The 61,276-nt window shown below is 38.6% G+C and overlaps 1 protein-coding gene across 2 annotated transcripts; it reads left to right on the forward strand.

Annotated features, from left to right (window-relative positions):
• The first annotated feature begins 17,172 nt into the window (after positions 1–17,172).
• SEL1L (SEL1L adaptor subunit of SYVN1 ubiquitin ligase) lies at positions 17,173–52,294 on the forward strand. Of its 2 annotated transcripts, none has more exons than XM_082057547.1 (21): positions 17,173–17,347; positions 24,762–24,799; positions 25,149–25,371; positions 28,362–28,529; positions 29,145–29,250; positions 31,366–31,528; positions 33,222–33,275; positions 33,350–33,409; positions 34,001–34,082; positions 34,377–34,531; positions 35,287–35,343; positions 36,302–36,370; positions 37,654–37,731; positions 38,755–38,817; positions 39,597–39,684; positions 39,948–40,096; positions 40,663–40,828; positions 42,491–42,565; positions 43,662–43,834; positions 47,208–47,336; positions 48,289–52,294. In XM_082057547.1, exons 1-21 carry the CDS (start codon positions 17,257–17,259, stop codon positions 48,490–48,492), a joined length of 2,391 nt encoding a protein of 796 aa, XP_081913673.1. In that variant the 5' UTR covers positions 17,173–17,256; the 3' UTR covers positions 48,493–52,294. The 2 variants fall into 2 exon arrangements, with proteins under 2 accessions (XP_081913673.1, XP_081913674.1); XM_082057548.1 differs by having other exon boundaries at positions 42,494–42,565.
• The last annotated feature ends 8,982 nt before the right edge of the window (positions 52,295–61,276 follow it).

Here is a 61,276-nt window from a genome sequence, read left to right on the forward strand (position 1 = left end):
AGACACTTGTATGTTTTCAAAGCATTGAACAAAATAATCCATGTTGGCTTTAACACTGTTATTTGTGGTGAACTACCAGATACACTTGGAGCTAGGCAAAGATCAGCTTAATCTGTCAGGAAACAGCAGAAATCTACCCACACAAGGCTCCGTGCTGCTGCACTACAATAACCACAGTGCCAGGGCTAACTAGTTTGGTAGCCCTGGGCTAGACAGTGCACGTACCTCAGCTTTCATTAATTCAAATAAGTGAGTTCATACTGCTGCTGCTGGCATGGCTTAAGGTACCATTCTATCACTTCGAGAAGTAAAAGAAGCAGCAATGCATAGGTGATACAAAGGGCTCTGGACATTCTTTTTAATAAGATGAATGTTGCAATTCCACAGAATATTGAAAAAAACACAAAGAAATTCTCAAAAACTGCTCCAGCTGACATTTTTGTGCTTGTAATTTTCTCATCTGACAACTAGAAAAAGAAATCACTTTCTGCATCCTCTTCTGTGGTAAAATGGAGGTGATTGCTTATTTTGGCAGGGAGAAGGGGACCAGTGTCTCATATTGTAGGTGCAGGAAAAAAAAACAGAAAAGGAGAGGAAATAGGTTTGTGCAATTACATTTTGCAATCATGTAAAAAGCACTCATGTGCTAACATGTTGACAGCTAATGTATCCTTAACTTTCAGTTCATATTAAAAGAATTGATTATGTATTATTGTGTTTTATATTAAAAAAAAAAAAAACAACCACCACACACCACATATCAATCACATGATATGATCTGATAGAAAAATTGCTAATAGAGACTGACTCAAACAACCACACAAAGCTGACCTGAAAATACTAATGGAAAGCTTCTGAAAGTTCTCATCTGCACCAGAGAAGCAGCATGAAAACCAGATTCTGTTTAGCTATATTTCTAGATCAGAGCTATCTGAACCCAGAAGTTAAGTAACACTAAGCCATGATTCCGGTAAGCATCCTTAAATTCAGACCCAGTACAGGGCACAGCACATAAACTACTAGAGTGCTAGATGTATATATTCAAAACCAGTAACACGCAAGCCACATTTCCCACCTGATCCAAAACGCCATGCAAATCACTGAGTGCACTAGAATTTGCTTGGTTTTTCCTCCTACAACAACTCCCAATGGAAATACATCCTTTTCCCATCAAGATTGTGATTCCCTGGGATAATACAATTCCGCATACACTAAAAACCAGTGTTAGATACAATGCTCCTTAAGAAAACTGGGTATTCTGTGCAAATCAGACTGCTTCATAATGAGGTATTTCTCTGTTTTCTGTGAGACAAAACTAAAGATACAAAGTAGAAAGCAAGGTCTAAGCGCTGTTCAAATCCTAGATGCTGTAACAGGAAATAAGTTTGCTGTAATTTGACATTGGAGAACAGACAAGATAAAAGGTCCATCCAGTAGTAAAAGATTAAAAAGATACATGTGGAAGAGTACAAGAAGGATAGTGGTATCTCAGAATGAGGTTACCACTCATCAAACACCATGGATCCCTGGGGTGGGGGGGAAATCAGAGCACACTCTGTAATTGCTGCTGATCTAACAAAGATCTTCCTCATAATGGGCTTCTTTTAATAAAATCTGGCCCAGTAAAGCACTCACCACATTTTGTTTTTACGTACAAGTGAAGCCATGCACTTCCATAAGACTATTCATGTGGCATAAGAGTTCACAGAGTCCAAAGTTTGCTTCAGAAGATCAAAATAATTAAGTTATTGCAGAATTAAACCCCCAGCCTTAATCCTGTATTAATGATACCAGCTATCTGAATGAGAAGGTCATCAATTTCCATTATATCTTCAGTCCTTCTCTACCCTGCTATCAGCTAGAAAGATGTTTTTCATATTACATTTTATTGCCTGTTCACAGAAGTTAAGAAAAATTATTGTTGGTAATGTATACACAGCTAAGGAAAACAACAAAACTGGGGTTGTAGATAATAAAAAAATATAGTTACACTGACCTAACACTCTTTTTGCACAGGCCTCTAAACCAAATACACCAAATGACTAAATTTTCCTGAGCTGGATTCAGCCTAGTGACCTCTACTTAAAAGGTACTATATCCCATTACTAAACCTCCAAGGCACAAGCTTTCATTGGCACAATGCAAACTGTCACAGTGATTTCTAACTTGATGCTTTCTGTCCTGAAAAATCTGTCTCACTAATTTAATATCAAACTAAGATTTTTAGCAGTCCTAACAGAAATGAGCAGTCTGTTACTTATAATTCACATAAACAATATTTTATTTTACATAGCTAGATATCAGTTATTCCTTTTTTTTCTTGACAAAAAGTATAAATAAACACACCAGCATGATGGGAAAAAAAATGACAGCAACACCTACTTTTCTAAAGCTAAAAAGTGATTTTTAACACAAGAGAGGTTTTATAATAATTATATTTCCATGAGATTACCCAAGGATCACAAGTCTCTTTCAAATGTATTAATCTTAACCTAATTAATATTTTACAGATGGGGAGGTGAATATAACTGACATTTTCAAATTAGGTGTCCTATAACCAGATGACTATATTCACATTGAGAACTGAAGGTACTCAGGATCTTTGAATGTCAAGACAATTATTTTTATGAATCTATGCATTGGCTAGGCTAAGAATTATAACAGCCTACTTTTGGAAACTGTGGTCTATATGATGTGTCCATGGATACCACAGGAAGCTGTGTGTTCAAGTACCTTGTTCTAACTACCACAATTGTTAATCTTGGACTAAATATCTGCTGAGTTTATATATATATATACATATGTCTCCATCCACAATGAAAGACTGGAACAAACAGGTAATTTTGACATTTCCTGTGAATTATATAAATGAGGCAGGAGTACTAGGTTTATGACACCCTAATTGTGTATGTACCACTTAACACAATGCTCCTGCTACGCTTGCAGTTCTGCCCTTGCTCTAAGCTACTTTTAAGTATAATAGCAATGGCATTCTACTTACCATGAAGACATTAGGAAGAAATGGGTATCTGTTTAGTAGTTTTGACCAATATCTGATTATGAAGCTAAGAGCTTCCTGATCTACAAGTCAGACTGAAAGGAAGGATAGAGGCTCTTGATCTAATGAGGTTAGCCATTAACTCATAATACTGGGCCTCAGAATGTAGATGTTAAGCATACAGGTTAGCTAGTCAGGACATTGCACAAAAGCAACTCTCATTTCAAGCATGAAGTCAAGGCTCAGCTCATTAACTCCATACTAACTAAAAAAACAAATCCTCCAGCTGAGTTGTTCCTCCACAAGATTTGGGAAAATTTTAGTTTTAAGCAAGTAATCAGACCACACTATTTTTCAGGCACAAATTTTCAGCATGGTAGAGAAAACAAACTCCAGTGGTTCTAGTCCACTAAATGTAGAAAAGGATAGGACATGTTTGAAAAACAGCAGTTGCAGCCATTTAATTATACAGCCCTAAATATTTAGGGCTGTTTCCAGTCCCATTTCTCTGTTTTTAAAATGTATTACTGTAATATTTATGCCCTAAGACACTGTAATCTTGAGATTAGATTTTATTTATTCTCTTTAAAGTCAAAGTATCTTTTTCTAACTTTCTCTTTCTCCTTATAGAAAAAAAATAATGTAAAACACCTGCATACGCAACTGTCCACAAATATACGCATGATGTACATCATTTACAAATAAAGTCTCTGTAAAACTGTAACATTGTGTTGTCTTATTCACTCCCTTGCTGTTTGTTCAATTTAGAATCCAACGCTTTTGCATGCTTAAGTAGTGAGGAATTATATAGCTGCACATGCTAATCAATTCTATGTTTCATTGCTCATCTACCCACTTACTGGCACAAGAAACTCTGAAGGAATTCCTCCCTATGAAAGGGAGAACTGACCACCTAAATTATGTAGATCTTTCTTGTCCTCCTCCATCTTTCCTCTAAAACATCTATCAGCCAAATCTCAGTAATCCAAAATTCTACTCCAAATGTAACACACAAGCTGATATCAGACACAGCTGCAACAGGCAGTGTTAGGTGTCAAATCAGTTCTTTGCAGCATCTGAACTGAACACATACTAGAGCCATATTGGGAAAAAATAGCTAACAAGTGTTCATACAGTTCTCTTAATTTGAAGCTCCATACTACATTTTCCATAAGCAAAAAAGCAGCACAAACAGGTCTTTCAAAGTAGATAGATCTCTTCTTTTAAAGAAAAAAACCTAGCAAGTTTCCTTCAGCAGGTGCAGTGTAGGTTAGATGCTGATCCATTTCTGCCTTCACAATATGCTGGTTCACTTCAGCAGTCAATAAACAACCAGGAAGAGATAAAACTTGAGATAAAAACAAACACTAATCATTACAAAACTGAAACTGGATGAACACATAACATCAAGCTTCAGCTACATCTCCAGCAATCCTGAAAGACCAGTTTTGAATTAGACAGCAAGCCTTAGCAGCAGTTAGTCTAGAATATGTTATATAAAAACTACACGTTCATCTGGTTTTCAGTCCCAAGTCAGAAAAGTATGCTTTTTCAAAATCAAATTCTTTTGAGACATAAGTTGCTCAGAATTCAAAAGTGAAAATGGAGTTACCAAATGAAGTCAGTCCCATCTGGATAAAAAAAAAAAAAAAAAAAAAATTTGTAGAGCCCCGAAAGCATAAACTATTCTCCATGTCTTTGATACAAATGCTTCCCAGTCACAGAAGCAAGATAAAGACACTCCAAACATGTTTCAAGTTTGAAATGTCTAGGTCTCTGAATCATATTTGACTTCATTATGAATAAAACAGCTATTCCACCACTTGGTGAGATTATGCACAATGATCACAGTATCACAGTGCTACACATTTCTTTACTGTACTGAAGTTAGTTTTGCCCTGCATTTACTTTATTAGTGAAATAAATAACTTACGCTTTTTCTATGGATAAACAACGTTTAATCCAATTCCTTGTATTCCTTAAACACGTGTTCATTAGAGCATAAGCAAAACAGCGCTGGGTGCGCGGGGGATTCGCTCCGCCCAACACGCACACCTTTAAACAATAAGAAGTGTGCTTAAATACACTAAGGTATTACATATTCATAATGACCCCAGGAACGACTATACATATTCATAACCTTTCCCTGCTTCTGATTAAAATGAGTCTCAGATAACCATTTCCATAGACCCTCCCCTGTTGCGCCTGTGCAGTGCCACTTGATGAATTTGAGGAGGGGTCTTTGGATGAAGGCTCCTTCAGCTTCGTCACAGTGAACTTTTTACCTTTGGCTCATTATGTTGAATTGACTGGGACCCAAGCTGCCAAGTCGATTGAAACCAGACTGGCGCCCCCTTTTGCTGTAAATCTTCGTTATCTTGTCTCCTCAAGTTCACAGCTAGGTGCAGTAAAACTTCTTATCTTGGCATTCGATGGGGTTCTGTTCTTCTTAACATAAAGCTCTAAGCTAAGCATTTATTGTGTGGCTAAGCCTTAAAGTGTTAGTTCGTTAGTAGGCACCCTTTATATGTTTAGTTAACCCTTAAAATGTTAGTTCCCTCTGTCAGTATAACTTCATAAACAAGTTTCATAACTTTTTACATGGAACTTAACCACCTTTTTCCTTTTTCCAGGTTCAGAGCCCGTGCCTCATTTGGTTATATCTGTAAACATTAAACACCTTAGCATGAATCACAACTGCATTTTTCACATTAGCTAGAGATTTAAATAGCCTTATTATTGAAATATCTGAATATTGCTCCATGAGCAAGTTGTTCATTAAAGAAGGATGCGTTACTAATGCCATTTCACAGCTGAGCAGTGAAAGTCTTGAGAGATCGAGGCAAAACTTCTCAAAAAGTGGACTCAATCAGAAAAGCTTTGCCTGTTATTTTGGGGATCACGCAGTAGCAGCACCCGTGCTGCAGCTCACAGCACTCCGCAGTCTCTTAACAGTAGCGGTGTTCACCCAAAACGAGTATAATCGACAACAGAAACCTCGCAAAAACGCTGGAGTTTCAGAGTTCCAGGCGAGGTGACTTGCGGACCCGCCCTCTCCGTGCAGCGATTTCCCGGTGCCCCGAACGGCGGGAACGCCCCGAACGGCCGCGCAACCGCCAGCCTGGCACCCGCCCGCGGACCGCGGCGGCCACAGCGCGCCAAGCCGGCAGCGCCATCTAGCGGCTGAGCGCCGCTGCTGCCTGCGCCGAGAGGGGCCAGCGGCTTCGCCCGCCACAGGCAGGAACGCGGAGCCGCGGGAGAAGGGGGTGTGCAAAACATATACCACATAATAATATAACAGAAAGCATCTTCAAATCGCTATTTTCTGTGTCCAGCTTTCACAGCTTTCATTAGCTTTGAGGTATCTGGAATTGGACATCTTAGGTTAGTACCTAACAGGAAATTCGAGAACTTCAGTAGAAAGGACACTCCTATCACTCAGGACAAATCCAATTTACACTCCAAATGAGTTTCTCTAAATCGTGAAGGTTTTACTTCAATGTTTAGAACAGGCACTGCTGAGGAAAGATGCCCAATTACTAATCTCAAAGTGACATATATGGCAGAAGCAGCAATAAAGAAGCTTTCTGCTGAAGTGAAAATTGCTCTTAAACCTAAACTGTAACACTCCTCCTGCACAACTAATGGGTGTTTGGATCTCTCATCCAGGCAGTTTATAGCTGAGCATACTGAAGTCTGTAACGTGAACACTGAGCTCCATCACAACTGTTTATGTGCTGTGTGTTACAGTGCACCTCAGCAGACAAAAACCAAGACCATGACAGAAGTCATCTCATGACCAATACAACTGTCCTCAGGAAACGTTACTGCGTCAGAAAAGACTGATACACCAAACATTTAAACCTCACAATCACACTAGAGGAGGGAGAAGAGGAACAAAAATTAAAAAAATAAACACCAAACACTAATCTGAAGTGCAGCCTGTACTCCTTCCCACTCTGAGAATCACCTGTCTACCCATGGCATGAACTGACAGGTGCTTGTCCTGTTGAATCTATACGCAAGCACAAACTCCTGGAGCAAGAGATGAATAACTCATCTGAAATAATTGCTGACTGGTGATACCTTAACCTGAGCACCGTAACTCTGAAGTTACTTGTGACACCTCTGTGTCCTTTAACAAGTCTCAAAAGTTTATGAGATGGCACACAGCAATAAGCAAAATTAATTCAAATTTATTTCTCCACTGTCTCTTACAGACACAGTATCTAATACTGTTTTTGAAAAACAGAAATATGAGTCACTTATAAGCTGAAGTTGTGTAACCATATTAGAACAACCTCACTGAAGGCCACTTAGGAAGCTGAACAAGTGTTATACTGGTACAATTATGTGTCTTCCAGATCTCAGCTGGCTTTCTCTGAATCTGTTGCATATATAAAATGCCCCTGATTCACTGGCACAGTTCTCTGATTCAGTCAAAAGTAACATGATTGTTACAGAAATTACGGCCCCTTAAAATGGACCAGCAACATGTACACTTTCATGTTGTCACCCATTTGCTCTGTAGGAGATACAGTTGTGATTCTCCAGTAGGCAAGAGCCTCTGTGTGTTGTTTACCTTACTCAGACACCAATGGAAGTCCATTAAATGAAAACAAAATGCATGTTTCCATACTTTATCCAGCGAGACCAGATTTTTTTTGCTGAGGCATGAATTCGTAAATTCTCCAGATTGTGGGGTGGCAGACAGGGCACTTGGCACTAATGAGTTAACACATACCTTAGAAGGATCTGCTCTGTGCCTAATAAGACTTTTTTGAGACCAAGATGTAGGAAGACGTACGTTTCAATATATCAGAATAAGAAAAAAATCTCTGCAGAATGCAGGGGAAATCACGAGCACAGGAGATCCTTCTAAACTTAGTGATGCAATCGGCAGTTGTAAGAAGCACTACTGATAACAGACGATTAATTCCACTTCCTCCAACTAAATCTGCTTCGCCAGTTAAGGTCATACACGCCTTCTGTAAGAATATACAGGACATCATTATTCCCCAGCATTAGTAATCTGGCAAATTTTATTGCCTTCACTAGCAAAAAATTATGAATAATATCAGAAACCTGAGATGAAGAATTTAAATCAAACTTTCCTTTTTTTCACTAGAAGTTGAGATTCAGGATACCAACTCATTCCTAAATATAACAATCTGTAGCAATTAATTGTGTATGGTAAATCTTCAGCCGATGGAGGTCTTTGATATTAGCATTTTAATTTTTTTTTTTTTTTTTAAGTTTCTAACCACAGCAGCTTTAGAGCAAAGCTTGAAAACATTATGAATCATTCCACAGGGCCAAAAGTAAAGATGATACAACAATTATGTTTTTAAAGTATCATAACTTTTAAAGTATGGTCATGCATTTTTTGCAGCTTATCTCACCAAAAGCCACTTTGAGCATTCCACACAGGATCTGAACTCCTCCCCCACCAAGAAAAGAAAAAAAGAAATCTAAAGTGTGTCTCAAGGAAAAAATCAAAAGCATACATACCCAGCTTTGTTTATGTTTGGGATCCATATGTTATGAAAACATTATCAATTGCAATAATCTGAAATAGAAACTTTGCCCCTGTGGTATGGCCTACGCACAGCATGGATCAGCAGACACTACTATACCCTGCTACCAAGTTACTCTTTCAGTTTTTATTGTTCAGGAGATAGTTATAATGCAGAGCGCAGTTACCATTTGCAGAGTTACTGACGTTCTGCATGAGCACACCACTATCAACCTCAATAAATTTGCCAATTCCAAGCCATTAAGACCAATATTTACCAAGAAATATAGCCGTTACAGCACTGACTATCAACAGGCAGGGATTACTGGAGGCTTGCATTATCCTCAAGTTTGTGGTACTTCAATTCTCTTTCAGACAGTTTATACCTTACTTGTGACTACTTTCAGCCCCCCTAACCTCCAAGGCCCAGCTTCACCTAGTGTTTCACTAAAGCATTTAGTGGTTTTATCTCTTGCTTTTAAGGACAGCATGCAAATAGTGCTGTGTGAAAACATCCCAAAATATTGATGCAGTTTAGTGGGGAAATCATCCCTGCAGCCAACGACAAACTCCATTTCACTTAAATGACACAGTATCCAAGGAAACTGTATGATAGGAATAAATAGATAAAACAGTTGTCAGAACCCGAATTTATTTAATATACCTACTTCCCTGCTTCCACTGCTATGATTAATTTCCACGTCATCCTAAAGGCTTATGAGTTGGAGAAGTCCTACTCAATCAACTACAGAAAGCTCAATTCGTAGCCAGCTGAAATTATGGCAGGCTCCTCTTCCCTTGTCTTTTTATAGCAGACTTACAGAAAGACTGTGCATCTTCACTGCATGTTGTTAGTTGAACTACCTAACCTGTTTTCAGCCTCTGCTGAACTGCTACCTCTTGGATTCCTTGAAAAAATCAATGGCAATTAAAAACTTTAAGTTAAGAACAGAAATCATCAGCAGGCTCTACACTCACACCTAGGATCTCATACGTCACTATTTATTTTGGCCTCTTGTCCAACTTTTTGTGCGTATGCCTCTACAGCATTAGAATTCTTACATGTCAAGAACTGCCTGGAACAGACTAACACACTGGGAATATATGAATATACTGAGAACTGTACTGTGCAAGGTCAGCTGTTCACTGAGGTCAATACCCAGTCCTCAGCAATGGCTTGCACAAAACACCTAAGGAGCAAAGTATCAGAAACAGAACAGCTCTTGCTCATTTCCAGATTTCTATGGTCAGAGAAGCATGTACTATTTATGGTGAAGACCAGATCCAGATCATCAGGTTTAATCACCAACAACATACATACTCTTTACAACCTTCTTCATACTTTGTCACAAAAACTCAAGGGAAAAAAACTTTCCATTAAACTTCATTCCACACTGGGTAACAAAAGGGTAAAAAAAGGACTCTCTCCTCTAGTTTAAACCTGCTCATCATTCTTTTGGATACCTGCCGAACTCCTATGCTAGAAATCGTGACGAGTAATCATTCTCTAGGTATCTCCCCCATACTACTCACAATTTCATAAACCTTTAACGATTTTTTTTTTAACTGCCTCTTTCCCAAGACAAAAAGTTCCAGTCCATTTATTATAGTTTCCTCTCACAATGAATCTGGTCCATCTTTCTGAACATCCTCAGTGCCTATATACCTTCTATTAAGTCCTATTATAGCCTTCTTAAGATACAGTGAACAGAACCATGTAAAGATTTGGAATACATTCCCTTTTATAGTCCAGTCTTTCCCTAGAAATTCTGAATGTTCGAACTACCTTAGTGTTGCTGAACACAAAACTACTGATGTATTCATATCAAAGATGATTCAAGAGTTTTTGCATGGCTACAGCCAAGCCACGCAACACAGGAGTCTTTTGCACACTTACTGACACCAAGCAGTGGAAAGGTAAAGCTTGTGTAAATCTGTATCTCTCCCACCAATGCCACAAATCTGCACATGGGAACAGCTGAGCAGTCCCTCCTGTAAGAGCTTTTTACAGAGATCTCCCCCCACATCGTTCCAGCTCCTGCAATCATTCCTCAACCACATTCTCTTCCCAAACACTTCTATTATAGCTTTCATTTTCCTGTTTCCTTTATTCATCTCCCTGTTCAGTTACTGACTTCTCATTTGTCCTTAAGCCTGCTATTTCCCTCCCATGAGACTTTTTTGGTTTAAAAGTATGTAAAATTGTCTCTCAAGCGTATGAGCAGCATACAGTGAAAATGAAGTCCCATATCCCGGTATTAGATCATATGAATTCATGAATGTCAAAGTCCATATAAACTCAACCACAGTTCACTCACACACTGAATGCAAGACCCTCTCACTTTGCAGCTTACGTTTGTATCTACAGTTAAACCACAAACAGGAGCAGCTAAACCATTAGAGAAAACAGCCTTTTCACCAAAGAAAATATATTTAAAATAAAATAGGTTTGATACTCTTCTATTATTTCCTCACTAGACATCTGATCACTAAACTATTTCCCCCAGGACAATAGTCCAGCTTTTCTTCAAGTCTCAGATACTTGATCAGAGAAATCTCTTTTTAATGGTTTTTAGTAAACTGAACACAGATTTTCACAGCCAAAACAGAGATAAAAAAGCACAACATTCCACCTAATTTTACTCCCCTGCTCCCTACCACGTGCTTTTACCACCAGAATCATACCTGAATACTGTAAGCAGGCCAGCTTATTAGCACATCAGGGGATGGACATGAGAAAGACAATTAAATTGCTGGCAAGACAAACTTGGTGGGAATCAATGTGATGATACCATTTGGTGGCAAGGTAAGAAAGGTGCAGGCTTTGCTGAAAGCAATAAAATATGGCTGCACATCTAGGCAGAAACCAATGACTTTCATCTTGCCTTCTTCAAAGTCCAGTGGTCCAATCTGCCACATGGGCACACATCTAGTTATACCACCTCACTCGTGGTACCTACAGAATGAAGGCATGACAACTGCCTGATCCTGCAATGGGGAAGTTCTCCTCAAAACTCTTATGAATATCTCTTTACAAAACTTGTGCTGCTATCCCATTCCTGAGGAGTGGAGCCCAACTCATACACCTCAGTTCCAAACTCCTACTTGTCCCACTTTTTACACCCTGAGTTAGTTCTCTGATGATGCAATTCAAACAACTCTGGGTGGGCTGACATCTACCCTGAATATTGACCTCTTACTCTATCAAGTCTTAGGTTCTTTTAGATGTAAGTTTTTTCTACATACAAGTTTCTAAATATATACAGCCGATCAGTTTTTACCATTTCCTGTTCCTAAATAACTTCAGAAAAAAAATTACTCTCCAAAGCACGTTCATTATTTGCAAGTGTTTGTTGAGTCATTTTTCTGAACAAACTGCACCCTGCAAGAGTGCTAAGATTATTTCTTTATGATTGATAGTTTAAACCTTGTGATTGTTTTCTGGTTTTCTAGCTGAATGACTCAAATTTTCTATGCAAAGCATTATGAATAGTAAATAACCACACTTATGAGCTAACTCTGAAAAAGACCCAGAAATAACAGTGTTGCCACAATACTTCTGTAAACACAAATTAGATAACCAAGAATTCACAGAAGGATATGGGACAGTCAATATAGCAAAATATGGCATTCTCAGAGATGCACTCTTCTTTGTCTGGCTTTGCATTCTCCCCAGAATCATAGCTCTGCAGATGTTTCCCAATTAAGACCCAACCCTATTGCCACAGGGAATATCCTGTGTGCATCTTCGTCTGATCACCATGTGACCAGAGCTCTTGCTTCAGTCCTGGGCCTTCAGTCAGCATAGAAAGTGCAAGTAAAGTGCAATGTATACAAATGTTTAAAGTTGCAGACAGCATTAGTTTTAATTCTGCACCTACACTGCAACTCACAAGACACCTCTCAGGAAATCACATCAAAGACACTCTAATATACCTAAATTCACACGTATGTGCACCAGTGAGGAAAGGGAGCAGTCTATCTCTTGCAATATCTAATTATAGACCCTTAACTGTTAGACTACGTTTCTTCTAAATATTTTGTCCATTCTCTGAAACTTAGGGGCTAGAATGGAATTCTACTGATTTTACACCACATTACTTCAATAATAAAAATATTTTTTAATGATAAATACTATGTTTCCAGGAGATTTGTACACTGATGTCACTACACTTTATCTCTAGAGTAGGTTGGCATTTGTTATGCTGTAACACACTGCAAACTCGTTTGTGTTTGCTGCTCATTGTCATCTGAAGACAGGACTTTGAGCACACCACCAAGTGGACAATATTATTTTTAGTGCAAACACACCAACCATTCTTGCCGGAAGGTTTCCACACCAAACAGAAAGCTGAAGCTCTTAGCACAATTCAGAGACATATGAAATCTATACAAGCAACTCATGCCCCTGGGACTGCAACATTACAACTCTGGTAAGCATGTAATACTCAGGTTTCATTAAATCCTACAGGAAATGTCACTGAAGATAACTGGAGCTCTTTCCTTGAGGAAATGAGCAGTAAAAAAAGCAAGTGATAGCAGTAACTCCATGGCAGAGGTAAAATCAGAACCAATAAAAAAAGCATCATGATTCCAGAACCTTAAACAAACAAGAGTATTTTTCTGTATGTCACTGTAAGAGTACATAGAATGTGAGAGCATCTGGTTCATTAAGTTATCTGGTTATGGACTATTCAGTGTAACAGAAATTATAAGCAACAAGGAAAGTGAGAAAGCAATAGAGCAAACAGACACATAAATGTTAATGAGCAAATAATAAGGTAGGCAAGGACCAGAACTCTTCAGTCACCAGCTGATGGGCTGTTAAAAGGAACTACTCAGGCACAGTTTGGGGTGAGGGGTGGGAGTAGGGGGGGAAATTAAGATTTTTGTGAGTATGATGGGATATTTGAGAGGGTTTGCAAGAGTGTACGAAAAACATGGAATGATAGAAAGAACTTGTGAGGCTAAGTAAAACTTACAGAATCTTTATGGAAAGTGACAAAGGCAAGGGAACTGAGCGAGAAGGATGGATACAGAGGAACAAACATGGGACACTTGTTTGAGCCCTACACCTGATCAACACAATGTATCCTGTCTGCTCATTAAACCCTGTTACTGATGTTGCCTTCGTGATCTCACTCTATCCTATGCAAGTGCTACAGTGTCCAATTGCCAGCAGCTGGAGAACGGACCATGGGTCACCAGGCCTGTAGACCCAGGTGCCAACAATAGAGAGACAAGAAGACAACAGAGAGCTGGGTGCCAGCAGCTGGGGAAGGGATCCTGCACCATTGGGAGGGGCATGTATGCTGCTGGGGTTTAAGTGTCAGCAACTGGAGCAGGGACTGCAGCTGACAGAGCCCATAAGTCTAAGTGACAGCAGCTGGGGAGACCTGACTGTTTATATTTCCCTAGGGAATTTAATTGTGTATACACATACTTGGCTAGCAAACCTGAAGATGGACTAGCCAGGAAGTAGAAGACCCATATCTGAAAGATTCCATGTCCGAGTCAGTAACAGGGGAGGGACACAGGGCCCACACATGGGGATTAGATCACCAGCTGTCGATCTGATATTTGAGGGATTCAAGAGTGCTGGTGAGAACAGTGCATGAGTGTGTGCACCTGTTTTGCTACAGAACACCAAGGCAGACTACCTGGTAAGCAGGGAAGGCCCTACATATTGTGTAAGGGCCTGGGTCTAGGCATGGATATTGGAGCCCGCACTGATATTAAAGAGCTGAAAAAATGTCTGAGAATATTCTGCAAGGATAATTTTTGGGAAATTGCTCTTCAAAGTGTACCAAGCTTCATACTTACTGCACTTCCGCAGTGTTAGATTCAATTTAAAAAAAAAAAAAAAAAAAAGTCAAAGTTTCCACAGTAAAATTAAAATGCAGTGTTGCTACAATGGAGAAATTCGTATGATCAAACTATAAAGACAGAAGTAAGAAAGTATGAGAAATACTCAGAAAGTAGAGTGCATATCACTAAACTATTCAAAACTTAACTCACACATTTCTATTCTCCTACCTGGAGAATGAGTAACATTACACCATGCCATGGAAGTATGAGGCAGTACTTAAATAAGCCCAATTCAAATACCTCTTGAAAATTTAGATTAGATCACACTTTGACAAAATAAACCTAACCATACCTAAGACACAAAGGATGCAATTTGGGCGCTTACTATTTGTCTGATCACTCGGAGTGGTGCATGAAAGATCACCACATTTTGGCATAGAGCAGACGAGGAACACAGCAAAAATACTTAAGCTTCCACTCAAAGCTTCATAGAAAAAAATGCAAAAGTGATTAGGAAAAGTAATGGGAATTTTATGGCTGCTGCACTCATAAATGGAAAGGCAACAATAAATTCACCACATTCTTACGAGTACAGCATATAATAAATTAATTGGAACTAACTCAGCCTGCAACATGATCTGATTTTTTTCTTTGAAAGGTGATTATTTCAGAAGAAAAGAAAATCTCCTTCCCCCACTACATTTTTCCTCTTGTTCCTCTGTTTCACTCAACTCCCCCAAGACACAGCTTTAGATGTAGAATAAATTTGGCTAGAAGCGACCTCCTGAGGTCACCTAGTCCAACCCCAGCTCGCAGAAGGGCTAGTTAGATCAGGCTGCAGGCAGATTTATTCACTCAAGTCTCAAACACCTCCAGGACTGGAAAAACCACCAGGGCTCTGTGCAACCTGCCCCAGCACCTCACACCCTGCGGTCAGAGGAACATGGGCAATGCCACAGCGCTGTGGTACCGCAGCACCCATGGTTGGTCCCAGCACCCTGAGACACCCTTGCACCTGTCCCAGAGCCTCAGCCATTCAGACCCGGGGCTGCAGCAAAGCTCCCATGTAATGGGGCTGTAATGCTGCTCTACTTAGGACAGAAGTTAAACTTAGTCCTCATCTAAGTGGATAGACGCACTCTGAAGAAATGTCTTCAGGCCTGTACTGAAACAATAGTGCTCCTATGCTATAGCAAGGCTTGGTTTTGCCTAAGTTGAGGGATGCTGTTACAGCTGTACTGTAGCTACAAAATAATTGACTGGTACTTAGTATTCTCCTAATTACACTTACTAAATCGGTGCAAGCTCATGCTACTCAGAAGCCCCCCAGCTGAAGCAGCACAGGCATTGCGCTGCCCACAGACCTGGTCCCAGCAGGCAGAAACCCCCCACCACAGCCCCGGGTAGGACTGCACATCCCACGGATCCTGTTGTGCTCTCCCACAGAACAAACATGGCCTCTGGTGGCTACTCACCCCCTGCAGAGACCACAACTGTAGAGCTCTAAGTACAAGACAGCTTAACACTATTTAGACAGTGCGTGACAAACCCTTTTTATAATTCAGCACAGCGCCATGTAACAGCTGTGACACAGTGACGTTCATTATCCAGCCATGGTTCAGTCCACTACAGGACAGGACACGGGTTGCCCTTCCTCATTTCTTGTTGCTTTTAATTGTCCAACAGCTGTGATTCTTACAAGAACCAAAGAGTGGTGTCCCACAGTCCTCAGTCCCTTCCCAGGGATTACACCTTTTTGAAGGAAATGTTCAACTAATTACATCCTTTACAAGTTCCACGTGCTTTAGCTGTGTTGGTTTAGGCAGGTCTGCAGTTTACTGCTGCTTCCCATGCACCTACTCAGCTGTGCTCAGCTGCCTGTAAGTTTGTTGTCTGAAGCAGGGCTTCCTATCGCTTTTAGAAGCAAATTAAAGTCATAAACTCAATTTTTCTACTGGGAAGAAAAAAAAAAAAAAAAAGATTGATAGGGAAACCTATTGACGGAGGATAAAAACATCGTAAGACAAATAAGATACAGTAAATTAAGGTAAACCTTTAAACTGCCCTTTCCAGGTGCTCCGTGAGAGAGGCCGGAGCTACGGCGCTGCCTTTCGCCCTGCCCTGTGTCACGAAATCTGCAGCCGGGCCCGCGGCCGACAGACCCACCCAGAGCCGAGGGCGAGTCAGGTACAGCCCGCGTATGGCTGTCCCGCCCGGCTCCTCACGACAGCCCCACGGCTCCGTGAAGCGGCGTTTTTGGAGATGACACTACCCGGCCCTCACCGCCCACGGCTGCCTCGCCCCCACGTTTCCGACCGCTACCAACGGCCACCCAAAGGCCACTCGCCCACAATATGGGCCCCGTAGCACGGAGCCACCGCCTCGCTACGCAGCCCGCCTCGGAAAGGCAGCGCTGCAGCTGAGCCCGCCCGGCCGCCCAGCTCTGTCCGAGCGCGGAGGGGCTCCCGCCCCAAGCACCACACGGCTGGGCCGGCGGGCGGCCCCACCTCCGCCCGCTCCTGCGCACTTTGGCGCAGGGGATTGTGGGTGACGTAGTCCTTGACGAGCCTGTGGCGGCCAGCCGTATCCCTCGCAAGGCATTATGGGTGTTGTAGGCATTGGGGTGCGAGCCAATCAGCGCTGTTATTTCGGAAGGCCGTGTCGCGTGGCCGGCGCTCGCTGAGGCACGTTCTTTCCTTTTGCGATACTATTGGCCAAGGAGAGGGCGTGACCGACCATCCGTATCTCCCTCGACCCAATAGGAGCGGGCCATGTAGAGCGAGCTATTCCTCTGGGGATTGCGTGTGCTGCGCCCAGCGCTCGGTAGCTGGCCGTCAGCGCGGCCCCCGGATTGGTGGCGGCGCGGCGGTGGGCGGGGCGCGGAAGCCGGACCCAGAGCCCCTCGGCTGTGGCGGTCCCTTAGGAGCCCGGCGGGATGGGGCGGCGGGCGCGCCTCGGGCTGGCGCTGCACCTCGGGCTGGCGCTGTGCCTGGCGGCGCTCTGGGCCGGAGTACTGGCCGCGGCCGGTAAGCACCGGGGCTCCACCTCTCCGCGCCCCGCTGGGCCTGAGCTCTGCGGCGGCCGCGCCCCCCATGGCCTGCTGCGGGGTGGGGACGTGTTGCAGCCGGCGCGGTGTCTGAGAGGGTCGTGGCGCCCGCAGCGGGTCGCGGAGGCGGCGGCAATGGGGGAGGGGACCCTGTGTCCTGTCCGGGGCTCTGGGGTGTTTGGGGGAGCTCCGTCCCGGCCGGGGGCTGAGGCGGAGCGGAGGACGGGGATAGCCGGGCTCCTGTCAGCTGCGTGGCCGGTACAGCGGGGGCGGCGGGCTTACCCTGTGCCTGCTGGCTTCGCCCCACTGGGGCTGTTCGGTAGGCCTGAAGGGGGTGAAGACATAGTTTAGTTTAGCTCCTGCCTTTGAATAACTCATCAGGAGCCTACTTTGTAATTCTTGCTCTGCTCAAACGTGAAATGAGACTCTTTTTTTCTTCCCTACTACGTGTTTTCTTGCTGATGAGCTGATAACACCGATGTTAGTGTTATCAGGACAGTTTTGTCACACAAACATATGTAGAGCATTTTTGGTTCCTACACTATGTTGCTCTGATACTTTTTTTCCCTGTATCTTTTGTTGTTATGTGGCCTGGGTTTTGTGTGCTTCTCACATGTCATCTGCTTCCTTTCCTGGGGTTTCTACCTCCCACACCCTTCTTTCCACCGTGGGTGGGTGGGGGGAATGTGCAATGCATTTATTTATATAGTATTTCTAAAGCCAGAAAGCGTATCTTTGATGGAAAGCCTTTTCTAGTACTATTGGGGATGTGCTTTTAGGCTGTCAATGGTATTTCAGGCAAGTAACTTAACATTTTGGCTAGAGGTAAGTGCTGTGGTTTGGGGTTTGTTTTCTTGTGTGCAGTAGGAAATTGAAATTTAAAGTTATTTTACTGGAGTTCAGATTAGATATCAAGCACAGTTATATGAGCTTTGTATGTAATGTTATAAGCCAGCAGGGCATTTCCCAAAGTGTAAAAAAGACACATACAAGTTTTGTGAAGCCAGAGCGATGTACCCAGACTTTGAATGATGTGTTTTCACTGACAGTATATATATATAAAGAAAAAAGCAAAGGTGAGATGAGACTATCAGTGCTAGATGAACCATCTGTTGCGCACATGGAAGTTAGGTGACAAAATTAAAGGCTGTTCATGTGTGCATCTATGGCTGTGCTAGCTGTCAGCTCTTCTGTCTTGACTGCTTTTCCACTATCACAAAGTTGTGTTTGTGAATATGAAGTTCTAAAATCTTAATTCAGCCTTTAAAAACTATATGTTTAGAGTCAATTGCGCTAATACATTTAGCAGGCCCAAGAAAGCACACAGTACATGAAGGATTAAGAGCTGTTGCCAAACTTAAATCACTACTGTGAGGTAAAACTGTTCATGAATATCCAGAATTAATTAGGACAGAGTCTTTGGAGTCCAGCTTTTGGCAGCAGACTATAAGAGGAAGACCTCTCTTGCTCCAGTTTTTTGTCAATTATCATTCTGAAAGAAAATTAATTGTCTTCACTTCATCGATGTTTGCATTTCCTGCAGTAACACTAACACTTTCTCTGGTAGCGTCTGGTAGAAGCCTGGAGATTATTTATTAAATGGTTCCTTGAATACTTGTTCATTCCTAATGTCTGGTCTGGAAACAGTCATCTGGAATGTGAGTACATTGAAGGGAGGGGTTTTAAAAAGGATGAGTAAAAACGGTTAAAGTATTACATTTAATGACTTCAGAAGATTATTTTAATGCGTTTTTTTGTTTGTTTTTTTTTTCTTTTTGATAGTGAGTCTTTTAACTATAGCTTTAAACCCTAACTCTGTGGTCATAAACTCTGCTTAAATCAATTTATTGAAAACTTGAGGTGAATGCAAGCAAACTCAGGCCTAAAGAAACAGGCACTATTTTTTAAAAGATATATCATTAATACTGATCATGAAGAAGTTGAACATTGGGGGCTGGGGAAAGAGTATTGAGGAGTCCATGGAGAATTGGCAAAAGCAGGTAAAAAGAGATAAGTGTGTTCCAGCCGAAGCTGGCTATCTTCTGCTTATCACAGCAGCAATGGCCTTCTGCTTTTTCTGTTGATCATTCAGTAAGAATATTGAAAAAAGTCTTTTTTTTTTCTTCCGATTACCGATATTATTTGGTTCTTGGGAATTTTTTTCCCCTTGTTCACAGACTAAGAGGTAGAAATGATCTCATTGTGCCTGAAGAAACGAAGTGATTCTTTCTCTGACTATCCTGGACCTTCCATGTCGAACTTCAGTGATAGGCAGAGGTTTTCCTGCTGTCTCAGTAACTGGTAGGACAAATTAGCATAGTCATATTTTAGGAAACTTCTGTACCTATTTTCTCAAAAGACAGAATTCAGTGGCTTTCCCTGACCCATCTGATCTTACTTACCTAACTGAAAAACATTCCGTAAACTTGTTGCCTGGTAGGAGATCTCCATTCCTACAGAGGAACTGCTGGAGAGTAATTTTTGAAAATAGCCAGCAATTGCAATGAGACTGGAAAAAATATTTGTATTCACAGTGAGGATTGACCTATATCTTAATCTTGTAGTTGCGCTAAAATGAATACACTGCACAGATTGTAGCTGGGAACAGTTTATTTGCTGCCAAAGATACTTTGAAACTAGTCTTGCTGAATAGATGCCACTTAAGGATTTTGCTTAACTCACTGCATGTTTTAGAAGTTCATGTAATAGGAATAGCATCTGTGCTATGGAGTCTGTTCTTGTGCTGAATTTAACAATTGAAAAATTGGTGAGAAGCAATCCGAGGTAATTTTTTACTTAAGATTTCCTTTTTTCCTGCAAGAATAGAATAAACAGGTTTTGCATTCTTTTTCAAAGTCTAACTAGCCACTTGTGCAAAAGAACATTGAGAGAAATAACTAAAAATACCATAGAAAATCTCTGATGGATGCTCTAAAGCAGTCATTGCCAATCCTTTTTTGTTCGTGCACCCTTCTCAATAAAAAAAAATTTAAGCATGCATCTTCAATGTTTACCGTATTAAAAAATACAGTATGTACTACTGTACTAACATGCGCATCATAAAACATGTTCAAAGACAGAAATGAAAAAAGAGCAAGATAAAGGTAAAATAAACACTGTATTAAGAAAAGTCTTTTCTTCCTGGCCCCCCAGTGTGTTGGCTGGCAGCCCCTGGGAGGTGCACACCCCACTTTCGGATCACAGCTCTAGAGCATGCGTGCTTTTACTGTTTGCTTTGTTGTGATAGTGTTTGAAGCTTGAAGAGCTTGGTAAAAACTGGAAGGAAACTGACTTCAGGGTTCAGACAGGGCTTTTGTCGTAGCTTTGGGAGATTGCCAGCTGCTTGTGTTTACTGAAATTTTGGCTGTTTCCCCAAGGTTAGTGACCATTCTAATGGTGAAACTAATAGTATTTCTTGCCTGGTAGTAGTCCTTTAGCTTTATAGGCCATCCGTTGATTTGTTCTTCTAATATAGGAAAGCTTTGGAACCGTTGAGGTCCTTCAAGCTAATGACATTTTTCTTGCTGAATAACACTGCCTAGCTCTTCTTGTTTGAACCCCTCTCTCTTGAAAATGGTAATTCTCACAAAAAGGTAGGATCTTTATCCAGCATATGGTACGATCTTTCTATCTCTCAGGCTGCCAGAGTACTTTTGCTATATTTAAATAGACTGAACACTGGTCAAAAATGAATACATTTTAAAGTTGATTTTAATTATATAGGAAGTTGTGGATGGTTAAAACAAGCATTTAGCTGTATGAAGTACTCTAGAGTCTGAGCTGGTCATGAGAGCACTTGGCCATGTCTACAGCTCAGCACTGTTTTGAAGCGAAGCATTCTGTACGATATTGTCAGGTGCCTGTTTCAGCCACAAGTATTTTTGCCTTTTTCCTTCTAACATATTATTGCATCTCCCTAATTTGCTTAACAAATAATAGTATTAATTTCCAATTGGCCTTTTCAGAAGGGGTTCATAGAACTGAGCAACCTAGGTAAGAGATACAAATGTAAAACAAAACAAAAATGTTACTTTTTTAAATTTAACTTTGGAAAAACAAAGTAAACTTTCAGCTTTAATCTCTGTAGCAGGTGCACAAACATAACATCTGTGACTTTGTTCAGTAGTTGAGCCTTGACTAATAAACTGCTTGTAGGTCAAACTGTGACCTTCCATAGATCTTTCATTAACACTTTAAGTATAGTTTTTCTTAACTGTTTCTTAGAAGTACATATGCTTCTATGAGTAGCAGGTGCATATTAGTCAGCAGTTCTGTGGAATAACAAGGCTGTAAGTGATCCCTTCTATAGTCACATTATCAGTCGTCACTGCAACCTCATCTGCCTTAGAAGAAAGTCCCAGAGCTAAGAACAGTTAAACTAATATTTTGTTGTTGCTTTAGTGTTGTTTTGGAACCACTGTTTTGAAAACAATTGTTCCAGTACAACTTCTTAATAACAAAGCGAGTTCCTTAAGAGAGAATGTAAATGATGCAATAGAAATGAAATAGGTTTATTTACTTTCAAGGAAGAAGAGCAAACATTTAATGGGCTCTCCCTTATGTTGCTCAGATGTCTCCTGCCTTTCAATTTACTAAACCTTTTGCTTTGCATATGAAGTTACAATAAGATTGCTCTTTCATATGTATGCACAGATAGCATACCCTATTTATATTTGAGCTTGTGTGGTCTTTTGTTGTGAAGTCAACCTTCCACAAATTGAAATCAGTAAGACCTGTAGTAAAAAGCTAGAATGGTCTGGTGCTGTCAGGCATATAGGCTGATCTTGAGCAGACAAAAACATCCTAGCTGGTGTATCTGTTAAAAATAACATGAAGTTTGTTAATGCAGTAACAGCCACTGTGTAAGTGCTTTCTGTAAATAGCAGCATACAAGCTCCTGGGTAGGTTAACCCAGCCTTCATTTTCTGCAACCCCAGAAGCATGTCTGAATCTCTTGATAAGCTCTGGAGTTTGAAGCTGTAGAGCTGGAATTTTGTTTTAGGTCAAAATTATTTAGGACAGTAGAATGTAATTTGTAGGAAACGTGGTAACTTCAAATTTGTCTTGTAGTTTCTGAGCAGAAAGGACGAACAAGTATCCTATACACATATGTACCTTTACTGTATTTAAAATCCAACTGTTGTATGGTGTTCTGAAGTTTGGTGGTAGAACTTCTTAAAGATGATGACAATCAGCTGTATCTGTTAGATTCCTCAAGCTTATAACCACTGTGGTCTCTGCCAAAAATGCAGGTAGCCTTGTTTTTTTCTCATTCCTCTTTTGGAGTTTTTTCCAAATTAGTGTTTGTTCCCGTGGTGTCTTGGTTGCTTCTTGCAGGGTCTGTTTCATCTGGAGTGCTCTTTGCTGTCTCCCCTAGTTTTTCAGAACGGCTTTATGTGCTTTCATTTTTGGACTTCTAGGGTACAGCTGCTTACTGACACCGACTGTCCTAGATCCCTTTTAATCCTATGTCTTCTGGCAGTTAAACTTTTTGAGTTTTACGTCCTCTGTATGATCAACAGACTATTATCTATTTCTCTCAGTTTCACTGTCAAACTTCTTGTCACCTTTGTTTTGCAGCTTCACTTGTAAGTCTTAGCATTTTTTTCTTGATTTTTTTTATTATACTTAAAGTTGATCCTTATCTTTTACTCGTTCTAATCAAAGGTTATACTTCAAATAATGACATGGAAATCACTTTCTAGAATCTGGTTTCCAAGGTTAGCCCTTTTCAACAGTTGCTCTGTTATAGTAATAGTCTTCAAAACATGAAGCTGATGAAGTGTCATGCTTGTAGTTTGTCACTTCAGAGATTATTGATCTCTGGTAAGACACTTCACTTGCATGAGCACAGAAGTATGCAAGTTTAGCTGCCAAATGCTTACAGGATGTCAGCAGAGTTCTGTAAACTTTTGGTGAGTTCTCTTGGCATTTAGTATTTGTGCAAGTAGCTTTAAGTAGCTAACCATAACATACTACATGGGTGTATCTCATGTACAGGGCAGTAACTTCTGCCAGTTTAGGTACCTTTTCTAGTTGTAGTGCAGGTCTCCAGCCTGTCAACATCTCTCCGCTGCTATAGGGCATCACACACCCCAGTCTTGGAAGGGGAGGATTTCTAAATGTAGTACAAGTTAGTGGCAGCTTTGCTTAGTCACCTGGTTGTATTTTGAGCTTTTATTTCAGTTTAAGGGAGTTGTGTACCAGAGAGAGGGGGAGGTCTGGGGCATCTTCTTTCAAATGTGAGGGGGTTTTGTTTACTAAATGAGGTGGTATCAGGTACTAATGGCTGGCAACAGTCGCACTTCAGCTGTGATAATTCTAGAGGCTTTCAGTCAAGATTATTGTGCAAACCAAGTTGTTTGAAGCACAGTGAGTAGTCCATTTAAGTTACAGGGATGAAGAAAATAAAAAAAGAGACACAGTTCTGTAAAACAGTGGTAGAACTGTCATAAATAAGCTTTTCTGATTATCATCTCCATCATTTTCATCTCTGTTCAGTTAGGTCTCTGTCTAATAGCCTTTCATCTTTACCATTTCTTCTCTTTCCAGTCTTTCTAATCAAATATTATATCATGTTCCATTCAGATAATAAAGACAACAGTTAAAGCCTGCAGCTCTTTTGAACAGTGTCTTGACTAATTTTTCACGGTTCTGAAGATAGGCCTCTATACAAAGGTTCTAATGTGCTGGTGAGGCAAAATGAATTGGCATTCTCTAAATAACAATGTTTAATTTTAAGTGAGGTGATATTAATGCAACTTTCTGGTTGCTACTGAAGCTGTTTATAATAAGAAAGCTGATTTGGTGACTAAAAACCTTGGATTCCATAGAATCATCACATATTTTGAGTTGGAAGGGATCTTCAAAGCTCATCTTGTCCAACCTCCTACAGTGAGCAGGGACATCTTCTACTAGATAGCTTGCTCAGGGCCCTGTCCAACCTGGCCTTGAATGTCTCCGGGGATCAGGCATCTACCCCCTCTCTGGGCAACCTGGGCCAGTGTTTCACCATCCTCATCATAAAATATTTCTTCCTTGTGTCTGGACCCTTTTGACTTGATGCATACCTTTTAAAGTAGTTTAGTTTGACTGGAACAGTTCAGACTGTATTCTAATCTAGAAGGTTGATTTAGGTTTAGAAAAAAAATGTACAGTTCTTTCCAGTATTGGACACATAGTTGTGATGGCATAATTTAAGGAAGAACAGGATCATCTGTGAAACATTTGATTCTTCCTGGCAACACTAACAAGGTCCTTCTGAAGTGCATGAGTCAATTTAGTACACTAGAATATTACAGAGCCATGGTACAGTATTATAGCTAAACCTTTTTTTATTTTTGAGAAAATTACTTATGAAAAAGCTTTTTACTGACTTACAGCATCTCTTGTAGATGAAGAGGGAAATCAAGATGAATCACTGGAGTCAAAGGTGAGGAAATTATTTTCTAGTCATTCTTTTTTCTTGTGGAATGGGAGCAAAGGTCTGAAATTCAGAACTATTAATTGATTACTGTTTTAAAGTGTTCTGTAGTGCTGTCTCAATTTCTTCTGTGCATCAAAAGAGTTAATGTTCTGTTAGGTATTTGAAAAGTATTATTTTTCAGATACTGAAAGGGATAGAGTCAATGAGAGCTGATAGAGGTAGCTCAACTTACTTTTGATTCTGTTCTTTAAACTTTGTGTGTTGATTAATCATATCTTTAAAAAGTAATGTTTCTTTTGCCAGGTACCACTGTTCAGTTTCTAACTTTCTAAATTATCTGGCTCTTTTCCTTCAGACTTTATCTGCAGAGGACCAGGTAAAGGACCATTCCACAGGAACTCGAGTGGTAGCAGGTCAGATCTTCCTTGAATCAGGGAAAACAGACTCTCAGTCGGAGGATGAAGAGAACTTTCATAGTCAAGAGGAGGAAAAAGAGATTTCACTGGATGAGTTGAACTCTCTAGAAATGTCGAATCTATTAAATAAGGACTTGGAAGAAGCAGAAATACAGAGTCCAGGTAACTGCTCACACTTTTGAACAAGTGGCAAGAAAGATGCATCTGAGTAACTTTGGGATGTAAATGAACACAAACATTAATTTTGAACATATGAAATAACTAGTGTTTTAATCTTTCTGGAATCAAATGGTAATTGCTGCTTTTTCCATTAGAAAGTATCATAAAAAAGTTTTCAAATATATTGTGATTGAAATCTGAGTGGTTACTTTTAGATGCATTTGAAAGGATAGTTCATCATTCTTTTTGTTTCCATCATCTTGGAAGACTTCAGCTATCGAATGGAGAAAGCTGTGATTCCTTCAAATAGGACTCAAGTACACAGACCATGCTGTGTGTCTGTATACCTGCCCTAGAAGGAGAAATTGCATCAGTGCTTCAACCTGATGGCTGGGGAGTCAGTTGACAGAGAAGGAAAAAACTGTGATGCAAAGATAAGCTTTCTAGGATGGCATTGGGAGCCTTAAGGCAACATCTAAATTGTGTGTAAATTTCAGTAAGATTTTTAATATAGGTAAAACCTTATGTCCTTGTGTCTAAATTCCCAGGAAATGCTAGTGTTTATTTTTTCTACTAATAAAAATATAAATATAATTCTTTTTGACTTGCAGTTGGTACTAGATGGTAATTAGATGGTACAGTTGAGTACTCCAGCCTGTGCAGCAAAGATTTTTCTTTTTCACTTGTCCATAAAAAGTAAAACTTCAACTTTACTGAAAAAATAGTTACATGATAATAGTATTTGTCTATCTTCTCAACTCAGGTTTGAATCTTAAACGAAAGGAGTTTCAGTGTTTTCTAGTAAGCCTTCCTTCTTAATGCAGAACTACTGTAGGGTGTAAAAACTCAGTAATGGGATTAAGAATTGCTGTCATAAGTGTGGTGCTGCACGGGGAGGAACGTAGATAAAATCCACTAGATGGCTTGCTGCCAGAAAACAGTGAGCTAAGCACCATATTTGGCCAGTGCAGGCTGTTTCAAAGGTAAACTTTAAGATGCTTTTAATCTCACATCAGAAAGGTGTCGCCACAGGGCTTGCTCCCTTACAACTGATGTTTTTAGCTGCACCTGTCAAAGCAGTGTTAGCTGTCAAGGTCCATACTAACAGTTTTTACTGAAAACTGCCCATGAGTTTATACAGAGCTGGCAATTCCTGCTGCATTTGTTTTCCTGTTTGGAGGAATCTTACAGTAATGTAACCTATACTTATAAGTAATGTATATGTGGGTTTCCTGCTGCATAAAGTGTGAAATGACATATAAGTAAATAAGGAAAAAATATAATAATAAAATACTGTATACTTTATTTGGACATGGTGAAAGAGATAAATTGCTGCTTGCACACTCAGTTTGACAAAAAGTAATTTATCTTCAGAGTAAATTATTTGCCTCAGTTTGCATTTATCATTCTGTAAGTACATGAAAAATAACTGTGAGAATTTTATCCTGTGATCGCATTGCTGTTGTGTTGCTTTAGGGATTAGTATCTTTTACTATTTGCAGGGAACAAATAGCATTGTAGCTGAATTCAGAATTAAAAAAGGCAAGGATGGAGACTAGGGCAGAGTGGTTTCCTAACTTTAGTGTACAGCTAAGTCATGCAGAGCACCATGTAAATGGTTTGTGTCCAATTGCTTTCAATACAGTGACAAAGTACTGAACAATACAAGTAAAACTTCAGGTTCTCAGGTATTGTTAATAGTCTGGTCCTGGAGTTTGTTCAAATGACAGTGATAGGTCCCATCACTTGTAGTGATATGTACCCTTAGCCTGAGTTTGTGCATTACTCCATGGTTAACAGATGTCTAAAATTATTCTGGGCTTATTACAACTGGAGACATTATTTTTAAATGCAATTTCTGAAAATAATGTTTTTTCTTGTGTGTTATGGGATAATTAACGGGGGGGTCGGCTGATAGAACTTCTGCCAAGGAATCAAATTATGAAGAACAATTTGAACCGTCTAACTAATCTTGGAGATTTCCTTATGCTTCAGAAAATCAACATGAAATTTTTAAATTAGTATGGTCTCTAGGCCTTACAATTATATAACCTAGAAAAAAGAACTAGCTTTCTTTATAATGACAAAATTATGAACTGAACTTGAAAAAACATGGTATAATTGACATTCTCAATTGCATGACTTTGCAAATGTTTTGAAATGAAGCTAAAACCAACTGTTGGATTTAGCTTAATGAATGAGAAAAACTTTTATGGAAGGCTAATTGAAATAATTTCATTTTCAAACAATGAAGATAATTCTTAGTCTTCATAGAAGACTGACTTTAAATAAAGATATTCCAATATTGGAATTGATAACCTTTGAAGTTCTAGTGCATGAGAAATTATAAATCATGCTGCTCAAAGTAATTTTGAATGCAACTGAAATATTTTGGCAAAGTGAAAGTTTTCAATAGAAACATATGCAACAATAGAAAATGACTGGACGCATAGTGATTTCATTTTAGTCTTTCTTACAGTTGTGTGTTCGAAGTGTACTCTGCTGATATTCAAGGACTTTTGGTATCACATTTGGTGATGTGAGTGGTTCTGTCATGATTACGTGTAACTCTGGGCCTAAAATAAATATATGCACTGGAATGTACTTTGAGTGTAGTCTTTAGCATGAGGATGGGAGTGCAGAGAAGATAAAGTGAAAGGAAGGGCTGTTTGTAGGCTATAAAAATGTAACCGAGATTTGCCTTCTCCAATCTAGACAAAAATATTTTCTTTGCTTAGAACTAAGGAATATAAGAAATTGCATACCTTCTCTTTCATTTCATAATTAAAAATAGGAGTAATATTTTTTCAAGTGCTATTTAGAAAAGTAATTGCTGTTTCAGACTTTTGTAAATTAGAAATTTTATGGAAAACTTGATTAAATGTGGTACATAGAAACTAAAACCAACATGGGAGTGCTTTCCTGTATGTAGTAGATGCCTGTAATTTGTGGAATAAAGGAAGGCAGTCTAATTCCTAGGTATGTATTTTCAGTTCTGACAGCCATTGGCGGCACTGCAGATGGGGAACCTTGTCACTTCCCCTTCCTGTTCCTGGAGAAGGAATACGCGGAGTGCACTGCAGATGGGAGGGAGGATGGCAGGCTGTGGTGCGCAACCACCTATGATTACAAGAAAGATCAGAAGTGGGGCTTCTGTGAAAGTAAGTAACCTGATGTCTTGTTCTTGTCCAAGGCAGACTTTCTTAAGCTAGTGTTTTCAGTCCTCTTAATGCCCTTTATACCAGGGTCTAGAATTTCCTGTTACATATTAATGGCCACTTTATATGGTGATATAAGTAATTATAAAGGCAAAATTCTCAATATTATAATGCAAATTCCACTTCCAAAGCTATCTGGGAAATCTTAAAGTGGAGGCATCTGTAAAGCTCTCACTTTCTAAGGCTGTAGCAGTAAGGAGATTTGACAGTGTTTTTCCATTAAGCTCACTGATTTATTGCACAAAGGCAACCCCTCTCAAGGAAAGGTCCTTCTGAGGGGGGAACCTTTCTTCCTTGCACAGCTTGCTTTGAAGCAATGAAAAGAATATTTTGACAGCAAACTCCTACATGAGAAACATCACATGAGAAGAAACAGTCTACCAAGATATCCAACACCTCCTTTAGACAGCTTTTTGTAATCACTTGTGCTGTTTATTGGTCTTCAGAAACATATTTCTTGCTGTATTTTCCCTTTAGAATCAATGGGAATTTTGAAAAAATAGTCTTGAGTTGTGTGATTGAGTTGGAGCTCTTAATGTACTTTTGTTTTTTCTGTAGCTGAAGAGCAGTCTAATAAGAGAAGGCAAATGCAAGAAGCTGAGGATGTTTATCAGACTGGAATGAAAATCCTTAATGAAAGCAGTAAAAAGGCTCAGAAGAAAGAGTAAGTCTACCTCCTACACCCCCACAAGAGAATGTTGATATGGCTGGTCACTGGCTTAACTGAAAACAGCATAAGTTAGTTAGTTGCCCTGGGACTTTGCATGCAGTGATAGTACTGAAAACAAATAGTAATTCAAGGTATTTAGAAAAAGGCATTTATGCCTGCTTTCCTTTGAATCCACTAAAAATTGTCTATGATTGATTTCTAAAGAGTGGATGTTGTCAAAACCTTGACTTAAGGCAAGGTGGTGCTACAGTTCACTGGCTATGATTTATATGTGTCAACTGCCCAGAAAAAAATAAGAATGTGATACAAGGTAATTGTCCTTTTTCAAATGTTTCTAGCAGTCTGGCTCTCACTCTGCTTCAAAGATTAACTGGGAAATATCAGCATTTCCTGTCCTTTGTTTTTGTTCCTGCTTTCTGATGTTTTTGGTCACCATAAAAATAGTATTAAACTTAATCTCAAAAATTGTCAAAATTCTAATAATTAACATGGTATGAGAGAAAAGGGTAACGCTTGTAGACAAAAACTAAAAAAGAGAATGAAATTACTGTTGTGTTCATTCTGATCTGTTTACTTTCTGCTCTGTATACATCCAGTTACTGATGTTGTCAGCTTACTGTAATTAAGAATAGCTATGTTAATTTAGAACTTCTTGATACTTATGTTGACAATTTCATCAGTAAGTGGTGACTTCAAACTGCTGATCGTTACGTGAACACGTTACTGTGTTAAACTTGGTGGTGGAGATAAGGGAGTGCATTTCTACTTTGTGTATCAGGGAAGCTGAAGCACAGACAAAGGTTGTCTATCACACCTTAGCAAAGACAGTGGCAGGCAGTATCTGTTGGACTCTGGCTAGTATTCTTTCATAGAAAATAGTGTAGGTATTGTAAAACAATCACGGAATCACAGAAAGATTGGGGTTGGAAGAGACCTCTGGAGATCATCTAGTCCAACCCACCTGCTAAAGCAGGTTCACCCAGAGCAGATCACACAGGAACATGTCCAGGCAGGTTTTGAATGTCTCCAGAGAAGGAGACTCCACAGCCTTTCTGGGCAACCTGTTCCAGTGCTCTGGCACCCTCAAAGAAGTTTCTCCTCATGTTTAGATAGAATCTCCTGTGCTTCAGTCTGTGCCCATTGCTTCTCATCCTGTCATTAGGCACCATTGAAAAGAGTCTGGTCCCATCCTCTTGACACGCACCCTGGAGGTGTTTATAAGCATAAATAAGGACCCTCTCAGCCTTGTTTTCTCCAGGCTGAACAGACCAAGCTCTCCCAGTCTTTACTCATAAGACAGACACTTCAGAACCAGAACTTAGTTCTCTTGAACATTTCGTACTTTCTTAGACAATGAAATTATGTGAGGAACCAGATGTGCCTCAGCTGTCCTAAAGAAAGAAAACAAGTCTGAGAATAGAAAGCAGGAGAAGCAAAGAAAAATCTTGGAATGCTATCAAAGGTCCATGGGAAATCAAGCTGAAGCATGCTTGATGGTACTGTGTTGTGATGTTTAAGGTTACAGTTTTAAGATTTGCTGTGAAATCAAATTACTTTGGAGGACTTCTGTAAGTTCTGAGGCTGAAGTAAAGGGGAGTTTCCAGAGAACTTTCTCATAGTTAGCATGACTGTTTCATCACAAAATTAATCATGTATGCAGTTGTCTTGGGCCCAACACTTAGTGTTTTCATTAGAATAATTTTGTACTCAACAAATCAAAGAAACTCCATAGTCTTTTTCAGGCTTCTTTTTTTTTCTGTTGTGATCTATGCAGCTGTCTTAGTGCTCCTACTGGATACCTAGTATAGGACTTAAAATTGTTGCTACAAAAATGTGATCATTTGACCTTAAATTTTTCCTATATCTTACAGGGGAGGAAATGCATACTGCTTTGCATATGGAGTAGAGTGAATATTAAAATCCAGTTTGTCTATTAGCTAAATCATATCAGCTGTAGCATAGGTTGACAGTTCAGAGCTGGAACTGTAGGTAGATGCATTTGTAGAAAACGGAGGCTAAAACAAAGGAACAAAATACCTCCCCAAAATCTTCAGGTTTATGAATCTCCTTCTTTGCCTCAAGGTGACTAAGAAATTGTTTTCTTTTAAGAGCATATCAATATCTTCTGAAAGCAGCTGACATGAATCATACCAAGGCAATGGAGAAAGTGTCTTATGCTTTGTTGTTTGGGGATTACCTGAAGCAGAACATCCAGTCATCAAAAGAGCTATTTGAAAAACTAACAGAAGAAGGTTCTCCTAAAGGACAAATGGTATGTATGTCCTTAGATTCTGCAGAGGTTTCTGTAAGTTTATAAATTGTTTTATAGATTATACTTATTCTAAGGTGGCTTCATAGATTGTTCTTGCATCCAGAAAAGAATCAAAGCAGTAAGTGGTATCTGTTGCTTGGTTAAAAAAGACAGCAGAGTGCTGGTTTTTTTAAGTTGTTTTTAAACTTAATGTAAAACTTTTGGTTCAGGCTCTGATTCAGGAAATGTGTTTTACTAATGCTTGCCCAAACATTTCCTAATCCTGACTACTCATTGTCTTTACCTTTTTAAATTTGAAGATTGTTCCCCAAATGCATGGTGGTATTTTCATTGAATTTCTAATCCGTTGTATGACTGACCAGATTGGATGTATAAGTCATAAAATGGCTAGATAAAGGTGACTACAGCCAACAAATCTTTTCTGAAACTTTGTGGGTTTTTTTTAGTTTGTGTGGGATGCTGTGGCTTTTCCTCTGCAGTTTTATCTTTGAGATAAGTAGATATATATGCACACAAAAGTTTATAATCTAGGAAGATTATAACTCTTAGGAATCTCAAAAACTGTTCAGTTGGATGGGACTCACTTTCTCCATGTGTCTTTGAACATTATAGAGTTGCTCAGAATTGTTCACTTGTTCATAAAATATAGGTGTTATCAATTTTAATGTCTCAGTATCTGCATATACTTATTGTTTAGTTCTCTCTTTTGTTTTGCAAGTGTCAGCTTCTTTAGGAATTATGAGGTTTCTTTTAGCTCTTTGGCTGCCAAGTCTCCTGCTGTTCCCTGTTTAATGTTGGAGTGCTGATTCACCATGGACAGCAGGAACAACAGAAACAGCTTTTCTTGAAACTTTTATCTCAATGAAGACCATGGCTTTTATTGGTCTAGGACTCAATACTATCTGTATGAGGTGATTTTTTTTGTTTTGCATGTGTGTGCTCTCAGAATTGCATAGAATAGTCTTAGAATAGTCTGTGAAACACAGATACCGTTATATATATATCTTCTGTGCTAGTTTGTCCTCTGAGCCACACAGCTGTAACAGGTATTATAGATAGAGCAGTAATTGTGTAATTTTTAAGAGTAAAAATAACTTTTGGAAAAACCCTCAGCCAAACAGCTCTGTGCATTCTAACTGCTTATATTTATAGTCATAAATGCGACTAATTCATGGCAGAACTGATGCAAAATTGTAAATTCATAGGATCTGTTAGACAGTAAATCAAATAGTAAGACTCTTGTAGAGAAGGTCATGGTTCCTGTATGTTTGAACTGGTGTATTAGACAAATAGGATACATGAATAACCTGACAGGTATTGCTGATCTTCACTTGAGGGTCAATAAACTGGGTGACTTTTACTGTTCAGGACCCTTAGATCTACTTTCGGCATTCAGGGATGTAGTAGTTTCTTCCTTGCGTTTGATCGACTAGACTGAATTCTGGTGAGATGTATTCATGTCAGTGTCCTAGGCAAGTGAATAATTTAGAAACTTCATACTTTAAAAAGGGGCAGGGAAGGGCCTAGTATAGGATGTACCAAAGTGAAGGTAGAGGTGGAGGTTGCCATATTCTTTTCATCTTTGAATTGCTGTTTGACTTCTTTATACGTATGCATTCCAGGAAAACTGATCCTGGATCTTTCAAAGCATGTGCTGACAAACCTTTTTTTTTTTTTTTTTTTTTTTCTCTAGGCTCTTGGATTTCTATATGCATCTGGTCTAGGAGTCAATTCTAGTCAAGCTAAGGTAACTTAGAAATCTTCAGTGTGTGCTCCTGTATTTTATCTTGGATGTTAAATAACCAATGATTTTGTTTTAAGGCCCTAGTGTATTACACCTTTGGAGCTTTAGGAGGAAATCTGATCGCCCATATGATCTTGGTAAGTAAGATAATTAATAACTCTACACACGCAAGAACAGTCTTTTAAATTTTTAATGTAAGATTTGCATTCATGTGAATACACTGTCCAAATATTAGATCATCATACATGCATTGGCTGGGCAAGTATCTTCCCCATTATTCACTGTTAACTTAAGGAAAAGTCTGCTCATTTTAAGCTGTATACAATGGTGAATTTAGATGGACCGTGTTTACATTTCTTGCCTTAAAGGAGAAGTGTCAGACTTTTAATTTTTATAGCCTAACGAGAATGGTGAAAGCCAGAGATCTTTACAGAAAATGCTGTATTGTGAGATTTAAGACAAAGTGCAACATGTGTAAGTAAGAAGCTTTAGGTTTTCACCCATAAGTATCATTCTGCTTATTTGCTTTTTCTGAAGTATATTTGCTACACTTAACCTTTAATGGTATCAGTCAGTTGCTTTTCATGCAGACACAATGGACTTGTGGCCTTTGTTTTGTCTATTGTCTCATGAAGTCTTTCTCACATGATGTAAAAGAAGTTCATAACCTGGTAAGCGTATATTGTCAAATAACCAATAGTCCCATATGTTTACATTTTCTTTTTTAGGGTTACCGGTACTGGGCTGGGATAGGAGTCCTTCAAAGTTGTGAATCTGCTCTCACTCACTACCGTCTCGTAGCTAATCATGGTAAAAACTTTTTACTAGTCTAATGTTCTTGACTTTTTGTGTATTTCTATATCATTCAACTAGCAGATACTAGAAGTACTATCAACACTAGTAGTATAAAACCTGTTTAATAGCAAGAATTCTTTATTTATCTGTTTGGCTCCGAATCATGATATGCTATTTTTATCTGTCCTCTGAGATGTCTTTAATTCATTCTGAGTAACAGTTTGAAGCTCTGTAGGGATCTGTGTTTACTCAGCTGCAGTGTAATATTTGTATTGAACTAAACTGTCTGAAAATTTATCTATTTTCCAGTTGCTAGTGACATTTCTTTGACTGGTGGCACAGTGGTTCAGCGAATTCGCTTAGCAGATGAAGTAGAAAATCCAGGAATGGCAAGTGGGATGCTAGAAGAAGATTTGATTCAGTATTATCAGTTTTTAGCAGAGAAAGGAGATGTACAAGCACAGGTAAGATTAAGTTCACCTGATGGCATGCAGACAATCAAGAATTAAAGGAACGGCTTTGGGTTCTGATATTGAAAAACGTTGGAGCTTTAGTTTTCTCTTCCTCCTAAATCAACCTGGTTGCTATTTCCCAGTCAAGTTTTATGAGAAGAGGCTCATATTTTAGTGTGTTTATGGTAGAACTTAGACCGAAAATGCAATTTTTTGTGGGAAAATAAGTCCAAAACTTTACCATTTTAGTATCTTATGCAAGAGGATCTTGGTTTTCACTAGAAACCAGACAGACTAGTTTAAGGAAAGCTTTAGATGTTGTGTAGGAAGACTTGATCAAAAGAACTAGCCCTGACAGGCAACCTCAATTTCTCACTGCTTCTGCTCTTCTATGACTTCTGCATGCTGCAGGCTGGGCCTCTTCTACACACAATGTGGGAGGGGAGAGTACTAATATAGGCAAAGTATCACAAGTCAACTTGGTCGTACATGAGTTAAGATTTAAGTAGGCAGAATTCAAATGAACAGTTATTATTTTGTATCTAGAACAGTCATGTCACTTATCTAGGATAAATTTCTACTTAGACTAATGTGAAAAAATAGGACTGTACTGTAGTTATTGAAGCAAATCTGTGCCTTGAGACTTTGTGGCATCTTTGATATGGTCTATCTTTGTGCATGTAATTAGCTCACCAATATCTGTATTACTAGAAAAAGAAAGTCCCTAGAGAAAAGTGACTTATTTGCAATGTTAAATTTATTTTTAGGTTGGCCTTGGACAATTGCATTTGCATGGTGGAAGAGGAGTAGAGCAAAATCATCAGGTAGCCTTTGGGTATATCTCTGATGCATATTACACTTGACAGAGGGGGAGAAAGTAAAGCTGAGACCACAGTGAAGCAAAAGTGTTTAAGTAGCACTGTGAAGTATTTAATGACTTCAACAGTTGTGTTCAATAAAACTTAATCTTTATGTGACCAGTACATGGAGCTAATTTTCTTACACAGTTAGTTTAAGACTAATCATCTTAGAAATGAAGAAGTCAAACCCAAAGACCAGGTTTTCATTAAGTAGTGCTTGAAACTGTCTGAACTTTGGTACACATAGCAGAATCTTCATGATGCCCTATGTGTGCCTTAGGGGCGATAGTCTGGTTATGTGGCTTGCAAGAAGTGTAATTTGAATACTAAGGATATTAAATGTGCATAGAAAATAGAACTTCTGATGATGTTAGCCAACCTAGTTACTGCTTATAGAGTTAGAATAGCTAACCTCTTCTTGAAGTATGTGTTGAAAAAATGGAGAGCTGAGGATTATTTCAGACTCAGCTGCCAACCAGAAATTACCTAATGGTCATCATATTTGAAATATCTTAGACTGCTCTATAAGGTTTCGGAGATTATATAAAGTGGTCAGATGAGTATACCCAAGATCTGTGTGAAACTGAAACAGGAACTAGCAGATCTCGCCTCTGCTGAACAGAGTTGAAGGTACAACAAGGAAGTGCAAGATTTACTTGTGTAGCTTGTGCATAGTAGCAGTTGTAGTTTTGGGTTTCTTTCTCTGCTTGTTGGACTACACTGTTGAAGGGCATTGCTGCTCAATATTCCAATTACAAGTGGGGAACCCTGTCACATATATTAAATTAGGTGGGATTGATAACTCTTACGTCCAGAAGAACCTGGTAACTTGGCAAACCACCTACTCAGGTCTGCACCATTTGCAAGAAAAGCTACTCAAATCACAGTCATGGTGACTGAATACTTGTTTTCTTCCCTACAGCGAGCATTTGAGTACTTCAATCAAGCAGCTAATGCTGGCAATTCACATGCCATGGCCTTTTTAGGAAAGGTAAGATATGATCGCTCACAAAAGTAAGCAAATTTACTGCCTTGCAAGGGAAAATAGCAAGTATTTCTGCCTTTCTAACATCAGGCAGTCTAAAACATCAGTGCTGGAATCTAAATACTTCTGGTTTGCTACTGTTTTGAATTGTCCTGCAAGACTTGAGTGTCATAGTCTATTATGTCTAATCTTGCTCCCTCACTTTAGGAACTTTGTTTTTTTCTAAATAGTGCTTGAACTAGATTTTTTTTAAATTAAAGAGTTAAATTCCTAAATGTCATTTTTCTGTGATGGAGTTCAAGACTCAGAGTAAGCCACTGTCCTCTTCCATAAAGTGGTGAGGAAAAGCTAGACTTGTCAAAATTTTGCCTAGTGGGAAATACTAAGTTCAGGAGGGAAAGGGGAAAGACATTTATATCCTTATTATGTATAGAGGCATCTGGGCCGGGGTTGCTCATATGTCTGCATCTACTTTGAACCAAAGCCTGAGTCTATCTGCAAGGTGGGCCATTGTATCTGTTTTCTCAGATTTAAGTCCTTTTTTGAATCTAAAACATGACTGACAAGCAGCTATTGGTGATGTTAATGTGTTAATGCTTAGAAAGGTATTTAGGTCACTTGCCTGAGATCTGGGTTGCAGGTTACCCTCACCCTCTGAGGAGCTAAATCCTTATTACTCCGTTTGAGCACCCTCTAAGGTTAGGCTGCAATAAGCAACAGCTTTAACTCATCTCTTTCAGGCTGTCACTGCAGTAGAGGATGCAAAATTCATGTTTTTAGGGCATGAAAAAATAGCATAATGTGCTGGTCAAGGCAGTTGACAGGAGAAGTTGCAGGTTCCTGCTTTCTCTACTGCTTGAGTGTTTTGTATCTAATAAAAGCTGAAGTGAAAAGAGTTTGGTAACCAATTTTTGCTTTGCTTTCAGTAAGTATTCTACCTGCCAATATCGCCTGACTTCCACTAGTCTCACAAAACTTTTGCGCAATTACATGTTCTTCACTGGACACTGGCAGAACTAAAAAATGAAGGGTATTTGATGGAAACCTTTTAAGTTTACGGGCAGTTCATTCTCCATTAGAAAGTTAAACCGTTTGAGTGTGATTTTTACAGCATACAAATGTGTTTCCTCTTTCTGGGCAATTTCTTTAATGATTGTTCAGTAATGCAGTAGTCAGAATAGTCTAATAGTATGATAGACTCCCTTTCATATGCAAAGTGAAGATGCTTAGTGGTTTCCATGCTAAACTGACTTCTTCAGCTCTTTTTCAATAATGCCTTTCTCCTTTAGATGTACTCAGAAGGAAGCGATGTTGTACCTCAGAGCAACGAAACAGCTCTTCAGTATTTCAAAAAAGCTGCTGATATGGTATGACTATCAATAAGCTAGAAATACTACATGTGCGCCAAAAACATGATTAGCTCAGAAATGCTGCAAATGACGCTTTGTGTGCAATTCCATGTGCATATACCTACTCCCAACGTCTGTCCCAGATTAGTCCATAGTTAAACCCTGCTTGTCTGAGATGTCTGAAACTGCCTCCAGTTCTGGTTGTGGTGCTTCATGAAGCTGTGTTCAGCACAAGGAGTCTAACTCTCATGAATGCTGGCATTAATATGAAACACTGTCCACCTAAATAGCCTGCAATTCTATTGAGCGTTAATTTTCATTAATCTGAAGTTGTTTTGTCACAGAAATCTACAATGTACTGACACTATGGTATTTTGGTTCTGTTTTGTGGTCAGTGAACAAATAATGTTTTTGGTTTTATACATCTCATCTTATTGGAGTGTTTGATTCTTGCATTCCACAATTATATTGCTGTTCTACACCCCTATTGTAGAGAAAGGATCTCTCCATTTGCACACTTTCTACATTCACTGAGGTTTCTGATATGCCCTGTGCCTGTCCTGGTATTGCAGGAATTCTGCAGTCCATACTTTTGCAGGGGTCAGTAATGCAGCCCACAGGACAGCCACCTATCTGCCCTTAAATTAAGACAGATTCTCAAAGTTCCTTTAGTAGTTTTGGGAACTTCTGTAGCATCCAGAACATCTAAAACTTGAGAAAACTAAAGATGAATAAACTCTTAAAGCCCCACCTTTCTCTGGGTGTGGGTTCTGCATCTCCTATGGCATTTTGAAAGTGCACACTGGACTTCCATAACCAGTGTTGAAAGCTTTTTTTTTTCCTGCTGATCACCTGTGTAGCTACTGAATACAAGTTACCAAAGATGCTGTTTTCTCCCCAAATAACTGTTAATTACTAGGAACAAAGTTAGAAAGCAGAACTATCTTAAGCACTGTTTTACTGGTGGTAGACATACTGAATTTGAAAGACGTAGCCATATGTTTTGCCTGTCTCTGCAGAAGTGTTTTCCTGTGTTTTCAGGGTAATCCAGTTGGACAGAGTGGATTAGGAATGGCTTACCTCTACGGAAGAGGTGTTCCAGTGGTAAGCTTTTGACAGTCGTCTTTTTAATCATAGCTGATTGTGTAACTTCTTGTTGTCAACGAAGTTCTTCTCTGGAGGGAAGTACCGTAGAAGACTTAATTGTGAAGTTCTTTGTTACACTGAAAACTCCAGGAGGAAATCTGTAATATAATATGGAGTTAGCAGCTATGAAACACGCTGAGTTTCCTCTAATCAGTTTGAAAATGTTGCTGAAGCTATTAGAAATGCATAGCAGTGTGAATTTTTAGCAGGAGTTTTGAACTTGGCTTTAATCTTCTTGTGAAATAAAACAAATCCTAACTGTCCCCATTTTGTGTCTCTTGTGAGAGTGGAAAAGCACTTTGAAACTTTTAATTAGTTCATTTGCCTTGTTGCTTTTCCCACAAGAAGTTATTTTGTCAAATGTTTCATATTTAGCTATGCAAAGAGATATTAAAAAGTTGAATTAGCCCAAAGTTGAGGAAATAAGTTAAATCATTGTTCTAGAAACAGAACAAGGCATCTATTCTGTTAAGCATAACTATTCATAGCAATGCTACATGTGGATTCCAGCCTTGAGATAGCTATAGACTTAAGGCATCCTGGGGTCATTGTAGGCTATTTCATTTCTTGTTTCCAAATTTTGACCGGGTGAATATTTTTGCACTAGAACATCTCACTGTAATTTTTCTGTAGACAGATCTGTCCATGCACCTACATGTGTGCACACATATTCTGTTTTTTTACTTAAATTGTGGTATATTGCAAGGCTGTAATGACTGGATCAAATCTTCCTGCAGAACTATGAGCTAGCGCTGAAATATTTCCAGAAGGCCGCAGAACAGGGCTGGGTTGATGGACAACTTCAGCTTGGTTCCATGTATTACAGTAAGTGGCATCAAAATGATGATTTGCTGGGCCTAAGCATCTGCACTTTTAGTAACTGTGCACTAGATGGCATTAGAAGTACATGTATAAATACCTCATGTAGTGTGGTCTTACTGCATTGAATTTATATTTTATGCTGTTTTCTTTTTTCCTAACACTTTCACAATTTCTTTAATATTTTTTAAAGAGTATGTACATACTGTATTTCATACAACTCTGCTTTTCAGGAGGAATGAGTAGGAATGGCTTGTTCTTTCTTTTAGATGGCATTGGAGTCAAGAGAGACTATAAACAAGCTTTGAAGTACTTTAACTTGGCCTCTCAGGGTGGCCACATTCTGGCTTTTTATAATCTGGCTCAAATGCACGCTACTGGCACTGGAGTGATGCGATCCTGTCACACTGCTGTTGAGGTAAGGCTGTCTATTTATCAAGGTCAAATAATACTGACTTGCAAAATGTTGGATAGAACCATGTCAGCTTATGTAGGAAATTGTCTTGACTGAAATCCACTGGTGACTACAGCACCAAAGCTATCAAAAGGAAAAGTGATACATTATCAAACTCTTTGCAGCTCACAAGAAAAATATTAATTTTTTAATGTTGATATGGCAAGTTTGTAATTGCTTTATTAACCTTGACAAAAATCAAAAGAAGGTAATGCAAAGTAAACATCAGTATTTTATAAGTACTGTATTCTTCATTTAGATGTGGTTTTAAGCGTAACAAAAAAGTTGATATTAAGAACAATTCTGAGTGAGCATCTGAATCTTGGCATGTATCTGTGTAGTAACCTGTATCTCAAAGTAAGCCTGTCTTAAGCAATGAGTTCTGTCTGTTACATTTTTCCTGTGGAATGTAAGTATTTTGAACAGGCATTTGAATGTTAAAGGTTTACCTCCTGCAAAACCTACATTTCTGACAATTTCTCAACCTAAATTCCTGACAAACAGTCTTCTTCCCATTCTTTCCTCTGCAGTTATTTAAGAATGTCTGTGAACGAGGACGTTGGTCTGAAAGACTCATGACTGCCTACAACAGCTATAAAGAAGGTGATTCAAATTCTGCTGTGGTCCAGTATCTTCTTTTGGCAGAGCAAGGCTATGAAGTTGCACAAAGCAATGCTGCTTTCATACTTGATCAGAGTAAGTTTTTTCTGGAGTTTAGTAGAATGCTAGATTGCTTGAAGGTATAATTACGTAGCTCTTGTTCAGTTAAAACTTCAGTGATACTCTTGTCTCCTTTCTTGTCCTTCACACTGGAAAGCAGTCCGTTTTAATTTTCACCTCTAAGGATAGCTTTCTGGCCTGAAAGTTAGAATACTCTTAAATTCTGACTTACAGGATTTAAAAATGGGATAGCGAGAAAATGCTGTAGAAACTTGCACAGTGCTGAAATTGTTTTCCCTGGACTTCCTAAACACAGCCTTAACATTTTATTTTTAAATCTATAAAGTAGGAATTGCATTAGTTTTATCTTTAGCCTTTACTATGCATACAAGCTTTAGTTTTCTTTGTTCTTTATGTTGTAATGTCTTTTCTCAGCACTTTTTTTTTTCCAGATTTTTTGGTAATTTTCGTGGTACTACTCTTGAAGACAGATAAAGAGCCAGCCAGTTGATTCTGTTAGATTTCAAAAAATTTGTCCTAGGTCTCTTATTCCAACTAAGTGGCTAGAACTTTATGTCCCTCCTCATTGCAGAGGGGATTGGATTAGATGACCTATAAAGGTGCCTTCCAGTCCAAACTATTCTATGAATCTATGAGCTTGGATTTCTTAGAGTTTGAGGACATAGGGAAACAATGGACGTACAAGTGACAAATCTTTCTGGAAACTACAAAACCCAGTATCTTAAACTTTCTGGAACTCAAATCCAGATATCTGGGTGTCTCATTACCAGCTTTAGGGCTATTATAACTTAATACGAAAATCAGGTTTTGATGCCTGATAGGTTAATCTAACATCTAAATTTCCAGTTAATGTTTTTCAAAGGTGCTTTAGTGACTAACATTTAGATGAGCTACAGCAATGACAGGTTTGGTTGGAAGTGTGTTTTTGCAAAGAAATAGCATCTTTTCCTGTGTTAAAATTCTGATTTTCTTTACTCGGATATATCAGCATATTTACTGGAGATGAATTTAAAGTTCCTTTACACACTTCATACAGAAAATCTGCATGTCAACTGTGAGATAGTATGGCTGAAACCATACTTACTCTGCAAGTGAAAAAAGTTACAAATCTTTGAAACTGTCTGAACTCTGATTCAGCAACCCTCAATTTATGACATGAACAAGTAAAATAACTTCTGTTCTGAAGTGGCTGTAGCACTGCTGTAGAACATATGCAGTCTCTGGCTCATTAAGGAGTTTAAGGTTTCAGTTTACTTGACTAGTTTTGTGTTTTAGAGGGTCAAACTAAAATAGCTGATACTGTAGCCTTGTATTTGAGTGCACCTTTGTCAGAGCTCAAATTGTGTGCTCTTAAGACTTGTATCTTCTGGCATTCCTCAAGTGTGCTTCAGTGTCTCCTAGAGCAGGAATGAGAGGCACTTGGTAAGCGGTATTTCAGGGTGTTTGTTCCTAGCTCTTATGTGGGCAGATACATGGAAAGACCATATAAATCAAAGGGGTTTTTGTAAGTTTCAGACAGGTTGAATCTCCTTTGTGCTATACCACAGATTACTTCAAGTTTTTAATTCATTTCAACAGACTGAATATAAGCATGAGATTTTTGTGTGTGTGGTTGTGTGTGTGTGGTTTTGTGTGTGTATACCATGCTCCTGTTTAAGTGAATACTCTCTTCTCTAGAAGAAGCTAGCATAGTAGGAGAAAATGAAACCTATCCTCGAGCTTTGCTTCACTGGAATAGAGCAGCCTCTCAAGGTATGTACATACCTCACAACTCCAAGTAGTTTATTTTCAGTAGAACCTTAATGTTTGATTTCATGTGATTTTTTAGTGAAATGGGGAAGGAGGGAAAGGTTATCTCATGATTTATATTCCACATAGGGTAGTAGCCGTTCTTTGTTCCACTGTTAGCTATAATGTCATTGCAATACACTTGCAGTTCTGAGCCATTCTGAGATCCTGAAGATTAAAAGGTCTAAAACACAAATGTACTGTGTGGGTTTTTTTGCCATTCCATATGGAATTATAGAGCAGTGTTAAACAGCATTAGGAATGTTTACACTGACTTTTGTAAAAAATAAATCAACTTGGAAAATAGATACAAAGGGCCCTTTAGGATTTTGATACTTGTCATAATTTATAAGAAATGTGATTTCCTATTCAAAGTAAGCAAAGCTGAGTGATGAAGAATGCAGTCTTGATGTCCAGCCAACCCAAGCTTAAAATCTGGTGCTTGTGATCCTCTCCTAAAATAAGCAAAACTATAGTACCTCAGTGTAAGGTCTCTAACTTTCATATGGGTGCATCTACCTTAATGTCTGTCTACTAGCTTTTTACCTAAGAGCAAGTGTATCATGCAAATGGAGCCTAAAATCTTCAGACCTACTTGGCTTTTACTAGAAAGTCAGAAATTGGGAGGATGGAATGCTCAAGTATTCAATTACCAAATGACAAGAAGATACTTTATTTTTCAGGTTTTCAGTGTCTTTGTTTTAGAAACAAAGCTGAAGCCCTTAATGACTGTATAACAATTGAGAAGTTTTTCTGTAATAAGTCACTATGAAAAACTTGTTAGCTTTTCCACTAATGCCACTCGATAGCAATAAAAATGTTGGTAGGGTTACTGGGAAAAGGACTTTCCTGAAAATAGAAATAGGTTGTGTTTTGGTCAGTTAAACCCAATTACAGAAAGGAAAAAAAGCTGTTTATGTGAGAGAGGGGAAAAAGGGAAAAAAGTTTGTGCAAACTCTGTAAAGTCTTACTAAAGCCCTGAGTGCATCTTCATATGAAACTCGAAGGCTTTCTTTGCCTAGCTATTTGATCTTTTTTTTTGTTATTTCTTCATTTATAGGATATACTGTTGCAAGAATTAAACTTGGAGATTACCATTTTTATGGTTTTGGTACTGATGTTGATTATGAAACTGCATTTATTCACTATCGACTGGCATCAGAGCAACAACACAGTGCCCAAGCAATGTTTAATCTGGGCTACATGCATGAGAAGGGATTGGGCATCAAGCAGGTACGTAAGATGTAGACTAATAATCTGCTTCATTACAGTGCATTTACTAATATTAGTTTAAGTCCATAACCACTACTGGACTTTGAGCACTATATAACCACTTAGCAGGAGTTAACACGTCTCCCATGTTCTCTAATAGCAAATGGGTAAGTACATCCACTTCACACTTTGCTATGTGAAGATATGAGGTGCAAACAGGGGGAGAGCTATTTGCCCAAAATTGTGAAGACTGCAAAAAGAGTTCCATATCCTTGAGTAATGCTTTCAAGACTTTGAGGGGTAGTGAAATTAATTCAAATCAGTTCCAGGTTCAGAGTATTTTAGCATAAGATTGTTCTCATCCTCTGAAACATTGGTTAATTTGTTTTCTATATCATAACATTTTGAAAGCAAGTTCTGTGCATCTTCAAGTAACAAACTATAAGCACCACCAACAATGTGATTATTAGCTGTGGCTTTTCAAATTAGACTAGGCCACAACTTGATTTACAAACTATATTGCTTAAAAGAAGCCAGTATATCTGGTTCCCTTAGGAAACCTGTGGTGTATTGCTGTCCATGAGTTAACTAAAATTTACAGAATCCAGAGCAACATGTTCTTGTATATGTCAAAATAATCTAATTAGCAATTGCATACTAATTTTGAGCAGCCTACCTTACCTTGATGTATGGTTAATTCATGCAATTAATATATGAATTTACTAATATCTTCTCAGTTTCATGAAACTGTAAGAAATAGTTTCATTTTCCTTATTTTCAGTGAGTTTCAACACTGGGTTTTGTCTAGGTATGCACCTTTTAATTATTCTGTTGGTCTACTAAAACACCAATTTTTGCTTCTTTTCCTCTGAATTCTTTGCAGAAGGTCAGAACAGCAAAAGAAAAATCTTAGGTCAAAATCGTTACTTTTGCAGCAGCAAGAAATCAACATCTGAAAATGACTTACTGACCTAGCTGTAGAAGTGACAATACAGTACATGAACAGTATTATTTCTAAATATTATCTTCAAATTTTATTTTAGGGCTGTTTTTTCTTTTTAACTGAGTTTTCAAAACTAGTTAACTTGTGAAAATGAGCCTGCAGCTAAAAGCAACAATGCTGAAGTTGGGAGGTTTTGTTTTAAAAAAAAAATATTCCTTCAGACGTGGACTTTTTTTGTTTCTTTTGTTTCTGCCTTGAAAACAGCCCAGTTTAAGTAGGTAATAGAAACTTTGCAAATGTTATCACATCATGTTCAGTGTAACTGCTAGGAGTTTGAGGAAAAGGAGTCCTAATGCTATCACAGGCACAGAGTATTCTCCAGCCTGAAGCAGAGATGGCTACACATAAATAGCTGAAATGTGTACACAGGGGCCACAGTGAGCATATGCAGCCTTGCTTTATGCAGATGAATAACACTTTCCTTTGTACGGATCAGCTGTGGAAGGAAGAGTTGAACTGCAAGGGAAATGAAGACAGTTAATATAGAGAAGGGGAAAGAAACTGAGAATGTCTAAGCAAGGAAATTCTGTGTATAAAACCAGTCTTAGGAATGCTGGATATGTCATGTCTTTGCTGGCTGTGTTCTAAAACTTTACAACTGTAAGATGAAGAGGATGGAGATTTAGGACTGAGTAGCTAAGACTAAAGTGAGACTGGGCTGGGATATTCAAAAAAAACCCCTACGACTGAGTTTTGAAGGAAGCAAAAGAATATTTGGTTTTCCTTTCCTAGAATGGAAACTGCTGAATTTTGAGCACCTCAGAAAATAAGTGCCAGTTAAAATCATGCTTCCTGATGGAGCAGGTGATGCTCTTCAACTAGAGGCCTGTGGAAGGGACGTATTTTAGCACTATAATATCTAATGAATTGGACATTTAGTCTGTTGAAAAAAGGCATATGTACTTTTACTGTCTCTCCACCTGTGCCCATGCTATTAAGATTGCAAGCACTGCAAAGTTAGGGAGAATGATCCAATAAGGTGGCCTGCGCAACTTCCCTTCGAGTCACTGCTCGTTCTGGATAATCCCGAAACAGTGTGCTATTTATACTGGTTTTGTTTTGGATTGGGTTGTTGGTTTTGTTTTTTTTTTTTTGGGGGGGGGGTATTCTTTGTTTTTGTTGGTTTCTTTGTTTGGGTCTTGTTTGTTTTTGTTTCTGCATTTGTTTTCCTAAACAGGTTTTGCTCTTTAGTTTTGAATAAATTACATAGATGGTTTTCAGACTAATGCCAAATATTAAGCCCCTTTAGAAATCTCACACATCTACACCGTTATACACTTTTCATAGATTTTGTGTTGTCCAGTTCCTGAGCGCACATGTCAGAGTGAAAACTGTTTCCATATACTGCTCAAAATAAGAAGAAATTAATTTTCTCATGGTCTTATCTTCAGATTTGGCATGGTATTTCAGTGTAATTTGTGTGTTAAAGCTCAGACTCCTACAGTTCAGACTTGTCTGTCATTTGAGAGTGAAGAAAGTATAAGCAGAATGAAGTGCTTGCTAATTAGAAATTAAAATAAGCCATTATTTAGGATCTGCTTCTACACTGCTCCTAGCACAGTACAAGGGAGTAAGAAAGCTCTTTTAAATAGTTATACAAAAGGCGGGCTTTCCAGGCTCAAAGAGTATTCAGAGTTGTTTGAATTTAAACACTAAAATGTGAGCTAGTACATCTCATTCACATTATGTGTTGGGTTTCATACTGTTATTTCCACATGTGTTATGGAACTAAGCTTTGCTGTATCAATGAGTAGAAAATCTTTACAATATTTCACGGTCAGGATAAAATTATATAACGAACATGCGTGACGTGAGGTCCTGGAGGTTTCTCTTATTTGAAGTGTCCAACTTGAAACAATTCCAGAGGTCAGTCTTACACAGGCCTGTTCTTCACATCACTGAGTGAACACAGGCAGTTTGTATCCAAGTGTCCTAACATTGCACTGTTGGTTTCTGAGGCAGAGCCAAAAAAAGCCCAAACAAACAAGGAAAGGTAAACTGTTTAGCTAAATGTATCCTCTATTCTTCTTGCGGGTTTTTTGGGATTTTTTTTTAGGCTTTCGTATTTGGTGTGGTGTTGGAAGTGATAGAATGTACTAGAGTTCCTTAGTTTATAGTGCGTGGGTTGAATGCATTAGTACTCTGAGCTTCAATTCTATAACCAGTTATGATAACTTCATCCTCAGATCAAAGCTTCACTTTACTTGTCTATTCAAAGGTGAACATCACACAAAAAAAAAAGTGCGGAAGCTTTACTGAACAGTTTTTGTTAACTTGGCCCAAAGCCTTGTATTTAAATTACAGTATACAATGCTTATAGAAAAAGCTCTACATTTTATGGTTAGTTTTTCAAGTTCTTCAAAACTGAGCTTTGTATTTTCTTAATATTAGGATATTCATCTTGCAAAACGATTCTATGACATGGCAGCCGAAGCAAGCCCAGATGCTCAGGTTCCAGTCTTCCTAGCACTTTGCAAGCTTGGAGTGATTTATTCCTTGCAGTATGTACGAGAAATCAATGTAAGTAATGCAGAATTAAAAGGAAAAACATCAAATGTACTTCCCATTTTCAAAAGAACCTTGAGTTATAATCTTAAGTAGAAATCTTACTTGAGCCTTCTCAAAATTTAGGGTAGTTGTATTTTGTATTGGAGCGTATTGAGAAAGTTACTGAAGCCATGAATCCTATTTCTTATTTGTGCAGTTGTGTGAAACTGAAATGTGCACAGCCAGTGCTCTTCTGTGCTGTTCTTCCCTTGATGAGAATTTCCCTGGCCTGTTTGACTGTTCTTATCCATGGCCATCTGCTATCAAAGTGAAGCAGATGATTACAATGACATAATTGCTGTTCAGGAAAGAAAAAAACAAAACAAAACAAACAAACAAACAAAAAAAACCACAATAAAACAAAACCACAAGCTCAGGCAATCCAACTAAGTTTGGCAAAATTTAAGTCTCAAGACTGGAGACTTTCAGGAGTGGACAGTCAAACTATTCTACATCAATTGAGCAGATACCCACACAGCACTCACAGAAGCTGGCACACAGAACATGGATATTCCAAGTTTTACATGGACAACGACTCTGTAGTACCACCAGATACAGTAGTAAAGCATAAAGTATGTGTTGGCTAATGTGTATGCAAATGGAAGTCTGATAAAAAAGTAGTTCCATCAAAAGTAACAGTAAAGTCATGCTCTGTATGTGAAAGCTACAAAGCTATGTATCAAGAACTTTAATCTCTAGAACAGAAAATAGAATAGCAGATCATACGCAGCATGGCTCTTAGTCGTATTGCCATGTAGTTCCTGGTAATTAAGAATGTCACTGATGTGATACTATTGTCTCAGAGAGGAAAAGAGCTACTGAAGTTTTAAAACTGGTACATGAAAAATGTTAAAGTCAAATTTAACATCAAAGTAACTTCCCATTCTCGCTCTTTGACATGCTGATGTGGACTTTTGTTTCTTAGATAAGGGAGGTATTCTCACATATTGATATGGACCAGCTGCTGGGGCCTGAGTGGGACCTTTACCTTATGACCATCATCGCCTTGCTTCTGGGAACAATTATAGCTTACAGACAAAGGCAGCATCAGGCCATTCCCAGAGCAGCGGGGTTGCGGCCGGCTGTGCCTCAGCAAGAACCACCACCAGAGCATCAACCGCCACAATAGCAACAAGAGCCTCAGTGAAAGAACTGGATTTTTCTGAGTGGAACAATTTTCATTGTGATTTAGGACTTTGGATCAACAGTCCCTCCCCCAAAAGAGGCGCAAAGAAGTTTGGAAAAAAAAAAAAAAAAAAGTCTGAAAGCTGCTTAGAATGATGCCTTTTTCAGGGATAAGAAAATTATTTTGAAACTGATTTGAATGTTATTTCAGTGCCAATGGAATAACACTATGGCTTTTTCATGGAAACACAAGTGTGCTACTACAAAAATGTTGCCTGCTGTATCTAGATCCTCTTTATTCAGAGTCCTTTTCATCTCCTAGAGAGAGTGGAAGGCTGGCATTGGTTTTTGCCTGCCTGATAGCAGCTGCCCTATATGAAAGTAGTATCAATAATGATTTTACAGCCAATTTAAGTCCAAGAAGCTGAACTATATTTAAAGTTTAAAAAGACTAGAGCTGTATAAACTTATATTCTGATCTGCATCTCAAGTATTTCTACAATCCTTATTTCATTGTTTCTTAGTACTTCTTACACTTCAGTCTTTTATGCTGCCTTGGATGGTTTAACATGGATTATTTATAAACTCTGTAAAACTAAGCCAGCAAACATGCCACTCTCCATTTGTGCTTTTTTGTTTCAAGTATTTTCCTCCATTCTGCTTAGACTAGACAGTTCTCAGCAGACAGTATGTAGGCCAGGAGGCAGATTGGGACAGATTGGGTCTGTAAAGCTCATCAGTTGAAAACTATCCACACAGTGCCCACATCTCACATCCTTTTAAAACTTTTTTTGAAGCCTGTGTACTTCACAATACTTCATGACATAAAAACAAATTGATAGTGTTCCTAAATTATTTAAACTTGCTCTTATAAATAGGCTGAGTCTATGTTGCAGAAAGCACCAGTATTATTGTGGACACTAAAGAAAGGACAGAGCCAGAAATCTCGGTGAGTTAGCTTACTTTTTTGTTTGTTTGTTTTTAGAGGTGGAAGTTCTATATTTAACTTTCAGCAATCCTGTAAGTGATCTGAACTGCAAGAAGGTCTTCATACAGCTGAAATGTGGCATCTCACACATGTATCTGTTTAATGCATCTACAGCAAAGGGCTCCAAAGATGCACACTCTTTACAGAAGGGCATGGGCTTATGCCAGGGATGCTGCTCCAAGGTTTGGCTGACTGATAAAAATGCTATGTTAGATTATAGCAGTGCTCTGGCTACCGCCAGCCTCTCTTTACCTGGCACACATGAGAAAGTCAAAACAGCATCTCTGGCTGTGCCATCTTGAGGATACCTTGTAACAAGAAAATCCAAAGAGAAAGAAGACTAGTGTTTTATGGCTTCTCGATACCGCCAGGCCAGTGCAAATGCCTTTTAATGAGTTTAAGGAATACAACCTGTGGACTGATATTTTTAGACTGCTAGAGGAATCTTCACTTAGTCACAATTTTCGTTGAACTATAATTTCAGGGGCTGAGGGTGGGAAGCAGCAGGGGAGTAGCTGAGAGGCAAGAAATGCAGAAATTTTTGTTCTTATTTACCAATGGCAGTCATATATTTGTTTCTGTACTAGCATTAAACCCTCTGATTATACTGTCTTCAAGGTGAATGAAATACAAAAAAGGAGGCTTTAGCTGCTTTCTGACAAAAGCTGTTATGTTTAAAGGGTTAGTGGCTTCCTTTCATGCGTGGTTTTTTTTTCCAGTGGATTGGCAGCAATGTATCAATACACTTTATTTAGAATTGAGATTCTGGTGTGGTTTCATACTTGGTACATTTGTAAGGAGACCATTGCATAATATATATGTAGTTTAGAAAAGAAGATAAGCAATCCACTCTTTTGTAAACTGAAATACCATGGATGACTAGTATTAAAATATAGGTAGAACTTCTCAGTACATCAAAATGCTTATGGCGGTTATGTGAAGACAAGTCTTATTTTAGCTTGGAGGGTTACAGCATGTGATAGAGGAATGTCTTGTTCAGTCTTAATCATCATTAGCGGATGGAACAGTATTGAACTTAAATGTAGTGTCTAAAATGTACAGCACTCCCCAGCTGCATTTCTAAGCTATCTGTGACTTCTGAACGCTCCCTCTCAAGTATTTTTGCCTCTGTCAGTTAATAGCTCTTTTTAGCTTGGCATGAATAAATTAAAGATTATATGGAAAATGTTTTTCACTTAAATACCATTGGTTCCTTGGTATTGGTCTCTTAGGATGTTTGACAATTTTGTTACTGTATTATTAAAATGTTTTGGTTTTTTGATCTACTAGAACTAAATTCTAAAAGCTCTATCCTATTTGCATGAGAATCTCTCATCATTGCTGCTATGTGACAGTCTTATAGCTGACTTTCACTGAAACTGATGCATTTTTACATCCAAGAAATTAGCAGAAGAAAATGATTGAAGATCAGCAAGTAATTTCACTTTAAAGAACTGCTTTTTGAAGAAGCAATAAGAGGAAGTCTTTCTCCTGCTTTCTTCCCTTCCACCAAATTACTACCACTAACTTTTTCAGATGACATTCATTTGAATGAAGTGGTAGTAGTAAAAAGGTACTTACCATTAGTAATGGCGAGTTAACTCAGGGATTAAAGAAACAAATATGTTTTATAAATCAGTCGTCTACAACATGACTTAAGTTTTTTGTGACAATCCCTTGCTACTCTGTTCTGGAACATGTATTTTAAGGGAAGTATATTTAACTCTTACTAGCAATATGTTTCTTGTACACTCAGCTTATCAAGCAGCTTTTTTCCTAAAGGAGCTGGATTGCTCAGTTTACCGCAGTTAAGTACTATTCCCTTTTGGTAGCGCACAGGTTGTCTTACAGTGTATACACAGGAGTGTTTTAGAAGGAAAACTTGATTTAAGAGAAGCCTTTCTGGGTGTGTTCAGCCTGCTTTGAATGGAAAAATTGTATTCTTTGTTTGCCGTAGGCCAGACACATGCTTTTCCCTCCCTGCACGGGGAGTGGGACTACACAGCAGCAAGTGGTGTCAGTGGGAGTTTTATATGTAAGAAAACTGTGGAAAGATATGGGGGAAAACATTGTTCTGCATCTCAAATTGTTAATCAAACCCGTTAGCTGTTCTTGCTGGTTAAAAGAAACACCAAGCTGTTGAGAAAACAGGAATCTTGTTCATCACGCTGGTGAAACTTGTCCCAGAGCTGTCTGTTAAAATAATTTTCCTTGCCTTATATTGTCCGTGATGGGACAATGTAATAGAGATAAGACCTTTGATATAAACATACCAAGGAGACTCTTATGAGACAGTTTTTATTCACCTTTTAGTCATCTTCCATAATAAATCAGCTGCTCTTATTAAAGAAAACAGAAAAAAACTTATCAAATGTTCCTTGTTAAAACATGGGTTGTGAAAGGACTTTTAAGACTATGCATTATCTAGTTTCCACCTATTATATGCTAGTTTTGGCCTATAAAAGGGGATCACACTCACCTTTGCAAGTTGCTTCCTTTTTAGAAAGGCAACAATGAACTGAAATTCTATTTTTGTTTCAGAGAATATTAAACTAAAAATATTTAGTTTGATTTGAACTACTGCAAATGCATATGGCAAATAGGAGCTATTGGGGGGGAACCCTTTGTTTTTATCAGCTGCAGTTCTTTAAAGGGTGTTGTAGGAGTTTTGTAAATTTATTTTGTATTTAAAATCAGTATAAAGGCTGGTCAAATGTAATATAACTGTGTAAACAAATTCTGTTAATAGAAAGATGTACAGATTCATTTTGTACTGTATCTTTAATCTTGTGAAATAAAGATACCACCTATGTGGTTACCCTCAGTGTTCACAGTGGTTATGACAACAGAGGATGTCAGCTGTTAGTCGTATGCACTGATACGTGCCACTGCTAAATGTGTTCCTTCCTATAAGGATACTCACACTTCTTTCACTTCTATTGCTTCTCAAAAAATAAATCTGTTAATTTCGGAGGGGCATAGAAAGGAGAATAGAAAATTATGCATTATATCTTCAGCTGTGCTAGAGACTTGCCCTGAGAGTGTGTGTGTATGCGTGACCCTTTCTTCACAGTGTATACAGCATCTGCTGTGTGATTTGAGAACAGTGACCAGTAACTTTGGGATTACTATTGCATTTTCAATTCTGACACGTGAATAATACAATGACTAGAAACAGATGCTGGGGGAGGGACTACTCCATGCTAAGAGGTTTGCTTGCTTTTCAGGCCTTTTTCCACACGCTCATCCCTTCAGACTCCACCTGTTGGGACTCCAAGTCCTCCCTCAGAAATTTACAGCATATTTCTAGAAGATGGGCCAAATTTCAAAGCTCTAGTGATTTCAAATTAGGTCTATCTTTTTGAAACACCTTGTATTATGTTGGTTTGCTTTAGAATGTGCTTGTTAATTTGGAAGGAAGCAATTAGGGGGAAGGAAAGTAAGGAATGAGGGAGCAATGATAACAGCTATGGAAGGTGAACTGCCTCAGGCATCAGGCCAAGTTACATAGTTTTCTGAAGTATTTAGAGGCTTCCCATGTTGTCTGCTGCTGCCAATAGCCCTTGTTGCAGGTGGGAAACAGAACTAACTGCTGGTACTAAAAGCAGTTTGGGTCTGACATAGTCTGAGCTTAGTGAGGTCATCCCTTACCTTCCACTGGAGCCTGGGGCTTGAGATGCGATTGCTCGTCTGCTCAAGGGAGGTGGGGTCAGAGCTGTAGATACCTCACTCTCCTTCTAGCCTATACTCAACAGAGAGTCGTTTTCTGTGGTGGGAATAGAGTACCAGGTATATCACTGATTGTGGGGTTTGGGGGGGTTGTTTTGGGCGTGTTTTTTTGTTCATTCAGTGCTCTTTCTTATAATGTTCCTTGAACACTAGTTATATTTGTTTTGGTTTCCTAACTTGGTTGGTTTTCTTCGGTGTTTATATTGCCTTATTCTCCTCAATCTTAGACTAAACCACTTCATTTAAAATTCAAATATTGATAGAAAGTATTGTTTGCAAATTCACAATACCTGTTTCATTAGAGAATGTTACTTGGTATAAAGTCAAAATGTTCTTCCTCATATTTAAAGGATCATGAGCTTAATGGCATTTCTGAAGCCTGACTTTAATTCCTATATTTTTATAAAGAATTATTCAGGAAAAAGGTCACTCTAGTCTACTTCATGCAAAAAAGAATCAGAAGACTACAAATTACTTCTTTCAAAGCTAAGTTATACACAGAAGTTGAGAGAGGGCAGTGTACCATCTATCCAGGTAACGAATACTTTAACATCTAGTCTTAATTTTCATTTTCAGAAAGAAAAATAAGTGGAGATGGAGCACCACTGTAGTTACATTTCAGGTGGCAAGAGGTAAATGGGATTTAACTTCCACAGCCCAGTAACTGAATTCTGTAGTGGGTCTCAGACGGAACATGTTTACCTCAAAAGGTATCACTTCCACTGTCAGGTATTCTGGTAGCTTTTCTGAGCGCAGCAGCATTTCAGGCAGGTCTCCACTTAAGGGACAGGTTACTCACATTTTTATTTCTTTGTCACCCAGCTTTTGGGGCTTTCCACATAACACTGGCTGCAATTCTAGGTTATTGAAAATAACTTGGAAAAATATTAATTTTTTGTTTTGCAAAACAGTTAAATTTTATTTCTCCAATTCTACTGTCAGGCATTTTCCATATTTCCTTCCTTATTTTTTCTATGCGTGTTGTTTGTTTAATATTCATAACCTTCCTCATTACAGGCATAAACTGTGCTGTAAAGTGAGATGTTCCAGTTCACATCTGTTATTTATGAATGTGCCTCCATTTCTGTACAAGGTTCATACTGATTTTTTTTATTGCTTCTGATTAATTGCTTTTGCTGCAAAAAAAGCCTTTGTACCTGGGGTGCGTGTTTTCAGCCACAAGGGGGAATCAGATACTGACTTAAACTTGTGCAAAAATGTTTCAGGTGTCAAAGATAAGGAGAGTAACTTCCACACTTGCAGTCATTGTCACATTATGGGAGGGTTTGCTTGTGCATGTGTGTGCATACCTACACATACCTGTGTATGTGTGTATATCAATATGCTTCCGTACACACAAGAATATTGAGAGGGAAAGGAGTTAAGTGTTTGGTTGCAGGAGCTTCAGAAATACTTATCAAAATGCAGTAATTCAGTACTCTAATTTGTCTCATATTCGTAGAGCAAAAGTCCAAAATTAAGTAGCACTGTAGCTTTTGAAAAGACCTGGTAAAGAATTACCTTCCCTGAACTGTTAAAGCTTTTGTAATATGTATAATATAGCCATCAACCTGCTGGTGGAAAGTGGTGCATCTGGACTATTTGCATCCAGCTGTTTGCCCCTCACATCCAGCTCTGCCTTGTCGCTCTCCTACAGGATTAAGTCAAAATAACATGTTTTCCATGTTGTGCTTGAAGGGGGAGGGGAGAAAAACCTCAAAATATTTTTCCAGTTATCTTGTCTGTCCTAATGAAAAGGCACCTATTAAAAAAAGAAATGCAGAAGCTTTTCAAAAACACCCAGGGGTTTGTCTGGATAGATTTATAATCCAATCAAACGTTTATTGCTTCTTAGGTCTATTAAGCGTGGAACTGTTCTGTGTCTAGAAAATATTTTATTCCTCTTTGCTTCGCATCCAGAGATGAGCCAAAAATTGTCTCTTACTGCTCTTCTCTGTCTCAACTTGATCCAATTTTTTCTTCAGTTGGTTCTCCTAGCATTGCTCTCTTCTTATTTGCCTGTTGTGCCTCTGATTTTTGTGACTGGAGTGTAGCTTGCCTCTCTGCTAGCAACTCCACTGAAAATCCAAATACTCAGCTGCCTTTACCTACCCACATGAAGGTCAGATTCTAACAATGTCAGGAGTTGATTCTCCTCACAGATGAGGCACTTGTTCTGTCTGATATTAAGAGTTATTTCAGCTCTTTTCTTAGTGTTAAAACTGCACTTAATAGTCTTAGTGGTGGAGGAGAAAGCACAAAACAATGAATAATCTGTAACCATCTGTGTCCTCTAATTACTTTTAATGTGGTTCTTTCATATAACATGTTTCCAAGTTCCTATCACAAAAAAAAGTAAACTCACGAAGAGCAGAGTGCCCTAGAACAGGTATCCCTATAGAAATCTTTATGCACATTTATAACTAAAAAACTCTGAGACTGATGTTCCTCTAATCAAATTTAATCTAAATGAAGTATATCTAAGCCTCGATTTTTGCATTTTAACTTAGCTTGTGTACTGCTTCAGCTTCTCTAATTGTTTCCTCTTTTTCCAATAAATACTTCCTCTAATCTTCACTCTCTTTGCTTTTGGTCAGAACTTGTGCTTGTCATTGCATTTTCATGTAAGCCCTGTACAAGAACACTGGGGTGAAAGGTAGTGTTTTACTAAATATTCTGGGCAGTATGTATTTGCATCACACTGTGCCAGACAGATAGTTTCTTTGTAATGCTTCTGCTGATTTCAGAAAAATCAGGAAGACCAAAAGCCTGAAGGAACTGGTCCATGCATAAACTCATTCACAGAAAATAAAACCTTAAACCGTTGAACTGCTTCCTGTAAAGCAAGTTTTTCATTGCTATTCATGCTGCTCTGTCTTGCAATTTCTTTCGAAATATTGTGTACAGATAAAATGTGGACGAGTCGGGCACAGCTTCCAGGACAGTGGCTACTTTAGCAAAGGCAAATCCAGGTTTTCTTAAGAGTACAAATTCTTTCCCACTAAAGCAAGTGCAGATGTTCAGCAACAGGTGATAAAGATCTCTCCTAAAATCACTTTTTCAGTAGTGACACCATCTGATTAAATATTTGAGTTATGCAAATAACTTGAAATCTGTATTTTACAGTATTTGTTTCTGTCCAATCTCCTTCTAAAGTTTAACAAGTTCTGGGTTCTGCCATATACTGAAATTCTGTTAATGTCATTTTAGGTGCTTTTACCTAGGATTTTTTTGGTAAAGTTTCCCCGGATCTAAACAGCAGTTTTAAAGGAGAAGCTTGCTTGCATTACTAGTATTAAAAATGGATGTATGGAAAAAATCAAAGACACTTCATACACTTTAAAGTCATTATTATGGTAGTTTTAACATCAGCTAAAGCAATATGTGGCATGTTCCAGTTTACAGCTTGTAACATTGGATTTTAAAAAGGATACTTCTTGGACAACCATCCATCCATCAAATTGATTATAGGGATGGACAGTCCATTAGGATAAATAGCCACACCAAAACATGTATACATTTTATTGTGGAATCTAAAGTGTAAAGTCAAATGTTCATCTACAATTGGATAACTCAGGGTTTTAATATATTTTGCAAATACTTTTGAGTCTGACATGACTGTTGAAATCTGGGAAACATTGCACAGAAGGGAGGTGACTGGAGTAAGAGAATTCAGACCCAGTGAGATAAACATGGTGATCTCACTGCACGCAGCTGTGTTGGCTTTTCCTGCCCCTTTGCTAAACAAACAACCTTACTGAGTTTCCTACCAGAAATCTGGAGGCCCAGGGTGCAAGTAGGTAGGAACTTCCCTAAATAGAGCAAGAGAGAAGGGTTTCTTCATTAACGTATTATCTCTCAACTGACAAATGTTTTAGCAAATGCTGTATATTAACCATGTTTGCCTACTCTGGTATCTTGTATATTCACTGAAAAGATCCATAGAGATACAAAAAAATATTTAAATTTTTTTGCACGTGTAAAATTTCTTTCTGTTACTTTGTTTTGAGACCTAATTATTACTTTTCAGTTTACAGGCATCAAAAAGTTTGCTCTTCACTACATCTGTCATTCTTAGTTCAATTCCAAAAGATACATTGATAGGAAATACTTTTAAATGTTTCTGGTGATACTACTTCAGCATCATAAAACGTAGCTTTCAGAGTAAAGAGTTTGCAAATAATACTTTGGCTGAAAATTGAAAAACTCTATGGTAAATACCGAAAATTGGCAGAAAAAAATAAAGTATAAACAAATCCCCTTTTTTAACATTTCAACTCTAGTGTCTCATTAGTCCTCGCTTTGGTACTGTGGGATGTGCTAGAACACAAGATAGACTACATCAATTTAATCTACTATTCCTTATCTAAACACGAAAAATAAAATATTCATTTCCACTGTCTCCTCAGGATTTTTAGATGCCAAATCAGAAAGCCTTTCTTCCATCTACAGGAAAGAAGTTTTTCATATTATGTAAACGAACAAGTTTGCTAAGTCTGTAACTCTCCCTTTGCTTCTCACAATAAGCATTTGATGCTTCCAAATTCCTCCAGTAGCCATAACACTCTTTACACTGCTATTCTGCAAACTCTTCACTTGCTCGAATGGCAGGCAGAACATGCTTTGCAGCTACTGATTACTTGGGTTCTCTGTTACGTGCCAAAACAAAGGTTCCTGGACAGCTGAGCAATTTCTTTCCTTGGAGTAAATGCCCTGTCTGTGGATGGGAAAAGAAGGTGATGGCCTGCCATGCTGGAAACAGCACCTCTGTCCCAGAGCTGTTGGCTTTAAACTAATCTTGCCATAGCTGAGGTGTACAAATACCCAAACTTCTCCTGCAGTACGATCTTCCCAGCTTGCCTGTATCAGCTGGAGCAGAGACTGCTCCCATGCATCCACGTGTACACAAGGTAGGGAAGCAAACAAGCTTTGGCACAACCCATTTATTTTCTCTTACAGCTCTTTGTGTGGTGACAATATCAGCCCGTGGGCTGAGCAGCATGTATGAACAAACACTCCTCTGAGGCCGCACTCTTTGTCATACAGTGCAAAGAATATGTGAAATACAGACTTAGTCATGGAAGCAAGTCCGGATAGGTAAAAAATCCTGAAAGTGTGTTAGCACACTTCTGATTTGGGCCTCTGTTGAGATACCACTAAGGGTTAAAAATCACTCTCCAGAGGCTGCACTGGCACTTTATCACTTCATCAATACAATGAGATATATTTCATTCTGTTACCTGGTGTAATTCAGTTAAATCTGCAGTAAAGCTTGCGTGAGACTCAGTGTTGGTTTATATGGGAATAAAATAGCATAGTTTAGAGTTTTCCAAGACGTAGTGAATTATTATTATCATCTTTATAATGAAATATTAGAATAATAGAATAATTTCAGTTAGAAGAGACCCTCGGGATCATCAAGTCCAGCCATAACCTCTAACACTAGCACTGAACTAATGTCCCTAAGAGCCTTGTCTAAACACTTTTTAAACACCTCCAGGAATGGTGACTCCACCACTTCCCTGGGCAGCCTCTTCCAATGCCCGACAACTCTTTCCATGAATAATTTTTTTCATAATATTACTATTATAAATATTCATTAATATTTATTAATATTTAATATTTCCTAATACTAAAAACTAATTGTTTCCCAAGTTGAAAGAACAAAAAATCAGGTGATATGTATGTTCAAAATAAATTAGAATCGGGATCATTCTAGCTTTAGTTACTCGGTACATGTGTTTATAGTTATGATCTCACATGTTCTAACCCTGTAGAATCTCATCATAAATACATTTTCAACAGAGGTTGTAATACCAGCAATAGAATGCTGTGTTTTCATGGTTAGCGTGCAACGTTATGTCATATTCTAGAAAATGGAAGGACATAATCTTTGTTCCTCAAACCCAAACTATTTGAAATAGGCAAACCAGACTCTTTGGAGTATGTTTGACTTTATTTTTTTTTTTCCTGATTTAGAGGGAAGAGGAGTTCTGTTTCTATCACATGAATACCAGTTTTCAAACAGAAATTTAATGTATAATTATTCAAATGGAGTAATTTATTTTCTGATGTAATAGATCCAGTTGCAATGGGCCATCTAGTGCAGCTGTGTGACCACTTCAGGACTGACCAAAAGTGTCCTCCCACTTAGGAAAACATAAGAACCTGTAACAGGTATGTTACCTGCCAGTTGTTCCATTTGAGATCTTATTAGTAAAAGTAGCTTGGAAACAAAACAGTAAAATCTCTTACAAACCCAAATAGAATAGCAGTAATAAACAGAGCTGTCCAATGCTGTGGTGATGGTGTAGTAACTTTGATGGAATAAGTAATTTAAGAGAATCAAATGTTCTAAATAATCTTTTCCCCTCCCCCCCCTTTATTTTAGAAGGATATCAAATACAGGAACTTCAATTGACTTAATATCTGAAAAAGTAATTGGTACTAGAGCCAGCTTAAGCCTGCTAATCCATCTACATTTAAGAGGGAAAAGTGCTTTAAAAAGCAATATGTTATATGCAAGCCTTTTTCTTTTAATAAAGTTTTAAATTAAGAAATATCCTTTTCATCCACCTTTAAACCTTCTAAAGGCTATCAGTAAAGGACAGCAAGGAGGGAAACATAACATATTTCTGGTGCTGAGTCTCCATTACAACCTGATTGATGAAATTCATGCTGTGGACTTGAGCAAAGGCAATGGCAACCACTGCCACTGTTGGACTCTTGGTTGCATTTGTAGCTGCCTTTTTGACTACAGGCTCATAGTACAGCTGTGAAAAGTTACTCCCTAATGGCTGAGCCTGATGCTGTTGTTCAGAAAACAATGGAGGAAAAGAAAAAGGGAAAGAAAGAAAAAAAAAAGGGTGTTCAGGACTTGACCAAAACCAGGAAAGGATTGATGGCCTTGGAGTCTTTTTCTAGTCAGGGTCCCTCCCAGGCCAGTACATCAGAGGTCAATGACGTCTGGATCCTGGATTTATTGAAGATAGAGGGAAATAATTAGAAAACTAATCTGAGTTCCTCAGGCTCAAACATTAATTATGAGAAGAAACAAAGACACCAGTTGTACCTGAGCAGAACTAGCCAATGTCCTTGCTGTGATTAACCTTTCACACATGTACATGAGCGTGGCTACCAGCCTAAATCCGCCTTGGTCCACGGGCAGTATGTGCAACTAAACATATTTTTCATGGCTAGTTTTGTTTGGGAAATGGGTATTTTATACTGCTGGAGAAGACCAGGCATGATCGGCAAATGCTGTTTGGAAATGTTCGCGTTGTGTGTTGTTTTCCGTGGTATTTTCTCCCCACCACCTCCAGCCGGCAGTCGTGTCAACGCTTTGTGCCGGAGGACGTTCCCCGCCCCCAGCCCTGCATCGCAGGGGCTCTGTTTTTTTTCTTTGAGAGGCGATGTACGTTTTAATGCATGTCTGCAGAGTAGTGTCTGCCCATGGTAAACCTCCAAACTGCTTTGAAAGCTCCTTCAAGGCAAAATCAGGTGACCCAGATATGCCAAACTGCCAAGTGTAACGTAAGTTCTCATAATTGCCTAGTTATCTTTTTAGCTGAGATTTGCCCTGTGTTTCACAAGAGCACTTTAAAAACTGTTAGTTCACCTGCAGAAGAGTTAAACTTGTGTAAAATATATATATATATATATATATATATTTAGCCAGTCCCAAATACTAATTACGGCCGTTATGATAACATTTAATGTGAATGTTAAGGTAATTAACATTTCTCAGTTTGCAAGGTTCCATTTTCTGGGAAGCTCTTTGGTGTCTTGTCAGTTCCGCAGCTCTGCAGAGCCCTGACTCTGCTGCTGGGTGCACAGGTACCCAGGGCGCTCACCTTGCTGGGTGTGGGGCGCCTCCTCCTTTTCCATAACTTGCCTTTCGTTAGCAGCCTTGCAGTTGTGGTATAGGGTTAGAAATGAAAGCCTTCATACAGACATTTGAATATGCAAATTGCGATCTGAAATCTTTAAAGGCAGAAGTAAGATTAATGTTTTAATTTATATTATTAGGTCTGTAATACTACTACAACTTAACAGCTTAAAAACAAGTCGG

The sequence above is a fragment of the Streptopelia decaocto genome (assembly GCF_964273445.1).
Source record: "Streptopelia decaocto genome assembly, chromosome: 7".
NCBI lineage: Eukaryota > Metazoa > Chordata > Aves > Columbiformes > Columbidae > Streptopelia > Streptopelia decaocto.

What these genes read in the sequence shown, in the direction of transcription:
- SEL1L (XM_082057547.1), top strand. Translation starts at nt 17,257, where the DNA reads ATGGGGCGGCGGGCGCGCCTCGGGCTGGCGCTGCACCTCGGGCTGGCG. An exon ending in TCAATTCTAGTCAAGCTAAG is followed by an intron (nt 33,276 to 33,349) that starts GTAACTTAGAAA and finishes TTTTGTTTTAAG; the next exon opens with GCCCTAGTGTATTACACCTT. An exon ending in CCGTCTCGTAGCTAATCATG is followed by an intron (nt 34,083 to 34,376) that starts GTAAAAACTTTT and finishes TCTATTTTCCAG; the next exon opens with TTGCTAGTGACATTTCTTTG.